This window comes from Primulina huaijiensis, chromosome 3, assembly GCF_012295235.1.
Source record: "Primulina huaijiensis isolate GDHJ02 chromosome 3, ASM1229523v2, whole genome shotgun sequence".
NCBI classification, from domain to species: domain Eukaryota; kingdom Viridiplantae; phylum Streptophyta; class Magnoliopsida; order Lamiales; family Gesneriaceae; genus Primulina; species Primulina huaijiensis.
Window position 1 is genome coordinate 22,457,765 of NC_133308.1, and position 72,089 is coordinate 22,529,853.

General features: G+C 35.6%; 6 protein-coding genes, 1 long non-coding RNA gene and 1 pseudogene across 7 annotated transcripts; 5 read left to right on the top strand and 3 right to left on the bottom strand.

The window, feature by feature from the left end:
* Positions 1 to 4,449: 4,449 nt before the first annotated feature.
* Positions 4,450 to 11,634, bottom strand: LOC140973783 (proline--tRNA ligase, chloroplastic/mitochondrial-like; annotated as a pseudogene).
* A 1,823-nt stretch (positions 11,635 to 13,457) lies between these two features.
* On the top strand, positions 13,458 to 16,528 carry LOC140973784 (receptor-like protein EIX2). Its single transcript, XM_073436845.1, has one exon. It carries the CDS (start codon positions 13,571 to 13,573, stop codon positions 16,481 to 16,483), a length of 2,913 nt encoding a protein of 970 aa, XP_073292946.1. The 5' UTR covers positions 13,458 to 13,570; the 3' UTR covers positions 16,484 to 16,528.
* A 12,522-nt stretch (positions 16,529 to 29,050) lies between these two features.
* Positions 29,051 to 34,204, top strand: LOC140973785 (mitogen-activated protein kinase kinase kinase YODA-like). The gene is made up of 11 exons (XM_073436846.1): positions 29,051 to 29,610; positions 29,757 to 30,479; positions 30,694 to 30,781; positions 30,941 to 31,003; positions 31,328 to 31,488; positions 31,582 to 31,657; positions 32,023 to 32,082; positions 32,167 to 32,274; positions 32,496 to 32,732; positions 32,934 to 33,022; positions 33,168 to 34,204. The coding sequence occupies exons 1-11, from the start codon at positions 29,051 to 29,053 to the stop codon at positions 33,667 to 33,669; spliced, it is 2,667 nt and encodes an 888-aa protein (XP_073292947.1). The 3' UTR covers positions 33,670 to 34,204.
* LOC140973786 (uncharacterized) lies at positions 33,902 to 36,491 on the bottom strand. Its single transcript, XR_012174683.1, has 3 exons — positions 36,396 to 36,491; positions 36,072 to 36,118; positions 33,902 to 34,637 (listed from the first exon to the last, which is right to left on the bottom strand). It is a non-coding gene; the product is annotated as an uncharacterized lncRNA (long non-coding RNA).
* A 10,810-nt stretch (positions 36,492 to 47,301) lies between these two features.
* LOC140972254 (uncharacterized protein At3g49055-like) lies at positions 47,302 to 49,459 on the top strand. Its single transcript, XM_073434702.1, has 5 exons — positions 47,302 to 48,118; positions 48,210 to 48,286; positions 48,574 to 48,685; positions 48,808 to 48,924; positions 49,017 to 49,459. Exons 1-5 carry the CDS (start codon positions 47,303 to 47,305, stop codon positions 49,347 to 49,349), a joined length of 1,455 nt encoding a protein of 484 aa, XP_073290803.1. The 5' UTR covers position 47,302; the 3' UTR covers positions 49,350 to 49,459.
* Positions 49,460 to 53,387: 3,928 nt separating this feature from the next.
* Positions 53,388 to 57,066, bottom strand: LOC140972252 (cytokinin hydroxylase). Its single transcript, XM_073434701.1, has 4 exons — positions 56,408 to 57,066; positions 55,923 to 56,152; positions 55,201 to 55,815; positions 53,388 to 54,162 (listed from the first exon to the last, which is right to left on the bottom strand). Exons 1-4 carry the CDS (start codon positions 56,715 to 56,717, stop codon positions 53,734 to 53,736), a joined length of 1,584 nt encoding a protein of 527 aa, XP_073290802.1. The 5' UTR covers positions 56,718 to 57,066; the 3' UTR covers positions 53,388 to 53,733.
* Positions 57,067 to 61,753: 4,687 nt separating this feature from the next.
* LOC140972570 (uncharacterized) lies at positions 61,754 to 62,572 on the top strand. Its single transcript, XM_073434977.1, has one exon. It carries the CDS (start codon positions 61,754 to 61,756, stop codon positions 62,570 to 62,572), a length of 819 nt encoding a protein of 272 aa, XP_073291078.1.
* An 18-nt stretch (positions 62,573 to 62,590) lies between these two features.
* On the top strand, positions 62,591 to 63,010 carry LOC140972571 (uncharacterized). Its single transcript, XM_073434978.1, has one exon. The coding sequence runs from the start codon at positions 62,591 to 62,593 to the stop codon at positions 63,008 to 63,010; it is 420 nt and encodes a 139-aa protein (XP_073291079.1).
* The last annotated feature ends 9,079 nt before the right edge of the window (positions 63,011 to 72,089 follow it).

Consider the following 72,089-nt stretch of genomic DNA (forward strand, 5'->3'; position numbering starts at 1 on the left):
ATGGTACTCACATCGCAGATACTAGTCTCAAACTCGAGCGGACTATATCCTTCTTAGCGGCGGCTGAATCGACTAGGAACTGTTTAGGATATACAGTATTGCAAATATGAGTTTCATTGAAACAACCCACTCCCATGACAATAACATTTAATAGAAATAACGTACGCGGAAGCATTTCATTTAAAAGGAAAAGTACTAAATAGCATTTACATTATAACCATTTTTTAAAACTAGCAACATTACTAGTCACAACATATTATCTATACATAATCAAAAGCCAATACAAAGTGTTCCCATCATTCATTACAAAAATACATGATATTTTAAAGCTTTACATATGTTCACTCCACCACAATTTAAAGTGACATAACCAAAAATTCTTTCCCATGGCATTTTATATGACTTCTCCCGCCTCGAACAATCCATTTCAGTCCTTTTTATCACCTGCATCACATGACATTAACCGGATTGAGAATAAACTCAGTAAATAGAAAGCTGTACGTAGCAATTACATACATATAGCTTTGGCTTAAAACATGGCTATGGCAATGGCGTTTTTGGCAATGACAACGAAGAATGAATCATAAGTCTCAAATCAATTTAAAGGGTATCATGTCATGAATTAAAGGAAGGAAATGACAGTGCTGTGACCTGTGGCAAGTATCTCTTAGATATAACTATCAAAACTGTGAGAGATACTTCATAATCATGTGATTGGCCAATGACATGCATGAATTACTATCATTCCTTGGCTTTAATTATAGGAAACTTCATTGAGGCAATACATCAAACACTTGGTAGGAACAATGAGTTACTAGCTCCTTTGTCATGGAAATGCTTGAACAATGAACATATAACAATATATGGATCAACTATATATCAATGAAAGGAGCTAATTATCAATAAACATGGCTTATATACATATATTCATCATGTGAGCACAAGGAGAAGTTTCTACTTACAACCCATAAGCACTTGGTTGTTATGATCACCTTGAAGGAGTTCCTATACCATAATACATGAATTCAACTATTAAGCCATCAACCAAACCATCAATTGCCTTCAATTTCTTAAACTCTCTATCAACTTAGGAATATAAAATTCTTACCTTGTAGCTCGAAATATAGGTAGGAGACACAATAATTTCACTATAAGAACCCTTGAATTTGAAGTAGAAATTGAAGGGAAGAAAACCTTGAAAGGAGAAGGCAAGAAACGATGGGAGAAGGAAAAGAACGGAATGAATTGGGTAGAAACATCTATACTAATCCATAAATAAGCCTTCAAAATACACCAAAAACGTGTTTTCTATGCCATAGACACTGAGCCCGTGACCCCCTCCGTGTAGAGGTCCGTGTACACACTGGAATTCACTCATTTTTCTCGGCAAGATCCGGACCCCGTGTAGGGGTCCGTGTAAAGGTCCATGTACCCTCTGTCCAAGGGCCAAAACTGCACTTTTTCTTCCGAATTTGCAAAAGTCGTCAACATGAAAGTTGTAGCCCTATGTGTTTTCTTGCATCTCCCACTAGTTTCAGGTCATTTGAAGGTTTGAGTAAAAAGTTATGCCTATTCTCCCAACATGTGTTAGTGCAAGAACAACGAAACACACGACACACTTCGGGCCACTTTTGGCTCGTCTTCCTTAATGATTTGAACAAAACTCTAAACATAAAAGTTATAGCCTTATATCTTATATTTCTAATGGAAGTGGCCTCACATCAATTGGATCAATATACAAAACATTAGACTAAAAACCACAACTACTGCCACATTTTTCATACCGTTNAACCATATTATTTATCCATATATTTCATTTCATAATCCATCTAATGACTAATCATTTATTTATCACATTAATTACATATATCAAACGGAGCCTTAATTTTTTTAAAAAATATTAAAATTATCTTAAAATTTTATCCGAAACACTTCTACTTAATCACGCTTTCTCGCTCTTTTTAAAATACTTCTCACAGGATCCAATAATCATGATCAGCATTATGGGATTAATCACTGGATGTCAAAAACTGCATAGTTTTTTCCCCAAAATATTGGTTATATAGTCAATTTACATGCACGAACAAGACATTCTAATCCACGATATATGATAATTGTTGGATAAAAAGTGAGTAATGAATAAAAGAAAGCGAGAGATCGATGTTCTACAATAGGAAATGAGCCAAGTATAGTCTTCTTTATTAGCTCTAATTTTGAGCTAAGGGCTTGGGTCTCAAGAGACACCAGAAGTTTTTGGAAGGGAGAAGACGTTGATAGGCTGAGTCTCGGTGAAACACACGCACGCAGTCGACCGGTGTGGTGTGGTCTTTTGACCGTATTAATCTTTTTGGACAAAATTTATTTGGGAAAATGTTTTTTTTCTCGTCTGCGTTCGGATCAAACAGTGCGTTCGTCCAAAAGGCTGTGTTTGAATCAAGTGCGTCCCTTGGCCTTTCACAGAAAGTTGCATTCGTATCCACAAGGTTGTGCTCCTTCTACGCAAATGGTGGATAGACTACAAATAATCCCTCAATCTGCATTGTTCACACTAGGCTGCGTTTGAATCCAGTGAGTCTCTTGGCATTTCACATAAAGTTATGTTCATATCCAGAAGATTGTACTCCGTCTACGCAACTGGTGGATAGAATATAAATAGTCACTCCATCTACATTGTTCACACTTTTTTCTCGCATCTTAGTTGCATTTCCTTCTCATTCACTTTGTGTTTGAAAGTTCTACATATTTCATTTGCTGCTATCAAGAGTTGTTGTGTTTCATTCTGTCGATTTAAAGTTGTTGTATCTTAGAGACGATTGTCGTCGACGTAGAACACTGTTATACGAGGAATTTCGTTTTGCGGATAAATGATTTATCCTTGTCTCGACTTACTGTTTCATGTTGCTGCACATTATTCCAGATTAATCACAATAATTATTGTCTAATTTTTCCGCACAAATAATATGTAAAAATTATATGAGGTCCACATTTACATGATTTAATCATTTTAATTCATATAATAAGAAAATTAAGTCGGTTAATTTTCCTTTCTAGTAAAATACCATTGATCAATATTTATATCAACTATAAAGAATATGAAGGAATTGTAACAAAGAAAAGAAGGTGGGTATTTTAATGTTTTGAGCAATTTTTTTACAATTTTTTTGGTCAGGAGACGTGTCATATCCTTGTTCTAAAATAAGGTAAATCAAGCCTAAAAAAATTTAAAACTAATTATTTAAAACGGAAAAATTAAGGGTATATTGATTCTAAATTTTTAATAACTTTTGTGGAGAAGTCCTCATGCATTGCAACTACTTGGTTGACTTTGTTAGGCTAGTTGAACAAATATCTGAAACAAGCCACATCCAATAATTTAATAAGCTAGCTGTCTCACACACGAATAATATACATCAGCATATTTTAAAATATTTTTCTTTTCATAAATCAATCAAAACATACTATTTGAATAATTATAATATTTAAAAGATAAGATTTGAGTTATATCATAACTATTATTTAAATTTTTCGTAAAGCGACATACACTCTGTCTTACAATTGATATTAAAGTCAGGATAACATATTTGCTTCTCATCTATTACAAAGAGTGAAATTATGGTAAATGAGATTTTTGAGATTCAATAATTGTTTATGCTAAAAAAACAATCGAAAAATGATATTTGAGCTATTATACGTTTTAAAATATTTAAGTTACATCATTATCACCGTTTATAATCTTTGTTAAAACGATAATTACTCCATGTTATTCTATCTAAATTGAAATAATTAGTAGTATCATTACCTTTAACAAATAATAAACATATACATTAGTAATACCGGCATAGAGAAACACAGTGAATGCATTATAACATAGACTGAGATTACGTATGTTGACTCGCTTGTGAAGCAACTGATATATATTTTAATAAGGCTGGCATGACGATGTCGGGTTTCGACTTTGATTTTACTTCTGAAATTTCAAGTTTTTTTGCCATTAAATTCATTTTCAGAATTTGACAATTTCAGATCATGTGGATTTAATTAGTCGGGTTGATTTATTTTTTTGATAATATCCGAATTTCGTCCCCTTACATTCTTAACATGTTGCGGAATCGGGATCCAGGACTTAGCAGAGATGCAGAATATCCAATAAAATTTAATTGACGAAATATCAAATATTGTATGAGAAAATAAATATATCATGCAAAATTCTGAAATATGTATATGTATATGTACATATAAAACAGCATCTTATGTCCTCTCACTTCATGTTAAGTGCAGCATATTGCAAAGATGGCCGACAAAATATGAAAGCCGTTATATAGTTCTTTGATCAAAGAAAAAAAAAAATATCCCCCAGAATAAAATGTGTAACTTGTTGGCGAACTGTTGATCTTAAAAACCTCAATATTTGGCAATTTGATGATTTGAATGGAAGATACGGCTTCGGGACTAGTAAGATTTGGCGAAAATTGCAACTTCATCTGCTGGATTGCCAGTCATCAAGCATTTCTTTGCCCACTTTGGCTGTTCAAAAGGGAAACATCTAATAGTCGCTCCGTTTCTTCTTCCACCTTCAGTTCATCTTTGTCGCTGTGTACACAGATAAAGAAATTCTCACGTTGGATGCGACAGAGTTATAAGGGAATTGTATGCATCTTGTGTTGTGAAAATCGGGCATATAATTTTAGATAAGGGTGCTAAAGTACCTGGCTGACCAGGGGCCCCTTGCCCATTTTCCTTGAACTATTGCTTCTTTCAGCTCGTTGTAAGAAACCAAGTCGATAATGTTGCTAGATATGAAATTCTTTCGGTCAGAAGCAAGCAACGATAGTATCATTGTGAAGTACCCAAAATTTGAACTAATTTTCTGAGCTTCTTGACCGTTAATGGTACATATGATCAGTGTTGGCCTTTTTCTCTCTATTAAGTCTAAACTTTGCCATATTATGTAAATGCAGTAAGATTTTATTATTTCTGTTGTGAAAAAGTTACCATATAGAATCAAATTGGCTTGCTTAAAAAATAGGTGTTTGTCTACCTAGACGGTTTCTCTTTCCAGGAGATAATAGACCGTAAAAAATTTGCTCACTCACCTATCTCGGAATGATGTTGCTCGTTCTAGAAGTGAGGATTGGACCTCATCCAACTTGCCTTTTACACAAGCCACCAAAGTTGAAGATTCCATGGATATACCAAATTCTTTTCCTTGTTTTCCAGGAATATATCTTCTAGAAACAACCACACTCCCACTTGCAACATCTTGAGGACCAATTTCCATCCTTAGAGGGAACCCCTGATGAAATTAAAAAGCCTGAACACAGTCTCATATATACCATTATAATGTAGTATTATAAAGTGAAACAACAGGATTTAACTTGGAGGAACTTACCTTCATTTCCCAAAAAGTTGAACTTCCACCCAGGTGTTCTCTGCTCTGAGTCATCAACTTTAAAATTAATTCCGGAAGCTTGAAGAATTTCTCTCATAGATGAGGCAGCAGTTAAAACTCCAGCTTTCTCATCGGGCTTCATCCAGATTGGAACTATCATAACCTGCAAGAACACGTTAATAAAAATTTGAAACTCTCTTAGTATATGCAGAACACCATTAATTGGGCGTCTATATCACATGTAAAAATACAAAAGGTTCATCACACGTCATAAATTTTGTTCAAACATTGATTTTTAGCAGTACCGGGCCACTGGCACAAATGTTTTCAGTCTTAGAAGAGATATCAGTGAAGTCCTTCAAAAATGTACCTGCACAGGTGCCAGATTTGGAGGAAGCATCAAGCCAATGTCATCTCCATGCGTCATAATTATACCACCAACAAATNTAACAACTATTCCAATACACATAACCATAACCATTCTAATCCCATTTCAATAAACAACTCCATAAACAATAACCATTTAACATAATCTCAACCATTAAATCATAAAACATGATCATAACAATAATAAACCATAGAGATTAACATGATAAAGGTTGGGATATCACAATCTCCCCTCCTTATAAAAATTTCGTCCCCGAAATTTACTTACCGTCGAAGAAACTTGGATAACGATGTTTCATTTCCTCTTCCGGTTCCCATGTAGCCTCCTCGATCACTTGATTACGCCATAGAACTTTTACAAGTCCAATTTCCTTGTTCCTTAGCACTTTAACTTTGCGATCAAGAATTTGAACTGGCATTTCTTCGTAGCTTAGGTAAGGTAACAGGTCTAAGGACTCATGTCGAAGGACATGAGATGGATTGGGAAGATATTTGCGTAGCATAGACACATGAAAGACATTGTGCATTCGATCCAAGTCCGATGGCAATGCAAGACGATAGGCTCGGTCCCCAATCTTGTCGAGAATTTCAAATGGCCCAATGTATCGAGGATTTAACTTACCTTTCTTGCCAAACCGCACCACTCTCTTAAAAGGGGCTATTTTAATAAAAACATGATCACCTACCTCGAATGTCAAAGGCCGTCGACGAACATCGGCATAACTCTTCTATCGAGATTGAGCGGTCTTCATTCGCTCTTGGATCAATGCCACAACATCCGCTGTTTGTTGAACCAATTCTGGGCCCAACATCTTCCTTTCGCCTACTTCTTCCCAATACAAAGGAGATCGGCACTTTCTTCCATATAAAGCCTCGTAGGGTGCCATTCCAAATGAAGACTGGTAGCTGTTATTATACGTGAATTCAACAAGAGGCAATTTTGAATCCCAACTTCCTGAGAAATCAATTGTGCAAGCTCGTAACATATCTTCAAGTATTTGAATCACCCTTTCTGACTGCCCGTCACTCTGAGGATGATATGCTGTGCTAAAAGCCAATTTGGTACCCAAAGCTCTGTGCAAGCTCTTCCAGAATTCAGAAGTAAACCTCGGGTCACGATCAGATACGATTGACACAGGGATTCCATAGAGTCTTACAATTTCAACTACATAGACTTCATCATATTGGTTCATTGTAAACGTCGTCTTGATCGGAAGAAAATGGGCCGATTTGGTTAACCTGTCAACAATTACCTAAATGGAGTTGTAACGCTTTGGTGTTCTTGGAAGTCCTGTTACAAAATCCATGGTAATGTGCTACCACTTCCATTGTGTAACGCTCTGACCCGATTTCATAAAATAACAGCGGAATTTAAAATTTTTCTTGAAGGAAAGAAGGTTTAAAAATACATTTCCATATATAATCAAAAGTATACACATGATCAATCAAATGATACAACAAAATACAAAATATCATTTTGTATGATCATGTCCAAAATACTATCAAAATAATCTTTCCTTCTTCCATCTCTATATGCATATGACTCCGGTCTCAATCAACGTCCCGGCTCGTCGCTCTTATCTGCATCACATGAAATAACTGAAATGAGTATAAAACTCAGCAAGTGGAACTCTTACATAGCAATGTACATANTAAATCGATACTCTGTCGGGATATAAGCCTATGGTCGTTGATCAACTAATTGCATGCAATTTCTGACTATCTATTTATCAGTCCAATAAAACATTTGAAATCTCTTTTGGACATTAAAACAAACACTTTGAAGACTCTATTCTCTTTTGTATTCACTTTAACACAATTGAGATAAAAATACCTCTAATATACAACAAAGTGTATTAATACATATTATGAATCAAATGGAAGGGAATAACATGTTAAAACCATTGAAACACAATACATATATTATCTTGCGAGCACAATAAATGAAATTCAACTTACTACACTTGGAACCTTGAATCTATACCCTTGGTTGGATTCCTACAACAATAAACCAAGTATTGCACCATTAACATCTCAAAAATCACCAACCTATAACATTAAATCCATTAAACCAACACAACAACAGACCCAAGATGTCTCCCAACACCAAAACCAAGAATAAACTAAACCAAAAGCTTACCTTAACTCCTTAAACCCCAAAAGAACCATGCACGCACTTCAAAACTCCCACAAGATACTTGAATCAAAGGAAGGAAAAGAAAGGAAATGGAACCCTAGCTCTATCAAGGACTGAAGAATCGAGAATGAGGGGAAAGAATGAGAAAAATGAGACCAACTCATCCATTTAAACACTTAAAATCTCGAAACACGCTTCTACTGTTCATGCACCGCGGGTGCGGTGTGCCTTCGGCACCTCAACCAAATTTCTGAAAATGACGACGGCGGGTGTGCTGCACAAATCACCGCGGGTGCGGTCTGGTCTCGGCCAAAACAACTCTATGCAACCTAAATCGAATCGCAACGCTGATACAACACAACTACCCATCAACTAATATCAACAACACCACAAAACAATAATAACCAACAATACTATGACCCATAATCACAACTCTTAACATCTCAATCAAACTTAATCTTAACCAAACAATCCATAAACATACGAAATCTTAAACCGTACCGTTCACCAGGCTTGGATATTACAATCTCTCCTCCTTAGAGGAATTTCGTCCTTGAAATTGACGTCACTGCACAAACAACTCAGGACACTTCTCTTTCATCTCATCCTCTGGTTCCCACGTGGCTTCTTCAATCAAATGATTCCTCCAAAGGACTTTAACAATGCCGATCTCTTTGTTCCTCAACACTTTAACTTTGCGATCCAGAATCTGCACCGGAATCTCTTGGTACGTCAAATTCGGCGTCAAATCCAATGGCTCGTGGCGAAGAACATGGGAAGGATTCGCAATATATTTCTTGAGCATAGAGACATGAAAAACATTATGAACTCTGTCAATATCTGGCGGTAGGGCTAACCTGTAAGCTCGATCACCAACTCTATCCAAGATCTCAAATGGGCCAATACATCTCGGACTCAACTTTCCCTTCTTGCCAAACCGCATCACACCCATAAGCGGTGCTATCTTCAAGAACACATGATCGCCAACCTCAAACTGCAATGGCCTATGACGCACATCGTCATAACTCCTCTGTCTCGACTGCGCTGTCTTCATTCTTTCTCGGATAACGACAACGACATCAGCAGTCTGTTGGACTAACTCTGGACCCAACATCTTCCTCTCACCAATCTCATCCCAATACAAGGGAGATCTACACTTCCTGCCATAAAGTGCTTCATACGGTTCCATGCCAATCGTCGCTTGGTAGCTTTTATTATACGTGAACTCAACAAGAGGCAATTTAGAATTCCAGCTACCAGGATAATCGATAGTACAAGCTCTGAGCATATCCTCTAAAATCTGAATAACTCTCTCTGATTGACCATTGCTCTGGGGGTGATATGCTGTACTAAATGCTAACCGTGTACCCATAGCTCTGTGCAAACTCTTCCAAAACTCTGAAGTAAATCTAGAGTCATGATCAGACACGATCGACACAGGAACACCATGAAGTCTAACAATCTCTGCTATGTACTCTTTGGCATACTGGTTCATGGAATATGTCATCTTGACTGGAAGAAAATGCGCTGACTTGGTCAATCGATCAACAATAACCCAAATAGAGTTAAAACCTTTCTGCGTTCTGGGAAGACCAGTCACGAAATCCATCGTAATGTGCTCCCATTTCCATTGAGGAATCGGCAATGATANCCAGATTTGGAGGAAGCATCAAGCCAATGTCATCTCCATGCGTCATAATTATACCACCAACAAATCTGGTGCTAATTGCCCATTATGTCTGCCATACATGTTGCCTTTGTCCATTCTCATCGGTGAACTGTACAGGTAAACAGTTTATTACATCAATAAACTTATCAACACATTGTTAGCGTAATGCCATCTCCATGCACACACATCAAGAAAGGTCACAGGTTTAAAGTTCTTAACAGTAAAATTTCACTGACCTGTGTTCCAAATGCACTAGAAAAATTCTGCCCAAGGTTGTGACTTATTCCTGCCAACAAAGCCTTTCGATTTCCCATCATTGCATCAATGGTATAGGTCTTTGAAGCACCTGCAAATGTCTCCATCTTTGATTTACGACCAGCAATAACTGGTATCGCAGCTTCCTCATAAGCAAACTTGATATACACGCCAATCATTTGTAACGCCTGCAGTTCGTAGACGAGTTGGTTAAATGAAAGTGCAAAGAGTTGGAGCTATGTGAACATCTCTTTGAACAAAAAGAATTAACCTCCTTTTCTGCCTCCTCTGGAGTGGCATGAGCTGTGTAACCCTCCTGCCAAAGAAATTTAAGAGTTCTGACAAATGGTTTGGTACACATCTCCCACCTTGTCACATTTACCCACTGAAACATATTAAACACGTGGCATAAAAAAATCGATAAGTGATATCCTACATGTTGAAAATGAACAAAGAAACGGCACAAAGCACTGCACTACCTGATTGATCATCAGGGGAGATCACGGTAACTATGGATCCATTGATTGAACATGTGGTTTACCATTGTTTCACTAGTAGGTCGAACCTGCCATAACCTCAAGAAAGGCAAAAATCAAAAAGTAAACTCAGGGTCACACCAGCATTTGCCAAGAATATTGATTAATTTTCAAAAAACCAAATGCAAAAAAACGCAGGAAAAAGACGGTATCACGTCTATTTACCACAAGCTTCTCTTCAAGCTCCTTTCCTTCTCCAATTGTAACAAGAGCTAGTTCTCGACTAAAACCTTCAACATGGCTGGCTTCTTTCTCAATGAATGAATATGGTATAAACCGCAATAATCACATTAACCACTCCACCATCATATATCTAGTCAAACATCAGAACCAAGAAAATCCTTGTCACAGTAACCACTTAATTTGACAAAAGGTCTCTCCTTTCACATGTGTTTCAGCAAGAGCAATGCCTCATATGCTCAAGCCCCTGTAACGAGTGAAGAACAACCTCCAATCACTTGTCAAGAGCTAAAAAAACGTATAGCCTTAAATTATGCATTTGACACAACTTAGTTCAATCAAAACACAGTAGCTAACAATTATCCAATCCGATAAACTCAGTAGCTCAACGTAAATAACTTCAAATGTGACACCACTAACAAGAAGAATACCCATCATTCACCAACAAACAAGGAAGCTAATCGATTCCAAGCCACAAGAAACTACCAAAAATTCCAGATACCAACTGAAACAGTGTCAAATACTCGAGTTTAATGATGGACGAAGTATGAACCTCACCTGGGGTAAATACATATTACTATGACCAGTCTCCTTAAACTTCACATTCAAGTACTCCTGCACCAATCAAAACAGCCCAATTTGGAAAAAGATCCAAACTTTCTACTTATGAAGTTTCAATATGAAAATTCGAACCTGAAGAGCCTCCCAAATGGCGTAATCATAAGGGCGAATAACCATGGTGCCACGGACAGGGCCATAATCAGCGAGCTCTGCATTATCAATCATATCTAAATACCAAGCATTAAAGTCCTGCGAGCGAGGGGGTGATAACCCGTTCCTTTTCTTGCTGGAGTTTGGGCTTCGCCTAGCGGTCTTTGAGTTCGGAAGGAATCACGAGTTCTTTCTGAGCGGTGCTGCTTAGGGATGAGAAATTGGACGCGGAGATGCGACGGAGGGGAAGGCGTATTTGCTGGCAGTGGTGACGGCGGAGAATTGCTGCGGCGGCAGCGGAGGAGAGTGAAGTGAGGGAAAGAGTCGAAGAGCACCCCATTTGGTGGAGGCGCTGGCTACACAGACTTGCGTCGATGTGTAATTAGAGATGAGGTCTACATATGGCGTTGGCCTTTTGGTCAGATTTTTTTTAATTATCAATTTAAATATAATTATATTTATATAAAAACTACATTTCTCAGAAAGTTAGAAAATTTTTCTATCTAAATTATATTGGTTTTTATACTTTGTTTTCAGAAGCTTGGATCCACTCACAAATTTTTATATATACCTTTTTTTATAAATAAATTTAAATTTTTTTAGCCAAATCACATATTTCTTATATTTTAACAAACTTTGAAATTCAATTAACTGATATTATTTTACACTCTAGTTTACATTACATGAATTTTATATTACAAATAAATTTTATAAATTAAGTGGTATGTAAATAATTTCTGCTATATAGATTATATAATTTAACGGTGTAGTAATATATATGTTTGATTTGAGATTAAGTTGAAGAATATTTTTTACTTAAAACCAAGCCCTTCATTTACTACTTCAACATGATTATTTTTTTATTGCTTCATTATATGCGTATTAAGTAAATTTTCGAATTAAAATAATAACCTACAATCACGTTGATTGCTTATTTCTTCTTGTCACGCCTCAAGGACGGGGTTGGTCGACACCGGCGTTGCTCTCAAATTTACATTCGAAAACAACAAGCCTCAGAAGTACAAAATTCAGAAACCAGTCTTTTATTCATAATACTGAATATTCATTGTCTGATACAAAGTCAAATAATAATGTTTTACAGCGAAAATATAAAACCAAACATAATAACGTCTTAACAGATGCCGCGGAAAACATAAACTAGAACTGAGAAATAACAGTCTTCTTCACCAGCCCCAGAACTGAATCTGCTCTTTTTCTTCTAACATTTCTTCCTCGTTCTTATCTGAGATGGGTTTGGTGGGTGAGTGATATGGTTGTCACTCAGGAGCGGGGGCGGGAATAACTCCCAGTTTTTAAAATCATTTTTAAGGGGTGAGGCCACAAATCAGAAATTCAGAATTCATGAATGTTTCAGAATATATATTCCTACCATTAGTTCACTAGGTTTCAGTGTTTCAAAAATCAGATATCAGAAATCAAACATACAGAAACTTTGCTTTAAAACATAAATTATCAAACTGATTTCAAGATATTTATACATAAGGCTACTTACAGAAATCTGCTAGAGAGTTTCGGTTGAAAGTTTGAAATCAGCTTGTTCTCGCTACTAGATTCTACTGCTCGAAAATAGGCACTCTCTTGGCTCAAATTTCAATTGATAACTCAAGATTTGTGTAGCAACAATTTCAGAGATTTGAAGGTGTTATTTATATGCCAAATTCTGACTGTTGGACTCCCTATTAATGACCATAATCTGCTATGATGTGCCATTAACAGTCTTTATTCTATGTTAAATGCTTCAGTTACAAGTCTTAAGCAGAATCAGTAGCTATCTGCTGGAATCTCGCTACTGAATTCTTCTGCTGCTGGATTCTATCTGCTGGATTTTGTATGCTGGAAAAATATATGTCTGCTGGAAAAATACCAGCTTTTGAAATATTAGTAGCTGCTAGAACATTGTTAGCTTCTGCAAAATACTAACTACTGCTGGAATTTCAGGTTCTCATACTTCTTGTTATGGTAAGAAGATAAAAGCATTCTTATTTATTAATATTATTTGAATCTTTTTTTTTTTATTTTTTTTAAAGGGAGATAAGTATACAAAATAATATTCTTGCTCTAATAAATATGTACACATTTAGATAGACAATTTGCGTGTGGGAATTTTTTTATAATAAATATAGAGAGACATTTCATCAAATTATGCTGACTGCATCAGTTTCAATGGTACGAAATTCCAATTATTGGTGCTCATTTATGTATACCAGAAAGTAGACCACGAAGATTTATGTAATAAAAATCTCATTCACACAATTCAGAGATTGAATACAACCTCAACCGCTGTAATGTCCATCAAAGTTCAAATCTTTGATCTTCTTGTTCTTCTGTCATTAAGTATGGCTTCTGGAAATATGATCAGATGCTTAGATAGTGAGAGAATAGCCCTTCTTGAGTTCAAAAACGAGCTTGTCGATGAATATGGCCGACTTCTGTCTTGGGGAACTGGGGAAAACATGAGGGAGTGCTGCGAATGGAGAGGCGTCCACTGCCACAACCGAACTAATCACGTCGTGCGATTGAGTCTAAGAGGTCCGTCACAATCTGATGGCAATGCTCCTTTACAAGGTACGATTAGCCCTTCGTTGCTTGACTTGAAGCACTTGACTTACCTGGATCTCAGCCTCAATGATTTCGAGTATTCTCCTATCCCGGAGTTCATTAGTTCACTCAACCAGTTGAGTTATCTCAATCTTTCAAATGCTAATTTCGGTGAAACAGTTCCCCAATCTTTTGGGAACCTTTCCAAGTTGGTATATCTTGATCTTGGCTATAATTTTCTCTTCGCTGAAAGTCTTGATTGGGTAATCCATCTTGGTTTATTGGAGTATATTGATCTCAGCCGTGTATTTCTCATAAAGGAGACGACAAATTGGTTGCAAGCAATTAGTGGATTAACTTCCATTAAAGAGTTACACTGGAGATATGCCAACCTCACAGACGTGCTCCCTTCTGCTCTACCCACTGTCAATGCTTCAACTCCTCTCGCTATCCTCGACTTGTCACGAAATCATGTCTCATTTTCCACACTCAATTGGTTCTTGCACTTTAACAGTAGCCTAACTTTTGTTGATTTCTCGGTAAACAATATAACCGGTCCCATTTCGAGTGCTTTTAAAAGCCTTAGGTCCCTTGAACATCTCGATCTCTCCAGAAATGCTCTTGATGGTGGGATTCCTAAGTTCCTTGGAAATATGAGCAGTTTGTTGTACTTCAATCTGCAACATACCAAATTGACCGCACAGCTTTCCCAACTGATGATGAACTTGTCTGGGCCTCTAGAAAAGAATTTGCAGTATCTGGACTTGAGTTACAACAATATAAGTGGATCATTGATTGATTTTTCAAGGTTTTCATCCTTGACTCGACTAGCACTCCGGAGTAATAAATTGAACGGGTTCATCGAAAAAGGGTACCTGAGTATTCCTCTTTTGATTGCTCTAGATTTGTCGTCGAACAATATTACGGGTGCTATACCGGATCTAACGACATCTCCATACCTGGAAGTGTTGTTCCTTAACAAAAATATGTTCAATGGGCCTTTGACAGAAAGTATAGGACGCCTGTCGAAACTGAAGGTCTTGTATCTTGGTTCGAATCAGTTAGAAGGGGAAGTCACAGAGGTCCATCTCTTCAATCTGTCAAGGTTACTGTTATTGGAGTTGTCTTCTAACTCGGGGTTCACCTTAAATTGTAGCCCTGATTGGATCCCAAATTTTCAACTAGTAGCCGCGAGTCTCTCCAGATGCAACATAGGACCACAGTTTCCGGAATGGCTTCGATTTCAGACTGAGTTAGTGTTTCTTGATATCTCCTTTAACCAAATCACAGACAACATTCCGACATGGTTAGGTAATCTAGCTTCCAAACTAGTTTATCTGAATGTCTCAAATAACCAAATTCATGGCGTTTTCCCCAACATTACATTCTCCACTGCCATCATCAATTGGGATTCTTATGCACTTGTTCCTGATAATGGGGAAGGATCTGTATTAGACCTATCAACAAACAGAATTATTGGTCCAGTGTTCTTTCTATGCCTTACCAGCACATGGAGATTGCTAGACCTCTCAGACAACCTGTTTTTCGGCCAACTTCCACCGTGTTTTGCAAACTATAGTTCATTACAGTTTCTTAATTTGGCCAACAATAATTTTTCCGGGAAAATCCCACAATCATTTGGCTCGTTGTCATTGTTATCCTGGTTGGATTTACGAAATAATACTTTTTCGGGAAGAATTCCCTCATCCATGAGGAACTGCTATAGTTTGGAAGTGATTGATCTGGGAAACAATAGGCTAACCGGTGAGATACCAGCTTGGATTGGAACTCAGTTTTCTATAAGCTTGCTTGTTCTAAGCCTGAGTTCCAACGAGTTCTATGGAGTCATACCTTCAAGCATTTGTAGTCTAGAGAAAATCCAAGTCTTGGTTCTTTCTTCAAACAATATTTCTGGAGCTATACCAAACTGCATACATTTTCTCAGGGCCATGGCTAAAAAGCCAACTCCTTTTACATTACTTTATTCAAGCGTTACGGCTCGTAAAAATCCAGACGATGATGCCTTCTCAGCATATCGTGGCCTCTTGGATGGTGTGTATTTCATGTGGAAAGGACAGGAGCGCAAGTTTGTAAATGGTTTAACACTTGTTAGTCTTATTGATCTCTCAAACAATAATTTAGGCGGTAGCATTCCGTCTGAAATAACAGAACTAACAGGCTTGATTGGATTGAATCTTGCAAGAAACAACTTGACAGGGTCTATTCCTCAGCATATTGGTGGCATGAGCTCCTTGGATATTCTCGATCTCTCAGGAAACCACCTTTCTGGTGATATTCCACCTAGCATTTGGACTTTGAGCGTTCTCGGATTTTTGAACTTGTCCTACAACAACTTGTCTGGAATAATACCACCAAATTCGCACTTTTCCGTATCATCTTATATTGGGAATTCTTTACTCTGTGGACGTCCTATACTCAATAAATCATGCCCCGGAGATCATGAAACACATAGAGATCCAAACTTCATTGATGATGGAAAGGGATCCCCGAGTTCGGAGCATGAAGATGATTCATTTATTTCCAGGGGATTTTATCTCTCCATGGGACTTGGTTTTATCATTGGATTTTGTGGACTAATAGGGACAATAATTGCAAACAAATCGATCATGTTTACTGGTCAAGGAAAACTACAATTTTGATCATTTTATTATTTTGTTTATTTATGTTGTTCGATCTTATATTGATCAATTTATGATATTTTTAGTTTTTTTTTTCCATTGTAGTATTGATAAGAGTTATGCAGACGTCGTATAGATATCACGTCAGTGTAACATAATAAAATTGCAAAAACGACACTGACTAAAATTGAAAATTAATAACATAAATTACCAAAATCAGAGACGAATATCCTACTTTCCAGGCGAAAAGTGATATTTAACGGCATACATATCACAATAAGCGACAATTAGAATTAACCAATGGTGAAATTATAATGGCGTTAACAGCAAAATGCAACCATTTGAAAAGGGTGGTTGTCTTTTGGCTTACATAGTAAATTACGCACACTCTTCTTCTTATCTTGTACTTTCTTAAAATTGTGAAAAATGTAAAGTAAATTTTCAATGACTTGGTCAGTATGTCTAATAATCTAATCAAAAAATAAAATAAAATGAAAAATCGCTGAGGCCAACAAAACAATTAATATATTGTTGAAAAATAAAACTAATTGGGCAAAAATTTATTACGTTTGTCGACCGAAGACTTTGAATACATTTGAATGAGATATTTGTTTGCATAATTTAAAGTGAAATTTAGATTCATCTGATTTGAAGAGTGTAGAATTTGGGAGTCAGAGATACCTAAAATTGATTACGAAACTCAATTATAATAAATACTAGTATTATTAAAAATTAGTGAAAAATGAATAGATATTTAAATTTAAAAAAATAATATAATTATAAAAACTATTTTTTCGATAATTTTAAAAACTTTTCTTAAATACAACGTATGTCGATTAATTTTTTTGGCTAATAATCACTATCATATATCAAAATTTTAGATTGTGTTAACCTAAGACAATGACATGATGCTTATCGTGTTTAGTGTATTGATGTCGACCACCAACCTTAATACATATTTAATTCTTTAATTTTTGAGAAGCTATATATTATTATTTTTTAACATGTGATAAAAAAATATATTTTTAAATCAAATTCAATAAAATTAATGAGAAATACTTTTTTAAAAATTCAATAATTTCATCTAAATCCACATTTACAAACAATTTTGTGACGTGACACGTGTTTGACACATTTGAATGATAACAATAATTGTTTCATCAATATCTTTATCCAAATGAGTTGTGATTTTATCTTCAAAATCTCTTCATAATATATACAAAAGCCTATTATTCCTAAAAAAAATGAAATATGCAATTATAAATAAATTATGTACAAACCAAAAAAGTTATTTTATTAACATTTATTATGTGTATTCCAAAATAATATCAATAAATTTTATAAGGTGTCTCCTAATAAGATGCGTACTTTATTTAGAATTGATTTAATCATTTCCATTACAGGACATTTTATACTATCATATATCTGTAAACTTTGTAATATAGAAAAAAAATATCACATTAGTAAATACATAATAATTAAAATTTTGTACTAATAGAAGAATAATATTTTTTACTTCTCGATCATGAAAGTCAGATTTCAAACTTAATATCTCATTGTTTCCATATATAAGTAGTTCATAACAACGAACAAATCTAAATTTAAACGAACATTACATCTTGGAAGGATTCAACTCAGATATGGTGTTGAAAAGATAAGTCATTTCATAATTCAATTTTGGAGTAGATAAATTTAGTAAGATATATAGAATGGTTTCTAATATAATATGCAATATTGCATTTTTTATAATTTAAAATTCAAATAAGACATCCCAATGGACAAAAATTATACATTGGATGCTTTTGACATAATTATATCATACATTAACTCTTTGAAATTATGAAAATCTCGAATTGCATGCATTGGTTGTCAAAATTTCTGATCATTGAGGGTAATATATATGTTTATTGAGTGTAATTTAATGTCCATTTGAAACTCTTTTGAATCTATCTCTTTTAATTTTCTTGGGCTCTCTTATTTGAATTATTAAGAAGACAATTCAAGATATACAATATAAATATGGTTTTTGGAAGAAAACTACAATAAATTAATTCTTTCAAATTAAGGTAATCTTGAAATAATATGCATTTGGGATAAAAAATTTATGATTATTAAATGGTAATTTAATGTCAATTGGAAAACATTATTGTAGTGATAACTTTTAATACTCAACCAATTTTATTTTAAGAAAAATTAAATAAACTAATTAAATATTGTATTTCTTTTTTATAAGTAATTTGGACAGAAAATTACTTAAAATAGCAAAATGTATTTTTGAATGATTTACCTCATGAGTGATACTGAACATTGCAATCATTTGTATTTTAAATTTATTTGTACAGTTTTTAATTAAATTGATTGATTTAATCAATGCAAAAATTTCAATAAAGTTTATGTTTCAATAGAGTTTAGTTTCAGTTTGAATAAAAAAAACATATAATACATAAATTACATTTGAATTAATATAAAAATTAATTTAATTCAAAATTGAATTAAATGAATTAATATAATCAATGCAAGCAATAATTGAAATGATCATTTATTGCAGTACACATATGTCAATATTCATGATATATTTTTTTTAGAAATGACATTTTGACTGATGCTGAACATTGCAATCATTTGTATTTAAAATTTATTTATATAGTTTGAAATAAAAATTAAATATATCATAGTAACACAAAATCATATCACAAATTAAATTGATTGATATAATCAAAGTAAAAACTTTAATGTAGTTTATGTTTTCAATAGAGATTAGTTTAAATTTAAATAAAAAAAATAAAAAAACATATAATACATAAATTATATTTGAATTAATATAAAAATGAATTAAATTCAAATTTGAACTAAATGATTGATATAATCAATGCAAGCAATAATTTTATAATTGAAGTTATCATTTATTGCAGTACACATTTTTCAATATTCATGATATATCTTTCCTTTTTAGAAATGACATTTTTGCGGAAAATTACTATTTTTGGCAAAAACTCTGCTTATATATATANGATAACAGTAATTGTTTCATCAATATTTTTATCCAAATGAGTTGTGATTTTATCTACAAAATCTCTTCATAATATACCCAACAGCCTATTATTCCTAAAGAAAAATGAAATATTTGATTATAAATAAATTATGTATAAACCAGAAAAGTTATTTTATGAACATTTACTATGTGTATTCCAAAACAATGCCAATGAATTTATAAGGTGTCTCCTAATAAGATGCGTGCTTTCTTTAAAATTGGTTTAATCATTTCCATTACGGGACATTTTATACTATCCTGTATCCGTGAACTTTGTAATATAGAAGAAAATTATCAAATTAATAAATACGTAATAATTAAAATTTTGTACAAATAGAAGAATAATATTTTTTACTTATCGACCATGAACATTGTAATCATTTGTATTTAAAATTTATTTATATATAAGTGATGCTGAACATTGCAATAATTTGTACTTAAAATTTATTTATATAGTTTGAAATAAAAATTAAATATATCATAGTAATACAAAATCATATCACAAATTAAATTGATTGATATAATCAATGCAAAAATTTTAATGTAGTTTATGTTTTCAATAGAAATTAGTTTAAATTTAAATAAAAAAATATAATACATAAATTATATTTGAATTAATATAAAAATGAATTAAATTCAAATTTGAACTAAATGATTGATATAATCAATGCAAGCAATAATTTTATAATTGAAGTTATCATTTATTGCAGTACACATTTTTCAATATTCATGATATATCTTTCCTTTTTAGAAATGACATTTTTGCGGAAAATTACTATTTTTGGCAAAAACTCTGCTTATATATATATATATATATATATATATATATACACACACACACACACTAGTATTTAATCCGTGCGATGCACAGGATGATATTATTAAAAATTAGTGAAAAATGAATAGACATTTAAATTGAAAAAATAATATAATTATAAAAACTATTTTTTCGCTAATTTTAAAAAATTTTCTTAAATACAATATATGTCGATTAATTTTTTTGGCTAATAATCACTATCATATATCAAAATTTTAGATTGTGTTAGCCTAAGACAATGACATGATGGTTATCGTGTTTAGTGTATTGATGTCGTTAACCAACCTAAATACATATTTAATTTTTTAATTTTTGAGAAGCTATATATTATTATTTTTTATCATGTGATAAAAAATATTTTTAAATCAAATTCAATTAAATTAATGAGAAATACTTTTTTAAAATTCAGTAATTTCATCTAAATCCAAATTCACAAACAATTTTGTATCAGGGCACGTGTTTGACACATTTAAATGATAACAGTAATTGTTTCATCAATATTTTTATCCAAATGAGTTGTGATTTTATCTACAAAATCTCTTCATAATATACCCAACAGCCTATTATTCCTAAAGAAAAATGAAATATTTGATTATAAATAAATTATGTATAAACCAGAAAAGTTATTTTATGAACATTTACTATGTGTATTCCAAAACAATGCCAATGAATTTATAAGGTGTCTCCTAATAAGATGCGTGCTTTCTTTAAAATTGGTTTAATCATTTCCATTACGGGACATTTTATACTATCCTGTATCCGTGAACTTTGTAATATAGAAGAAAATTATCAAATTAATAAATACGTAATAATTAAAATTTTGTACAAATAGAAGAATAATATTTTTTACTTATCGACCATGAACATTGTAATCATTTGTATTTAAAATTTATTTATATATAAGTGATGCTGAACATTGCAATAATTTGTACTTAAAATTTATTTATATAGTTTGAAATAAAAATTAAATATATCATAGTAATACAAAATCATATCACAAATTAAATTGATTGATATAATCAATGCAAAAATTTTAATGTAGTTTATGTTTTCAATAGAAATTAGTTTAAATTTAAATAAAAAAATATAATACATAAATTATATTTGAATTAATATAAAAATGAATTAAATTCAAATTTGAACTAAATGATTGATATAATCAATACAAGCAATAATTGAAGTTATCATTTATTGCAGTACACATTTTTCAATATTCATGATATATCTTTCCTTTTTTAGAAATGACATTTTGGCGGTAAATTACTATTTTCGACAAAAACTCTACTTATATATATATAGATATATAGATATATATAGATCTTTCTTACCTAGAAAAATAAAAGTTAGAAAAAACAAACACTAAAGTTTATTTTTATTTCTATCTCAAAAACAAATTTATCCCCATTTTCAAATATTTCAATATATTTATTGCTTATAATTCCGGTAATTCCATTTTCTTCATTACATCACACTTACAAACATAATATGCACATACTAGTGTTTTATCGCGTGCTTATATAGTTTTTTATTTATAAATTTTTTAGATTTTAATTAGTTTGATTTATATTATAAAATATGAATAATGTTATAGTAGTGAAATTTTACTTTGATGAGGAGTATAATAATAATTTTATTCTGGTGCAATTTGAATATATCAATAAGAGTTGTAACTTAATATATAGTATAGATCGAAACAAAGTTTGAAATATAATTTAATGAAAAAATTACTATTTTAATCTGTATGTTAACCTTCTGTGCAATTAAAGTAACCTCTTCTTATCTTATTTAATAAAAATAAAAATACTATAGTATTATAGTATAATATTAGATAATATAGATAAACATATAAATATGTGTATAGCGTGTAAGGTTTTTTTTTTCATCTGTGAAAGAACTTCGTGCTATTGGAAAAATTCATAATAATAAATCATTAAAAGTATGAATAATCTTTCATACTCTTTTTTTAATGACGTGAAAAACACAATCTTTATTACATTGAATAAACCTTCGAGCTAACATAATAACCTATAAGCACGCTGATAATATAAATCGCAACGGACAAGCCCTGTCCATACCCTTTTCTATTCATGAGGGGATGGATATACCCATCCAATTTCTAGATCAACTATGAATATTAAAGAAAGGGTCAAAAAAAATTTCTTTCTGTGATCAATTTGAGTGCAGAAAAGTTACACACTTCCAATGATGTATAATTTTCCATTTAATCCTTATAAATACCTTTGGCAAGATATGTAATAGAGTACCAAGATATCTAATAGAATCTCACACACACATTATTCTAGATTTCCACTATAAGAATTTAGGTAATTAAGTCTGGAGGTCCTGGATTCAAGTGTTGGTGAAGGCGAAAGAAACCACTTTCCAGGGCTGAGATATTCTATGGGTGCGTGTGCATGGGCATGAGCATGAGCTCATGCTGAACCATCATAACAACTCATGACTAGTAGTGGTGCATGAGTATGGACCGAGATCCATGTTGGTTCAGCCTAATGGTCTATGATAGTTACATGCCCCCTTCTTCTCTACCTTCCTTCAATGCTTCAACTCCTCTTTCTATCATTGACTTCTCATGTAGTTACATCTCATTTTCATCATTCTGTTGGTTCTTGAACTTCAACAATAGCCTAACACTAACTGATTTTTCACATAACAATATAACCTATCCCATTTCATATTTGTTTGAAAACATTAGGTCCCTTGCACATCTCGATCACTTTCATAGTAAACTCGAAGGCGGGATTCCTAAATTCTTTGGAAATATGAGCAGTTCAGCAACATACTAGTTTGACTGCACAGCTTCCCGAACTAACGATGAACTTGTCTGGGCCTCTGGAAAAGATATTGCAGCATCTGGACTTGAGTTTCTACAAGATGAGTGGATCACTGATTGATTTTTCAAGGTTGGGCATAATAAATTCCATGGGTTCATTAAAAAGGTCTACCTAAATATTCCGTATTTGATTGCTCTTGATTTGTGATCAAACAATTTAGGGGTCGTCTATCCGATCTGACGTTACCTCCATCCTTGAAAGAGTTGTTTCTTAATGACCATATGTTCAATGGTTTTAGCCCTGATTGGATCCCAACTTTTCAACTAATAGTTGTGTGTCTCTCCCGATGCAATCTAGGACCACAGTTTCCAGAATGGCTGCGGTATCATACTAAGTTAGTGTTTCTTGATATCTCCTTTAACCAAATCACAAAAAATTCCTACATGGTTCGTTAATACAGCTTCTCAACTAGCACATCTGAATGTATCTAATAACCAAATACATGGTGTCTTTCCAAATTTTACATTCCCTACCACCATCACCAACCAGGAGTCATTTGAGCTAGGTTCTGTATTAGATCTATCAAGAAACATAATTATGGGTCCAGTGTTATTTCTATGTACCAGCACATGGAGATTGATAGACCTCTGGCCAACATTTTCTTTGGAAAAATCCCACTCACCTTGTTTCATTGTCATTATCATGGTTGGATTTACGAAATAATAGTTTATTTGGAAGCATCCCCTCATCCATGAGGAACTGCACAGAATTGGAAATGCTCGATCTCGGAAACAACAGGCTAACTAGTGAGATACCAAATCGGCTGGGATCTGAGGTCGGAAACTTTCATTTTCTAGGCCTACGCTCCCACGAGTTCCATGGAGCCATACCTTCAGACATGTGTAGTCTAGAGAGAATCCAAGTCTTGGATCTTTCTTCAAACAATATTTCTGGAGCAACACCAATATGCCTACATTTTCACAAGGCCATGATTCAAAAGCCAACTCCTTTTATGTTTCATTATTTCTTCGGATGGTTGTCTCATCCAAGTATAAACAACGCCTTTTCAGTGGAAAGTCGTTTTGTTGGATGGTGCGTACCTAATGTGGAAAGGACATGATTCGACAATAATCATAATATATTTATGCCAAGTTAGGCATTTCTATTGTTGGATTTCTAGAGTTCTAGTACAACATTATCCAGTAAACACCACATAACCCCTCAAACCACATCTTCTAATTTTTTTTTTTTAGATTTCAGACTTTGATTCCCATTCACTTTTTCGAAGCATCTGCAATTTTTTGTCGATATATTTATTGTATGTTATTTAATATTCAATTTCACAAACTTTTTGTGGAAACTGAACACTCTAGAGTCTAGACAACCACACATAAATGCGTAAAAAAGTTCGTAATTTTCTAACATATAATACAATGTCCATATCATACCTATATCATGTGAAAAATATTACATACAAAAAATTCATGCAACTATAGCGCAAATTTTCATTTAAAAAAACATGTACACATGCGCGCACACATTATATCATAATGGTAGAGGTATGGATGTTTGATCATGTGGTTTTGCGAGCCAAAGCATTTTCATGGATTCCCGACTGAATCCTCTGGCCGAACATGAATGAAATCCCACGCCATATCATCGAAATCTGATGTCACCTGACCTGTGAAACGTGGAAACTGTCAATGCTACAGAAACTGTCATAGGTACTACTTGAAACAGAGTTTCAACCTTCTATGATATGTGTCTATACAACTTTGCATGCAGGCTGCAGCGTTTATATGTGTTTCATATGTTTATTGATTTGAATTGAATCGTGTTGTTAATCTGAGTTTTTGGTTAAATATTTTAATCTTATTGATATCCCGAGAAGAACCCGGGACGTCCTAAGACTCGGGTAGGAGAATAGATCGAGATGATGAGGGAAGCCAAGGTGGGAGAAAGAAATGCTCTTTTATAGGTAATATCTGAGTTCACAACAACCAAGGAAGCCAACCACAAATAAACCCGAGTTCTCAGTTTAGCCCAAACATTACAAGAAGACTTAGTGAATCAGGGACCAGTTTATGTCCTCACATCGAGATCACTGTCCAAGCACTTCGGAACATGCGTCAATCCTGGTCCCACAGGTATGGATGACCATACTCCGAAATCATTGACATATCATTTAGTGCACTTAATAATGATGTGACAAGACCAAAAATAATATGTTGTCACTTATGACAATTTCAAGGAGCGTAGCATGGAAAGTTATATTGCCACTAGGAGTGGCTGATACTGAAAACAAGGTCATCAGTGTCGTCTCCCTTATAAATACTTATGTTTACTTGATCATGAGGAGGTCAATTCACTTAACATTATCCACAAACACTCAACATATACAATCTATTATTTTGTGTGAACACTTAGCTGACTTCAGCGTCGGAGTGGCTACGCTGGAAAACCTCCTGCTACTGATGTTCTTCGGTGTGCAGAGCCAGGATATCATCTGCCCGATCTCTAGCATGTCCGAAAAGAACCTATTCGACCCGATAAATTACCCACCCAACTCGCGTGATTTGCCTGGCTAGCATCACTTATCATTTATGAAATGTTATTTTTATTATGAGCATTTATCTTATCGGTACCGGTGAATGCCCCGCCGGCATCTCCAAACTTGGTGATGTCTTCTTCCAGAATCTCATCACCTTCTTGATAAACGCTTAGCATGGGGAGGCTCCTCGATTTCTTGGCTATGAACATTTCTCCAATTACGAGCGGGCTTCACTAGTCGGTTCTGGATCATTCAGTCCATGCGGTTGAGGATCAAAGCTTGCTCTGGAAATTTTACATCAAATGGAGGGATTTCAAATCTTGGTTCTGGATGTTAAACACCTTAAAGGTAAGGAAATCCCGTTTCGAGACGATAACATTAAGGAGAATCGTATTTCTGATGGTTTGGTGCCAGCCAACTCAGATCAAGCCCGGCAAAATGAGGTTGTTATAATCCCAGAGTGTCATTTGAACTGATTGGTGAAGAGGTAATCCAATTGATGTTATGAAGGAACCTGTCCCTGCACGTACCATCGCGTCAGAAATTTTAGAAAAAATATTATTTTAGTGGAGAACTGAATGTTTTGGGAATGATATTTACATGGAGAAGGAGAGAACATTAGCAGAAGCATCGCACATTCTCGCTTGGTTCAAGCAAAGATTTCAATTTTAACAACTCCCGTAATGGAATGCGTTTCCCAACCCGTCCTAGGTACCGGATGGGCTCAAGATCTCGATTTGGAATCAATGCTAAAGCTAGAAGCCAGTCCGGCGAAGAATTTTTGGATAAATTCACTATTGACTGAATGGTGTATTCCTGATACAGGTTGAAAACTTGGAACTTGTAATACATGGATGCAGATCCTAGATGTAGATTTAAAAATTTGGCGATTCATAATTGGAAATATATATATTTCCAGAACAAAACTCATAAACAAAAGGTATATCTGTGCAGCTTTTGTTAGTTAACAAGTTACATTATATCGAGATTTTTCCTTTTGTATAATGTTTTTATCTAGTTCAGATCATAAAATACTTCATCACATCGATGCCAGGTTAATAATTTGGAGGATGAAAACAAGCCCTTTTGTGGTGCCTGTTCGCACGAGCCTCGGCTTAGAGTGTTGATAGAAACAGTCTCGTGGAAGTGTTTCAAGAGACTGGCCTAATAAGCTGATGATCAACCTTGAACTGTGCCATATTTCTATCCTGAATGTTGTTTCTGCAGCACATTGGTTGTATAATCTCTATTAAAATCTGTCTATTCGCGACATGGGGTATTTTATCCACTGAAAACGTCTTTAAAGGTATTTGAATGCCATCTTTTAGATTTGTTTTTGGAATGATGTTAGGAACAATGTTGTTCAAGAATCTTGATTTTGAGTACTTGAGTAAGGTCAACACTTAATTTTGTGGAGCAGAGACACATTTACACTTTGCATGCTTACATGTTCCCCAAACTGTACCCATTCAATAACACAAAGTTGCCACTCGGCGCGAATTCAACAAGAGCAAAGAGGATGCAATCAGAGAAAAACAAAAATGAAACATTACCACCACCCCCTCTCCGGAAAACCCCCCAATATCATCTCGCCCTCGTCTCCCTGGTTACTAGACGAGCCCCCAATCGCCACAACAGGTGTAACGGTTAAAACTCCTATACGGTAGTACTTGGAAACAAGATGCTAAGACAATAATATTCTACGTTGGATCGAGTTAAAGAAAATCATAGTTGCATAGAATTTACTATCTTACATAATTTTGTGGTTACACAAGATGCCTGCAGAATATCAATCAGCAAACCAAATATTTGAAATCTGACACTGAATATTTATTCACAATATGAAACAAACCAAATATAAAGCCAAATAGCAAATGTGGGTGGTAAAACAAATGCTAAAGTATTGGTTAGATTGGTCCACTGTCAGGATTTTCATGGAGGATTCTATTGTTCTGTTGCAATCACCATAATGTGCCAAACTTGTCATCCTTGGATCAACATATAATGTCTATTCCTTTGTTTCAATTTTTTCTTTGCGCAACAACGTAGTTGCATAAAAATGCCAGCTACTTTCAAAGCGTTTTAGTGTTGGGTTTCTGGATAATTTTAGTTCAATTTGAATGTATATGTTAGCTTATAATATCATATATTTTTTTTAAACGATTTGAATTTCGGGATAATTTTAATTTTCTGTCATAAAGATTTATTATACGAGTTATCTATCATATCTCAATCATTTGATTGATTAAGATTATATCAGGCGAAAATCATTCAANGGAAAAATAGTAATTACAATAATGGAAGTATTAAATATCATGATTATAATGCATTTCACTCGGACAACTCTTCCGAGAACTCTTAACGTCATTCTCTCTCAACTCGATCTCTTCAGAAATTCTTAGTTCACACTAAGAGAAACCCACTTGAATCCAACACGGCGTAGTTTTCAAGCTTTCGGGCGTACGGATTGTGAAATTGGACGCCCGAATTCTGTGTTTTATGTGGAATGGGTGAGCTTTTCGCTCGCGTGATGTGAATTGCGGTATGTTCTTGTAACATTGTTTTTCTTGGTTTACTCTGATTGATTGAAGTTAATGAGTTACGGTTCTTGGTGAGATTTTGTGATGTATGCTTAGATCTGTAGTTAAAAGATTGGTTTTTTTTTTTGGTTGTTTTACTTGATTACCGTGAGATCAGTGTTGTTTGCTGATTAAGTTTTGGGAGGGAAAAAATGGGAAACTCTTGATAATCTCCGGAGTTGTGCTTTGGAAGTGGGGTAAAAGACTCATCGCCCCTTTTGTTTTGCATAATTTTTATGCTTGTCCTCGTTTGTTGAATCTTCTTAAATCACACGATTCATGAGTTCGGAATTTGATCTTGTATGTATAATGGGGGAAGAAAAGACTGACGAAGTTGGTAGAGATGCCCGCTTTTGATCAATGGAGTAGAAGAAGAACAAGGAAAATGGTGGTTGGAGCACGATTAGAGGATTTTATCATGTGGATTTCTTTTATTTTATTTTCTCTGTTTTTTTCCAATAATCACCGAAACCAACTTTTTGATCCCGTTAACTTTAATGGTCGTTAAGTAAATGAGGGAGGTGCAGTTATTGTTCGTCATAATACATTGATCGACCTTTATTATACTTGAATTTACATCATTACTGAGAGTCAGATGGGTGAAGCACGGGTGGTGTTGAAAGGAACAAATATGATGTTTCTTAAGATCAAAACCATTTCTTTAATGGCTGATAAATATCTAAATACATAATAAGTTGAAGAAAGTCTTTTAGTGCTATTTGGAAGGATACTTGTAAATGGAATATGCTCTTGTGCTGCCACAATTTGTATTGAGAGCGTAGCTTCATTTTTTGCATATCTTTTTTTTTCCAGGAAATATGCCTTCATGGTGGGGAAAGTCTTGGTCAAACAAAGAAAAAAAGAAAAAATCCAAAGAAAGTTTTATTGACACGTTGCATAAGAAGTTTAAGAGTCCGGAAAGTAAACCGTCTGGTAAATTAGGAGGATCTAGAAGACGCACCAGTGACATCGTTTCAGAGAGAGTGTCTAAATCACAAGCTGTGTCAAGATCTCCATCACCTTCCAAACATGTTGAAAGATGTCAAAGTTTCGCAGAAAGGCCTCGAGCCCAACCACTTCCACTGCCAGGTATGCGCCTGCGCACTGCAAATGTCCGTCGCACTGATTCTGGAATACGCGAATCAGCAAAACCAAAGCGAGAAAGAGTCTCAAAATCATCATTGTTTCCTCCTCTCCCAAGGCCGGCATGCATTTGGCAAAAGCCAGACCCTACAGATATGGATGGTGAAGTCATTGTTCATTCGATCTCTAGTGAATGTTCCATTGAAAGTGATGATCCAGCTGATTCTCACCAACGAAGTCCTCGGGCAACTGACTATGATGTTGGTGGCAGAACTGCTGCAGGCAGTCCTTCTAGGTGAGTGGAGTTCTATACTCATAGGATGAAGTACATCAAACTATTTGTGTTCAGTTAGTTCTGATTAAGTTATGTGAAATTTTTTTTCGTCTTACTAACCTGTTACCTCATTTTCTCGTATTGTCTTGGTGAATTTCTTTTGTTAGAGATCAGTCCTCTCTTGCACCGGCAATCTCAAGGGAGTCGCTTGTTACAGTGAACCTCTCTGCTAAAAAGACTGTCTCATCACCACCTAAAAGACGACCTTTGAGTGGTCGAGTATCAAATTTACAGGTCCCGCATTCCGGTGCCTTTTTCAGTGCTCCAGATAGCTCAATGTCTAGTCCCTCGAGAAGTCCAATGAGAATTTCTGGTTATGAGCAAGTTTCTGGCTCTGCTTTTCCTGCTGGAAAACTTTTTCCAGAACACCTCTTACTCGGATCTGGTCAATGCTCAAGTCCTGGATCAGGTCAGACTTCTGGCCATAATTCAATGGGAGGAGATATGTCAGGCCAGTTATTCTGGCAGCCCAGCAGAGGAAGCCCGGAATTTTCCTCTAACCCTAGTCCTAGAATGGCAAGTCCTGGCCCTAGTTCTAGAATTCAGAGTGGTGCTGTGACACCAATTCATCCTAGAGCTGGAGGGGGACACTCCGAATCACTGAGTAACTGGCCTGACGAGTCAAGACAACAGAGTCACCGCTTGCCCCTTCCTCCTATAGCAATCTCCAATTCTTCACCCTTCTCTCATCCGAATTCTGCTGTGGCATCATCTTCAGTACCGCGCAGTCCTGGAAGAGCAGAGAACCTCGCAAGCTCCGGTTTGCGTTGGAAGAGAGGAAAATTGCTTGGTCGAGGCACATTTGGACATGTTTACGTTGGTTTTAATAGGTGCGAAAATGTAAAAAAGTTCTCTTTATTTCCTTAATCTCTAATATGGTTTCCATGTATTTGCTATGGTAGCTTTCATGTGCATATTAGTACGCCATTTATAATCCCCATTTTTTTTATATCCTAACAAAATGGTTATTATGCACTTTTTGGAGTGTTAATTTGTTTTATTAGTTTCCTGAATTTTTTGAGTGGCATTCTACTGATTTTTTAGTGAGACTGGAGAAATGTGCGCCATGAAGGAGGTCACTTTATTTGCTGATGATGCGAGATCAAAGGAAAGTGCGAAGCAGTTAGGACAAGTCAGTCTTTTTTGTCTGTTGACTTTCTCTGGATATTCTTATTTTCTACAAGATGTTCAAAGCTAATTGTTTGTTGGATACTATTTTAACTGCAAATCATTGTTCTTGGTTTTGCATTACATAATGTGAAATTCTAACAAATAATTTATGTTTCCTCAGGAGATTGTGTTGTTGAGTGGCTTAAAGCATCCTAATATTGTTCAGTATTATGGATCTGAAACGGTCAGTTGCGTTCCTGCAAATTTGCTGATTCTATTGTGGTGCATCGGCATGTGAACTTTGTAGATATCCATTGTTATACTTTTGTCAACCAAATGCATTTCTCTTTATTTCGTTTATAATCTCACAATTAATATTGTGAACAATTTAGTATATCTCAAGGGAGTCATAAATTTGTGGAGGCATTATTATTGAACACTATTTTTATAGCAAATAGTTTTACACTAGTTTGCAATACGTAATTAGTTGAATAGATTACTCCTAAAATAGTGCATGGCATCCTTTTTCCTGATCTTCCGCTGATTCTGAATCTTTATCTGTGATCAGGTTGGTGATATATTATATATATATTTGGAATATGTATCTGGTGGTTCTATCCATAAGATTCTACAAGAATATGGAATATTAGGAGAATCAGCCATTCGAAGTTATACTCAACAAATTTTGTCAGGGCTCGCATACTTGCATGCTAAAAACACGGTGCATCGGTAAATCTGATCATCTTTGCTTGCTTGTTTTGAATTATTTTTTCACTTGGAATAATTAATAATTAGGCACTGAATGCTGCATATATATTACAGGGACATTAAAGGGGCCAACATACTTGTGGATCCAAATGGCCGTGTTAAGTTGGCAGATTTTGGCATGGCAAAACATGTAAGCCTGTTTCTTCTCAAGGGTGGCTTAGTTTGAATTACAAGGAACTTCACACAACAAAAATTAACATAAATGGCTAATTGGAATTAATCTAGTGAATTGGCAACATGTTAGAACATTGGCAAGTCCATATTTGGGAAACTAATTTATCACTTTTTGTGTTGTTGGTTGGTTTGTTATGACAATTTATCATGCACAGCCCACAGGGCCCCTAATTTAAACTAGTTTTAATATGTAAGCTATGACTCATTTGACTGATTTGTTTGGTTGATGAAAGTGCCTCAGGTATGGTTGAAGTTTGATCTCATGCATAATTATGTGGCCTAAATGGTCCTGAGTGTTTACCTTCATTTGTGGTTTTACAGGTTACAGGGCAAACCTGCCCTTTATCGTTTAAAGGTAGCCCTAATTGGATGGCACCTGAGGTTGGTCTTTTCCCCCAAAAATCTTGTAAATAGATTTATGACTTGCTTTTTGCTAGCTGCATCATTATCTCTTCGCTCTTTTAGGTCATAAGAAATTCAAATGGTTGTAACCTTGCTGTTGATATATGGAGTCTTGGATGCACTGTTTTGGAAATGGCTACGTCAAAACCACCTTGGAGCCAATATGAAGGGGTGTGTGATTTGGACTATGAGATTTTTGGAATTAATTCTTTTTTTTGCGGTTTTTTTCCCTTCTCTTATTCTTTCTGAACTTGTGGATACCTTTGGTGTATCCAATTGAAGGTGATCTAATCGAACTTCTCCATTGTTGCATATGTGTGTACTATTGGCTATGAGTAAAATGATGATGACAATCTTTTCATTTCTGATGCTCACTGCATTTTATCGTAAAGGTTGCTGCCATGTTCAAAATCGGAAACAGTAAAGAACTTCCACCAATTCCAGATCATCTATCAGATGATGGGAAGGATTTTGTGAGAAAATGTTTGCAACGCAATCCCAAGCATCGTCTTACAGCTGCTCAACTGTTGGAGCACCCTTTCGTAAAAAGTGGTGTTCCTTTGGAAAAACAGATATTGGGTTCTGCATCTTCTGATCATTCTCCAATGTCAAAAGCCGCCAAGTCCATGGTACTTTCTATTTTCTGAACTTCACTCCTGAACTTTCTAGGTGGACCCTTCTGGAGTTAGAACATTTATTTGCCTTACACTGGGTCTGTGCCATACCGAACTACTGATACATTGAGTTCTATATTTTGTTATATTATCGACATTTTACTTGCTCTCTGGCAGCCACCCTTTATCACTGATAATGTATGAAACAATTTGTAGGGCATTGGTAATACAAGAAGTCTACAGTCGGATCCAGAGAGACTTGCTATCCACTCATCTAGGTTGTCAAAATCTAAGTTTAATCCAAGGTCCTCCGCTAAATATCACTTCATTATTTTAAAGATGTAGTTCATGGAAAAATGGAAATAATTAATTACTTATGATATCTACACAGATAGCATTGATCATTTGCTTCATTCTTGTTCTGTGATTCTAAATGGTTCATGCCTGCAGTGATGTTTACATTCCAAGGAACATATCGTGTCCTGTCTCTCCAACTGGTAGTCCTCTTCTACATCCAAGATCTCCTCAGCACCCGAGTGGGAGGATGTCTCCGTCACCAATATCTAGCCCCCTCACATCTGGCTCCTCCGCACCTCTAACAGGTGGGATTGGTGCCATCCCGTATAATCAATCCATGTTAATGCCTGATGGATTTTCCATTGTACCAAAGCGGCCACCAAGTCCCTGTGCCAATACCCTCTCTTACTGGGATCCAGATATTCTTAAAGGAGTGCATTCTGGCTCTCATGCTTTTCGGGAACTGGCATCCTGCCACAACAATGCTAATGGAAGGAAATTTGGTAGGGTTGCTCATGCAGAACTTTATGACCGACAATCTATCTTGGCTGATCGTGTGGCTCACCAATTCCTGAGGGACCCTGCACAGTTGAATCAATCTGTTGATTTAAATCCCTCGGCTCCATTTCCATCCCACCATATGACTGGACTATGACTTCCTTTATCACAGATGTCATCAAGTCAACCTGATAAAGCCGTCTTGTTTAACAGGATTGCATCTCAGGAGAAATTGACATGCTGGAGCAAGATTCTTCTGGCACTGTCGACTCTCGTTTAATGGCTTTAAGATGCCTTCTATGAAGTGGCAGGCAATATCCATTTTCTTAGTATCAAGAGATCCTGCGAATAGAGAGTTGCATTTTACCAACAGTTTCGATGGACATGTCGGCTTCGTACAGAGTTGAGTGCTCTAAATTTGACTCGGGTATCTGCCTGACTTCAAGTCCAAATGAAAAGGCCTTGTCTTCCTTGGGATAATATATCCATTGATTGATTGTATATGTGATTCTTCCCTTAAATTATTGGGCCTAAAGTATGTATATTTACATTATTGGTTAGCGGAGGAGAAAGAGAGCCGGGAAAACAAGTAGATGTAGAAGATCTTGTAAGATGCAAAAGATGTACAGAAATCGGAGAACATAAATTGATATTTACTCTCGTTTTCTCAATCGAACGGCAGTTCTTGCCACATCTCTCTATTTGATTAACATGTATTTCGGCAGTTGTTAACCAGTAGATGGGAGGAGAGATTTTTTTAAGCATACTGATTATTCTATTCTCTTATTTTTGTGTTTATCTATATATCGTGGAAATATATGAAATCAAGAGGTCGAACCAAGTTAAAACAACAATTGAAAAAACAAATTTTTCAGAACAAACAATGTTAAACCGGTGGAAAATCCTAAAGAGTGGAGAATAGTTAAAGAGCTCGATCAAATGAATGAAAATTTGGCTATGCTTTGGATTGATCCATCAGACTAATTGTGAACTCCCACAATTTCTTGGCCAGTTCATGATCCCTAGGTTGCAGCTTGTCTCAGCTAAGTCACAATCCGTATAATACTACTCACTCACACCTTTAACATCTGGATGTAATGCCACATAGCAGGTTGTTGCTGCGCCCTGCAACTACCACACGAATAGATCAGATATACGAGAAGTAAAATTTCATGATCAGATGTGTTGCTATATTTGCTACTCACAAGTGTATGATGTCAAGTTTTGGAACTCGATAGAGTACGAATGTCGATCTCACAGAGAGAGAGTGCAATTTAATTATAAATTAAGTACAACAATTAAAATAATCAGACTTTATTTAGAAAATTCACTAAACTGTTTGTTGTTAATTATGAACTAAAATTGAGGAAAACGCGCAATCGTTTTAAAGTCAGTGAGAATAAGAATCTAGATATACGATTTCACTTGGTCTTCACTATATTAAATTATCATTGACATCAATATTTATAATTTCAATGCGTTTACTACCTAAGAATTCTCGACTATTTCTACTCCCTTTCTCAAGTGGTGCGTATAAATCAATTATCTAAAGTCAATTTTAATATCCCTATAAAAAATCAAACGATAAATAATTTCAATTGCACAATAATTCTTTTAATGACGAATTCAATTGCACAATAATTTTTTTAATGGATTCGTCAGAGTTATCGGTCTTCCGAGCCCTATAAACATCAACGATATATTTTCCTACGGTCCTATTCAAAACCCCTCTCTCGAGTGATAGATCTCAAATAAATATGACGATTCAATTATTGATCAAGTAATTGGACACAATAAAATCCGAAAAATATAAATAAACAAGAAGAAATTTGCATATATAAGTCAACAATTCATAAATAAATATTCGACCAAGCTACAGAGTCCTATAGATTAAAGAAATTAGTTCACAACGGAAAAACGATAAAACAAATTAATGTTTTCCGACATCAATAACAAAATAAAATTAAGTAAGAAGAAGGGAAGAAGAATTGCGAGTCCGTCCCTGGTAGATGCGCTCTTCGTCTTCGTTCTTCGTTCTCGTTCTCGCTCTCTGGATTTTTGTGCGCGACTGCGGCTCCATTTTTTGTTGTTTCGGCCCTCCTCTTTTTCTAGGGTTTTTCTCTCTTTTCATACACGCGTGGAGGCTAGAATTTGGTTTCTCCATGCCTTTTGCGCGCGGATGCGAGAAAACTGGCACCACCGCATGCATGCTTTCGGAGTTTTGTGTCCGATCACGCGCAGCCGCGCGCGTGCCTCTATCCGTGTAGTGCCAATTTGCGCGCATGGCCGCGCGTGAACTGGTGTGGCTACGCGCGCTCTTCTGTTTTTCTTTGTATCAATGTTGCTTCATGTACACCATTTTGTCCCTTCCAATATTGACATTCAAAACAACCCAAAAAGTATAATTCCATTCGAAACTAACACAATTCAAGCCTATTAATTGAGTAATATACATGCAAAGATATGCCCTTATCAAGATGCTATTTAGCAAGACATGGCACTTTCTTTTGTATTTTTTTAACTGAATAGATCCTCAAATTAAGTACAAAAACGGTTTACCTGCTGAACATTTTTCATCACATGCTTGATAAGAACAGCGACAAGGCCTGACTTACTCTAAAGTATAGAAATTGTTTAGATATAAGAAAAAAGAGGCATGCATCACAACTACACACATATGAAGTGATCTAAACCTTATAAGATTCCCAAATTACAGAGAGAATGAAGGTAAGCAGTAAGAACATATGGTCCCATGAAAGTGGAAATTGTAGTATGATAACAATAGCAATTGCGCAACTTTGAGCCCTTATCATTTATACCGTTTTCAATTTACATGTGAATGATTGGCAGTAAAAAATCATCAAAGAAGAAGAGATCTGTTACCATTAACAAATCCAAAATGGCGAAACAGGTTGGTGGCAGTTGCTCCTAGATGAAGTGAATTGGCCGTTATCTTCACGTTCTCTTCCTTCAATGAAATCACTCAGCCTCTTGTAAATAATATAGCTAACATAATGACCAACATTATAATTGTTGGCGTGAGAATCTTATATTAGCCAGTTATGGAAACCTCAATTGACAAGCTACGAAAATCTTAGATTTAGGAATCCTTTCATTCAAGGGATTGCAACCATAAATATTGTACAGATATAGAATAGCTTCCTAAAATAGTTTTTTGTATCTCTATATCTTGTACTCAATTTCTATAGTATCGATATGAAAGAAAAACTTTATGTTTGACATGTTATTAGAGCATGATCTTGGGTTCCCTTTTTTTGATCGGGTAGGGGACAAGATTTTGATTGGCCTCCATGGCTGACTCCACCAAAAACTGTCTTGATAATCTAACAACAAAAATGACGGAGGCTTTGTCAAGGGTCCAGACCTCTTTCTCTCCCATCACTGATTCCCCGATGGTTCCAATCAACATCAAGTTGGAGGTTTCCAACTATGGATTATGGTCTCAGGTTGTTGACATGTATATCTCATGAAAAAAAAAAAATTGGGATACTTTATTCGCTATCCAACAGCTAAGCAGGTATGGGATTCTGCTGCAACAACATACTTTGATGGAACTGACACCTCGCTGGTATACGAGCTCCGACGTCGTATATTTTGAATGAAACAAGTAGGAGGATCGATAGAAAACTACTATAACGACTTACAAGGTTTGTGGCGAGAGATCGATTTTCGCCGACCGAATCCAATGAAATGTGCAACTGACATGCAAAGCTACAACTCCATTTTATAGGAGGAGTGAGTATACACGTTTCTTGACGGACTTGATGACCGATTGGATCATGTTCGGAGCGATGTTCTTCACTTGAAACCTTTTCCTTCCATTGAGCAAGCATATGCTCACATTTGAAGGGAAGATCTCCGACAATCTATGATGATCTCGGGAGTAGAAGCAGTGGCTAGTGGTGCTGTTATAGCCATCAAAGGTGTGAAATCTGGCCAGCCACAAAGGCCTGGGTCCTTCTCACGATCTAAAGGTCATTCTGATGGGAATAACTTCACTCACTGTGGGAGTACAAAACATACTCGGGAAACTCGTTTCAAATTACATGGCTACCCAGACTGGTGGCAATAATTACAATCCCGGAAGAAACGAAATGCTCTTACAACTGAAGATGGCCCAAATCGAGCAGCGGTGGCCATGGCTGGATCCCAACTCTCTCTTATTCCCGTGGCCGAACCTTCTACCTCAATCCCCGATCAACGTAATTGTGGTCAAGTTTTTTGCAGCTCTACCAGTTCGAAGGATGGTGCCTGGATTATCAACTCCGGAGCGACGTATCATATGACATTTGATCAAAATGACTTCTCCAACACTACTCAGCCACGGAGGACTTGCATTGTCAATGCCAATGGGGCTACTTATCCAGTCACAGGGGCTGGAACAGTGCCCCTTTCTCCCTCTCTCTCTCTCTCTCTCTAGCTCACACACTTCTTGTTCCGTCTCTCTCCAACAAATTGATGTCTGTGAGTCAAGTTGCTGAAGAGCATAATTGTGTTGTGCTGATGTACTCTAATTTTTGTCTTCTTCAGGATGTTCTCAGCAAGGAGATCATTGGGCGTGGTACTAGGAGGGGGGATTGTACTACATTGATGACTTCAGCCCAGGCAAAGCAAATTACACGCACCATCAAACTAGTAGCCATGAACGACATATTTGACTACGACATACGTGATTGGGGAACCCATCATTTGGCTATCTCCGACATCTACTCCCATCTTTATTTTCCAGTTTGTAGACTGTGGACTTTAACTGTGATACATGTATCAAGGCTAAAATCCAATGAGTTTCTTATCCAGTTAGCTTGAATAAAATTAATACTCCATTTTCTTTGATACACTCCGATTTGTGGGGACCATCCTTGATACTTACTACCTTTGGTTACCGTTGGTTTGTAATTTTTGTTAGACGATTGTACTCGAATGACATGGCTCTATCAGCTAAAAACTAAAGATGAAGTTTTCACCATTTTTCAAGCATTTCATGCCATGGTTCGGACTCAATTTTCCTCCGAGATAAAAATTCTTCGTTCTGATAATGGTGGTGAATTCATCAACCAAAGATTTCAGGCCTATTTCTAACAAAATGGCCTCCTCCATGAGACCTCATGCTCTCAAACACCACAACAACATGGTGTCGCCGAGAGGAAAAATCGGCATATTTTGGAAACATCTCGTTCCCTACTCCTTGGAGCAAGTGTGCCAAGTTGCCATTGGGGGGATGCTGTGGCCACTGTCGTGTACTTAATCAACCGTATTCTATATAAAGTTTTACACTTAAAACTCCCTTACAGATCCTCTCTACTCATATATCCCTTCCCTCAATATTGATGCTTCCTCCTAGAATTTTCTGGTGTGTTTCTTTTGTCCACCTCCACAAGAATCAACGTACCAAACTGAACCCATGTGCGGTTCGATGCTTATTTTTGGGATATGGTTTACATAAAAAAGGCTTCAAGTGCTATGACCCCACTACCAACTGAACCTATATCACCATGGATGTTACATTCTTTGAGTCTGAGAATTTATATCCTTCATCGATACCCAATTCTTCCCTTCAGGGGGAGACTCAAGTAGAAGAGATGAATTGGTTGATGGCCCCTGTGGGTGAGCATAGAACTAAAAATAGAGAGGTTGAACCGAATGAAGTACCACAAGAAATTGAATATGTCGAATATGGATATGAAGAAGCAGAAAATACAGAGCATATTCAGTCCCTTCACTCCTCAGTACCCGAAGACCCTTCTCCTCCTGAGAATGTTCCCGAGGTAAGTACTTATGTTGCACCTTTACATGCTAATATTTTGGATTCCTCTACTAGTTATGTGTTGCCTTTTAGACACAATCGTGGGAAAACACCGAACAAATACAGCCCCGATGAAGAAGGAAGAAAGTCCAAGTACCCAATTGCACATTATATATCTACTCAAGGTCTGTCAAAGGTGTTATGTGATCCAGAGTGGGCGCAAGCAATGCAAGAAGAACTAGAAGCCTTAAAGAAAAATAATACCTGGAAATTGGTCCCATTACCAGAGGGAAAGAAATTAGTGGGATTCAAATGGATGTTCTCGATAAGATACGAGGCTAATGGATCAGTTGACCGCTACAAGACGAGACTTGTAGCAAAGGGTTTTACCCAAACATATGGCGTAGACTACTCAGAAACCTTCTCACCCATAGCTAAACTCAATACCGTTAGAGTCTTACTATCTCTTGCAGCAAATTTGGACTGGCCACTACATCAACTCGACGTGAAGAATGCTTTCCTTCATGGGAATCTTGATGATAAAGTATACATGGATGTTCTGCTAGGATATACAGAAACAACTGAGAACAAATTGTTTGTAAATTGAAGAGGGCATTGTATGGACTAAAACAGTCACCGCGAGCATGGTTTGGCCGACTTAGTTCATCTATGAGGAAGTATGGCTATCGCCAAAGTAACTCTGACCATACTCTCTTCTTGAAACACCGACAAAGCAAGGTGACAACGTTAATAGTCTACGTGGACGATATGATAATTACGGAGACGACGCTGATGAGATCTCGAGGCTACAAGAACAATTGTCTAATGAATTCGAGATGAAGAACTTGGGAGGGCTTAAGTACTTTTTGGGAATAGAAGTGGCAAGATCTAAAAATGGCATATTCCTCTCCGAAAATATGTACTAGACTTATTGACAGAAGTTGGATTAATAGAGTGTAAACCTGTGGATACGCCAATTGTGCAGAACCATAGACTTGGAGAATATTTGGACCAGGTGCCAGCTAATAAGGTGAGGTATCAAAGACTAGTGGAGAAGCTCATTTATTTATCTCACACTCGTCCAGACATTTTTTACGCCGTAAGTTTGGTCAGCCAATTTATGCATAATCCGAGTGAAAAACATATGGGTGTTGTAACTCGAATTCTCCGCTACCTAAAGCCATCATCAGGAAAAGGATTAATGTTCTCCAAGAATGCACATATGAATATTGAAGGTTACACTGATGCGAATTGGGCTGGGAATATCTCGGATAGAAAGTCTACTTCACATTTGTGGGAGGAAACTTAGTTACATGGAGGAGTAAAAAGCAGAAGGTGGTAGCCTTATCCAGTGCTGAAGCTGAGTTTCGAGGCATGGCGAAAGGATTATGTGAGCTTCTTTGGCTTAAAGGTTTGCTAACAGAGGTCGGTTTTCCTCCTGACTCTGCAATGAATTTATTTTGTGATAACAAAGATGCCATCGACATATGTCACAACCCAATTCAACACGATCGCACCAAACACGTGGAGATAGACCGACATTTCATCAAACAGAACCTGGAAGAGAAGATCATCCAGTTCCCTTTTGTTAAATTTGAAAAATAATTAGATGAAATTCTTACCAAGGCAGTTTCCAGCATGAACTTCAATGACTCACTTGACAAGTTAGGTGTTAAAGATATCTACACACCAACTTGAAGGAGAGTGTTGGCGTGAGTCTCTCAATTAGCCAGCTATGGAAATCTCAATTGGCAAGCTATGGAAATCTTAGATTTAGGAATCCTTTCATTCAAGGGATTGTAGCCGTAAATATTGTACACACATAGAATAGCTTCCTAAAATAGTTTTTTGTATCTCTATATCTTGTACTCAATTTTTATTGTATCGATATGAAAGAAAAACTTTATGTTTGACAATAATCACACTCAACACAACAGTGTAACTTGTTCTAGTACAACCCCCTCGAACATGTTAGCTTTCAGATAAAGTAGTTTAGTAATATATGTCTATTCATAGTATAGGCTACTGGGCTATTAATACTCTAAAATGTTCATTTTCCTATCCAGGTTGATAATCAAACCGGTTGAAAGCATAAGTTCAAGTCAATGTATTTAAACCTAAGAACACCGATTGAAAATTTTATCACAAATTGTAATCATGTCTGTTAGGCCAGCCAAAGTTCTTTCAGAGATTGATCAAGGCGATTTTTCATTATTTGGATTTCTTGGCTCTGACTAGTTGATACCTCCTCAGTTTGTTGTCTTCTGCTCATCTCTTCCTTGTATTGACTTTCTGCTGCTTCAGCCTGAAAAAAGGTGTGATGAGTTACATCTATTGATGCAAGAAATTTAAAAAGAAAAGCTTTCTCACTTGTTTCCGGTTCAGAACAAGTCAAGAAACTTTTCTTAAGATGACAATGATCGGATATATGTCAATGTATATATGCATATATATGGATATATGAGAGCTAAAGATTGCATATTATCAATATTCTTCCGAGCCAACTAAAAATTTATGAGGACCAAAAATGAGTCAGATGCTCTACTACTCTTTATTAACAGAAGGATGTGCTCGGTGATTCTTATTGTTTAGCGGACACTATGTTTGAATAGGCTATAGTAATAGTGATATAAAATATAACTGGTAACATACGGGAAAGAATAAAGGAGTACAATAGGATAATGTTTTTTTTTTTACCTTATGCACATAATCAAAGGCATCTTCATCTCTCCATCGATTCAATGATTCTTCAAATAATTTCCGGGTCTAGTCCTCAAATATTTCAGAGTATTCTCCAGTCTATCTTGAATGTCACTATTTTCTTTTTGACGGCAGATGAAATCCTGGAATATTTTCAATTTAATCGATGTACTGAACAAATTTGTGGAAATGTTCATTTTATGCCCTTTGTAGGTGCAAGATTCTACATTCAAGACTCAGAAGTTCAGCTAAGGTGTACTAAATGATTCTCCATAAGAGCAAACAAAACATACCAAAGAGTTGCTAGATGATGAACATGGTAAATACTCTTGAAGCTTCACTTGCTCAAGTAAAGGTGAACTACTTCCACTTTCTGCTGTAGTAGTTGAATCCTAAGGGCTAAACAACTCTTCTATCGATCTCATCAAGTGCTCGGAATTGGCATCCATGTTTTCCACATGATAACATGTTAATGTTGATCCACCACCATTTAAGGGAAAAGACAAGGCTTTAGTAGGAGTCAAACAAGAGTCACTGCCCGTAGGCCTAATCAAGAAAAAGAAAGACCAAATTGTCAGTAAACTACAATAACACCGATTCCCATAATCTGCAAAAACTTCATTGCTAAAATGCATCCAGACTTTTCAACTTTCACAAGGTCATCGCATCGTGTCTGGGCCCAAGGGACTACAGGCGCCATCCAGGTATGAATCCACAAATGAACTTTACTTGCAACTGAGTTGTAACTTTCCTCACTTTAAGTTTCTAGAAGAACTTGTTGCATTCTCTCATACACATCGACACCTTGTCCTCAATCTGACGCACAACATGATATTACAATAATATTATGGCAAGCTCAAGGCCATGCAAGCAAGATGTTGAGTTTAGACAATGGAAGTAGTTAAGGGAATGTTGTATAAAGCTGGGGGAATATGCGTGTAATGTGTAAATATGAAAAACTTATAGAATATAAACAAATAAGAATATAAACAAATAAGATTTCCAGAACAAGTTTCATTCCTTCAATTACAAGAGTTATACAAGTGGTCCCTCAGCTTATTCCCTAGTGTTCTCACTCCCTGAACTCTCATTGAAGTTTCTGAATGAACTCTCTCGTACAAACTACATATCACAAGCCTTTAATAGAACAAAGAATAAAGAAAACCAACTAGAATTTAAATAACTTTGGTGTTGATAAAAATCGCGAGGCTTTTTGGGAGGTCGGATTGGAGGACCTATTGGGGGATGCCATAAGTTAAAAGTGTACCTAAAGAAGCAAAGGTCGGAAGTTGGGAGCTAAGAAGGAATCAGAAGTCTGAGGTCGGATCCGAGGTAAGAAAGGGTCGAAATGTAAAATATGAATTAATAAACAATGACCAAAACCTGATATTTTTAGGAGGAGTGTTACTATGTGAGTAGAGTTCTTTGACGACTCAAACTCTAGTCTTTGTAGGATTCTAAATATGTTGAAATCTTTTTCTTCTTGGACTTTGGATTCTCAAAGTCCTAGATAAGATTAGATTAAATCTCTACGAGTCTTATTTCTGTGGATTACATATTGATTAATCTGAGTGTGAACTCATTTGAGGCATGAGCTCGTCTGACATGTATTAAGCTAGTCCAAACTTTTTATGGGAGCTCAGTTCGGGAGGTTGGCCAAGACTTTCTCAATCGCTGCAATAATATGTACTGAGAGGTCGGATAAGACCTTGCCGGGAGCTTGGCTCGGGAGGTCGGCAACGCCTTGCTAATCGACGAGATTATGGAAGTATGAGAGGTCGGCTGGGGTGAGCTCTCGGATGACCTTCCAACGAATTTGGGTAAATGGAGCCTAAGGTGGGTCCCTATACGACCTGATGGATCCGGTGGATAGGGTGACCTCCTCATGAACCTTAGTAATTAAGATGACCTCTCGGGACTATCTGGATGTTGGGCATGAATTCTCCTGGACTATCGAGAGTGGACCGAGCCTATCTCTTGGGATATCAAACTTCACAACCACTTACCCACTAATCCATTACATAAACAAAAAATAACTTTTGACTGGTTCAACTCTTCACTACAACAAAAATGGTTTTTCGCAGCGCGCAAATTCGTTTTCCGCAGCGCACATTGCACGCTGCAAAGTTCTAAGCTGTTGAAAGTTCAAGATTATCCGCGGCGTACATGTGCGCGCTGTTAATCTTATTATCCGCGGCGTTCACATGCACGCCGTTAATACTATTATCCTCAGCGTGCAATGTACGCAGTTAATAATCAGTGCAAAATCTAATTTTAGCGACGGTTTTTAAATTGCCGTCGCTAATACAACGGTCGCTAAATTTATAGGCGACGGTTTTTAAACGGTCGCTAAGTTTAGTGACGGTTTTAAAACTGTCGATACATTTAGCGACGGGATTTCATAATCCGTCGCTAATCTTTTCGTTAAAATAAAAAAAAATTTACTTTTATAATTTAATAAATTTTTTAAAAAAACTTACAATCTAATAACAATACTCGTGATTTTTAATAATATTTACAAAGTAAGTAAAAATTGAAACAAAAAAGTACACTAAATCGAAATTAAAATCCTAAAATCGAAACTAAAATCCTAAAATCGTGAGAAAAATTCTGAGTGTTGTGAAGAAATGAGGAGGAAAGACGGATATTTATAGACTATTAGCGACATTTGTATTAAAATCGTCGCTAATAGCGACTGTTTTATTTAAACCGTCGCCGATGTAAAAATTTGCAACGGGTAAAATAAAACTGTCGTTAAATATAGCGACGATTAATACTTAATTGTCGCTAAATTTGGCGACGGTTATTTTAAACCATTACTAGTTTTAAATTGACGACGGTTTAGTATAAATACTACCGTCGCTAAATTTAAATCGGCGACGGTTAAATAAACCGTCGCTAAATGATGGTGCACCCATTTTCCACAGCGTCCTTATATATGCACGCCGTTAAAAAAAATTATTTTTTTTTTAAAAAATAATTTACTATTAACAGCGCACATAAACATGCACGCCGTTAATAATATTATTAACAGCGTGCTTTTATTGTGCGCTGCGAAAATTGCATAAGTTATTAACAGCTCACATATAACTGCACGCTGCGGATATTAATATCCGCAGCGTGCTTTTAATGCACTCTGTTAAGACTGTCAACCGCAGCGTGCTTTTAATGCACGCTGTTAAGACTGTCAAGTGCAATAATATTAACAGCGCACATATGGATGCACGCCGTTAAAAGTAATATTCGCAGCGTGCTTTTAATGCACGCTGTTGATGACGTGCTGCGGAAAATCATTTTTCTTGTAGTGCTTGAATGTTTGTGGAATGAATCCACACAATACTTCAACACTGGAAATTCCGCTAGCATTTAATTCATACCAGTCCTCTTTACAGACGTAATTACACCAAATTGATAAAGGAGTCATATGCACAGTCTGATAAGCCATTCTAATCTTATCCCGCAATGAACGCTGGAACAGGACCATTGCATATTAACGAATCTTGAATATATGAAGTCCCCTTTGCAAATGAACCAAATATGGCATGATAATGGTGCCTGCTGGCACACAATCATAGCTTTATTGGACTTGATCTCTGAAAATTTCCTGCAATCTAGATAATTCTGCATCAGTAACTAAAGGAACTATATCACATGGAACAGGCATTCAAACTTTAATACTAAGAGTTTTATTTATTTTTATTGGCCATATAATGGGACTAGAATCTCTCAATGATGGGAACAAAAAAGGTTTGTTGTATCACAATTTTCTAACTCTATCATTTCTTTATCTGTTAAGGAATTACAAAAAACGGTCAGCAAAAATAATTTATCCGCAAATAAACGATGTTTCAGTAGCATAAAGTTTGAAAACAACTCGTTAAGAAAGTATCAGCTGCAGCTCCCATGACGAGAGAGATTATTCTGTGTTGAGCGATAAGTTTTAGGATCCCTTCCTCAGTATTATCCATGTCTTTCAAAACCTTATAATCAGCATGTATCTGCAGAAATACATTGTAGTTGACTTTCTTAGACATACATGTACAATAATAATAGTTCAAAGTTATGATAATAAGCAAAAGACGTAAATTTTGACAATTTAAAGTCATTCAGTAAACAATTGCCGTTTGATATTTATCCATCTATAAGCATAATTAATAAGAAATGGTAAAATACGATTCGGCAGTTAATATGAAAAGCAACAGGAAGAGTGAATAATAGCTACTCCCATCTGGAATACGAATAGAAGGTACTGATTCAGAAGTTTTTTATTCTTTAGCCGGTCAATTGCCTTGCATGCATTTACTGCCGAGTTTTTAAGTTTGCTCTCCGACAGCTTTCCATTCACTGGAAACATATAGCATTCAAAAGATTAAATATCAATGAATGGTTCAACTTTTTATATGATAGATTACACGAGAAAAATAATTATTGGTTTACAAGATATAATTTATTACTTAAAATTATCTTTTCCTTATTATTAAGATTGTGTAAAATAATTAATTAAAGACTAATTTCTTTCTAGATTTTTGATAATTATACTAAGATTTTCATAATATGATTTTATTATTTAAACAAGTTTATTTCTAATGGTTCACGTTTTTCAAGAAATTTGAAAATAGTTCATTTACCCTCTATAAATTCTTTTCCGATCCTAACGATTCCGTTGTTTATGATTTTACAAAATACTTTTGTATGATTCCAATAGTTAAAAATCATAATATAGATTTAATCAAGATATAGTGATTAGTCAATAATTCTAATTTTGGTAAAAACTTGTGTGAGACGGTCTCACGGATCGTATTTTGTGAGACAGATATCTTATTTAGGTAATCCATGAAAAAGTATTATTTTTTATGTTAAGAGTATTGATTTTTATTGTGAATATCGGTATAGTTGACCCGTCTCAAAGATAAAGATTCGTGAGACCGTCTCACTCTTCTATTTTACTTTAATTTGGAATATAAATTTTTCAAAGTTAATTCTATTTATTATATTATTCAAAATACTAATTTTCATTCCCGCAATTTATTTAATTTCTTGATTTCCACAATTTTAAAATACCAAAAAAAAAAAAACGATGGTATTCTTCTAATGTTGATCCGTCAAAGATCCAAAAAAGGTCTTTGGACAATATATTAGTAGTACTCCTTGAGAGCGCCAAAGCCTGATTTTATATAAATTCCAACTGCTTTACCTACCTGAACTTCTTCACTCCTCTTCTCTTGACTAGTAGTTGCTAATTTTCTCTCGCATCTCTCTCACAGATAAAAAAAATATATACACATTTATGAACTGCAAATCTTCTAAAACATTTTTAAAACAAATCATGGAACCCATTGAATCATCGCCTGAAAAGCATGCATTTAAAGGACTTGAAAGCCTTGGGTTATCATATCGAAATCTTGAAACCAGATTCAAAGAGAAGGAAACGGTGTTCACTCATTTACAGAAACAGAATAAAGATTCCATCCGAAAAAATAAAGACTCTTTGAAAGAAACCGCGAAAGAGAGAGGGTGCCGAGACGAAATTTTCAAGGCCAAGAACCATCTTAGAGAAAGGGATGAAGAGTTTGTGTGGGAGAATGGACAGTTGAAGAGAGACAATGGGGAGAAAATTGGGATTTTCACGAGGAATCTTGAGGTCATAAAGTTGGCTAAAGATGGCTTGATGAGAATAATCTTGAGTTTAGAAGAGGACAGGCTCGAAAATTTTGGTGAAGAACATGAAGAAAATGAACAAGATCTTGAAAATGATGAGTTATTGGTGGAATCAAATCTTGTTTTGAGGCTTATCGATATGATCTCATTGAAACTCAATGATTATAAGAATTCAAATATAAAGGAGAAGAGGGAATTAGAGTCCAGATTGGTGAATTTGGAGGAAGAAAACAAAGATATCAACAGCTTGCTTAGAATTGCATTGATGGAGAAAGAGACACTGGAGAAGAATTTAGGTAAGCTTAAGGGAGAAAATGAGCAAAAAAAATTGGCAATTTTGCAGATTGCTGAAAAGGGCTTGCAAAAAGTTGGATTCGGGTTTATAATGGGAAGTGGATACAATGATCAGACATTGAATGATTCGGATACAAAATCGGGTACCAAATCAGATGACAGTGAACGGGCAGAGGAAGTTGTTAATCTGGTAAAAGGGTACATAGTAAACTCAAAAAATGTGATATTCATTATTGTTTTTAATGCTTTAAGACATGAGATTTCTGTTATTATACATGCAGACTTCAGCTATGGAGAAAATCATGAAGAATTTGCGACAGGAAATTGCTGAATCGAGGAGTTCTTTACAAGAATCAAGGTGTTTTTGGTTGGATTATGGAGCATGTGAGCCGAGCTGATCGATCAATTACGAGCAGCTCGACCCAAGCTCTAGATACTTGAGTAGCTAACTGAGTCCAATCCAACTATATACACAGACTTTAAAGACTACTTTAGTCCTTTACGAATTTTCGAAAATTTCTAGCTCGAGATTAAGTTGCTCGATATACTGCAAACTTCTGCTCAACTTATTCTTTGGAAGAGTGTAGGTACGACAAAGAACTTGATTAATCCAAGAATGGTGACAATGTGCTTTTTGATTGTTAGGTTAGAAACAGAGCAACTACGGAGCATTACATTCAAACAAGATCGAAAATTATCCCGAAAAAGGCAAAAGATCAAAGAATTAGAAGACAAAGAAGCAAAGCTAATCCAAAATGTAAGTTGCTGAAAAACTAAGAATATGCTTGTATTCTTGGTGTACTACTGTCACTGCAAATTATTGTGTACGGCTTGACCATAGAGGCAGATACATCATTTTCTTTTTGTAATATTTTCAAGGTTGAAGCATTACTTGTAGAAATCAAAGAAACTGAAGAAGATGCCTCAAGATGGATGGAAGCATGTGAATTGGAAGCAGAAGCTGGGAAAAACGCCGTTTTGGAGCGTGACAAACTGGTATAAAAACATAAAAAGTGCAGCATAAAATGGCCTTGAATGCTGCCAATTCTTGATGCGCTCATACTTGCTAAATCTCTGTCTCCTTATAGGTCGGCATTTTGAAACAAGAACTCGAAAAAAAGAGTGCAGCCTTGGACATATCAAACGGTAAGCTAACGCTGAAAAACGAGCTCGTAAGTGCTGCAGATGCAGCACGCGAAGCAGCCGAAAGATCCCTTCAGCTGGCCGATAGCAGAGCTGCAGGATTACGCCAAAGGATCGAGGAGTTAACAAAGCAGTTGGAAGACTGCGAAAAGAGGAGGAGTAGGCGTAGAAGGAGGTATATTTGTTGGCCTTTCCCTCTGAATCCTGCTAACACTCCTGCGGGTGGGATTAGGAATGTGAAGCGGATGATACCTGAAATGTTAGCATTGGATAACTAATATGTAAATTCTACAAGAAATTAATAGACAATTGAGCTAACAAAATTACTCATGAGATTTAGCATTCGGCCTTGTGTGATTGACAATATTATAATTGATGGTATATCATATTCAACCTACACATCAAACACCGTATAATTGTCGAACTTCATAAATTATCAATATCTAATCGATTTTTTGCACTCATATCACACATCACCATCTTTCAATCATCTCATAACATGTACCAAACAGTACTTGAATTATTGGTTAGATTTTTTTCGATATATAATTAGAGTTACTGATATAAATTAAAGTATATCAAGGAAAAAATGCAATTATCATCCCCATCGAAAAAACATAAAACCATTTATGTTAAATGAAATTCGTTTTACAACCTAGCGTTTTTAAAAATTAGACACATTTGCCTCATTAGCAGTGGAGGTCTTTGTACTATTTAGTGTGACTTTGTGACATTAATTGATTTTTACAAAAATATCCCTATCAACTTGAAAAAATAATATCTTTTTATTTAATATTCACTTTCAAAATTTCAAATATCTATACATTATCTCCTACAAAATAATGACAAATCTTATATAAAAAAAACTAACACTACAAGCAAGTAAAGCGTGCATAAAGACATTAGTATGTACACATATTATACTAGGAATCGGTCAAAATTATTTTCTCTAGAATTAATAGTAACGAGCCATAATGGGCCTATGTTTGTACTTTAACTGGGTCAGTCAACGAGGCCCATACATTTAGTAGATTGCCTTTCTGCTCTCAGAATCTCTGAACTGAATGCTGAATTTAGCTGTAGAGTGTTTTTTTTTTTTTTTAAGGTTTCTCAGAAAATGGTAGCTAAGGAGGGAAGTGACAAAATCAGCAGTAGCGTGAGGAAGATCGTGTCGCCGTGTGATGTGGTAGCCCTCAAGGAGTGTTTGGAAGAAAATAAAGGTGATCAGAAGAAATGCCAATCATATCGAAGCTTTCAAAAATTCATGCTCTGTTAAGAAGCCCAATCCATCTTAGATTCCCCTTGAAATTTTCCATTCTTGAAGTCTAATCGGGAGTTTTTTAGCTACCCTTTTTCCTGCAAAGGGGATCGAATTCTATTGGTGTTCCGTTTTGGAATGAGGATTGTGTCTTTTTGGTGTAGATGATGGATCGAGTTGGTTGCGTTGTGTGCAGAGCGGGACCTTATACGAAGTCAACCATCTCATAACTCAGCCCAATAAAAGACCTAAATTTATNATACATTTATATTTATATTTGTAAATTAATCTATCAAAAAATCTTCACTGAAAATGAAATTTACTTGAGATATGAGCACGGTAATGTGCTTAGAGATCATATTAATTATATATATAACTAAAGCACACATCACATGATTTAAATTCTTTAATGAGTTATAATTGAATTATGAGTTTTATATAATTTTATGCGCGACTTGTGTAATTAATATGTGAATAGTCTAAGAAAATAAAATAAATTGTGAATAGAGCTTGAACGTGTGGACCGTTGAAAGATGAAATTCATTGTTTTTTGGGATTTCTTTGTCCTTTGATTTTGTATTTTGTTATTTCGATTCAAAGAATTCTTTGATTTTGTAGTTTCTACAATTATAGATATTAAAAATGTAGTTTCTACAAGAATTATGTTCGATCAATAATGTGGCAAGATAGACTAAATGGGCTAACTATGTTGTCGATTGAGAAAAAATATCTGACAATTGGATTACACATATTTGATAAATATTTTCACCTCTAAAAAGCTAGACGAGTAGTATTTATGTAGTTATTTTAAATATTTATTGAGTTGTTATTGATGTAATATATTAATTTTGATATATTTATGTATTTATTAGTATATTTGTTATTTACAAATTGAATTTTATATTTATTACTACAATAAGAAGGCCCATTTTTCAATTTTCATTTCATGCTTCATCCAAAATAGACAAACTCATTCAAACTCTTGCATATTATCTTCTCATATAAATGAAGATAATATATATCTCTCTCCATAACATATTCAACCATCACAATAATCACAATATATATTCAACAAAATATATTTTTCAATTATCTTCTTATCTCCAAAATCTTCAAATAAATATTTTATTGGCAAACTAATCTTAAAAATCAAGCCAACCAAATATAACAACATCTAACTAGAGATATAAGGCAACTTTTTTTGTTTTGGAAATATAGTTCAAAATCTTGAATGTGAAATGAAGCCCGAACACAACTTTTTGTCTGCCCCTGGAAGGAGCGAAAGGGCATTGTGATAAGATGAAACTAGAGGGTTCTACCGCTATATTTTAATATATCCAAGCATTTAATGCCCGTAGCTAACATCATTAACAATGGAGGAAATCATACAGAGACAGCTCTCTTTATTACAAGCGATCATTTACGATTGTTGCTTCTTCAAACTGTAAGTGATTTCTGTCGTACAAGTATATATGCAATTTTCATAATCTTGGGATGATCGAGTATATTTACGTGTTTGAGAAACAAAATATAAAATCTGAAACAAGCTTATAAGATATGGTTTATTGAAACTTTTGAGACAAACGGTGTGCACCCTCGCGAGTGCGTTTTAAATCTGAGTTTAATTTTGATTTATGAATATGGGATGCTGTTTTATGTTAATATGAATTGACATGATACAGTGAATGATGTTTTGCTTGATGTTCTCTGCTAGATTTAATTATAGGAAACTGATATCGTTTAGCTATGAATTTTAATTTGTAATCTTCGGATCTCTGTTAAAAAATTATCATATTTTTGTTAATTTTCGAACAAAATGTCTACCATTAATTTGTTGTGTGATTTCTATCACCCATCTCTTTTACTTCTTTGATGAGATTGAAATCGAGTATAAGTGGCAGAGATATATCACCTTAATTACTGCTGCTGCCATTTTTGTACAATTGACTTTTTTTTAAAATCTTAAATAGAAGAACATGAGAATCAATTTTAAACATTTTTTAAGGAATAAATTGTGCAATTGAAAATTAAGCTCGTTTAACGTGGATTTTATCACACATCTCTCCCCTGTTGGGAGGAAAAAAATTAAAGCTGTGTGTCCTTTCAATTTACAAACTTGAACACTATTAAGATTGTGTTAGTTTTTGGGGTTGAGTTAGGTTCAAGTTTCAATCTTAATATGGTATCAGAGCTCAGGTTCCACCGTTATATGTTGGACTACACGTTCTGCTTATAGTTAGATCATTTGTAAACTTCACGTTCTAGTTGTTCATTCTTGGACGTCGAGGGGTGTGTTTGTTGTCCCACATCGGTTGGATAAAATTCCTGGGAGTTGCATACATGGGCTTGGACAATACTCCTTCCTTGAGTTAGCTTTTGAGATTGAGTTAGGTCAAAGTTTCAATCTTAACGGACACATTTTGAAATTAATTAGGAGTATTTTTGGTTTCAAATAAGGATGCTCCTAAGACAAGTACACTGGTTTGAACTGGATTCTTCAAATGGACAACCTGGCTCAGTAAATTATTTATAACGAGTTTTTTTTTTATTGTAATTTTAATTTTTGATAAATTTTATGAAATTATTTCTATTTTTTATGACGATGAAACACATCGCCGCTACTTTTTAATGCTCATTAAATAAATCTCTATCAAATGCAGTAGTATGTCAGCCACGCTAGCCAGGTGAAATTCCTATTTAATTCTTTGCATTTATATATGATGCATTTTTGTCAATTATTTTCTCCGGATTAACCTAATTTTACAAATTTTAAGTTGTAAAATTTCCATTCTCGATCGATATGTCCTATGTAATTCAATGATATTGTGATATTTTAAAAATAAATTAACTTATTTATCAATTATTATATTTTAAAAACAGCTAAGTTAATCATTTAATCATGGTACAATAAGAAATTAAAAATTACATGGATCACTTTATAAATGTATGCTATACAAAAATTGAAGCGTAGTTCTTATAAATCAATTCAAATACACGAACAAAATTTTAAATAGCATTACAATATAGCCAAACACTGCCGGAGATCCGCGTCCGACGATGAAAACAAAAATAAAAATTCATAATCACCCCTTTCTAATTAAACTAAATTATATATAGAAAAAACCCTCGAAAAGTGCAAAAAAAAAAAAAAGAATTTTTTCATCATCCCTTTCTAATAGAATTAGATAGTCCTACATGGGAGTTTTACTCGTCATGTAGTTTAAACCATGAGACGTGGTGGATCCAATGGCTATGGCTCCACCGGAAGTGTTTCTCCCGATTTGACATAACCTTGAACCTTCTAAAACCTGATATTGGGATGGAAAATTGCAAACCAATAGTCTTAGCTAGGGGGAAAAACAAACTTTAGAGTGCCCTTCTCTTAGTAGAAAAGGCCAAAAAATTTAAAGTTTTTTAAAAACCAAAGGTAACCCATGCATTGGCCTAAGTGAGAGCATAATAGAGGGAGAATGGATATAATTTTTAGATAGGGAGAATGAGAACGTGGACAGAATTAAGGTTAGCACAATCTTGTACTCCATGGCGCTCAAGTTCCTACCAATACACATTCTCCCACCAAAACCAAATGGCAAAAATCCCATCTTGTGATTGCATCCTCCATATATTGGATCGTCCTTGAATCTTTCTGGTTTGAATTCATTCACACTTTCACCCCAAAGATTTTGATCATGGTGCATCGATACAAGGTCTATCCACATGTTCGTGCCCTTCGGGATTAATAATTCACCCACTCGAATGTCTTGCCTAGATTGTCTTTGGACATTCGGTGCCAAAGGATATAGGCGTAAAACCTCGTTCATCACCCATCCCATCTGCATCACAAAGAGTTTCTTGAAGTTAATCCATATTAAAATTAAACACCAAATTAACTATTTTTACTATTTGATAAAAATTACTACTTTCTACGTTAATATAAGTTTAAATTTACCATGTCAGATAACAAAACTTTTTGCATATGCAATCAAGTTTTCAATTGTGCTTCTAGTAGGCGGGTGGAGCCGAGGAACCCCGACAAGCGGGCCAGTTTCACGGCCGCGTTGCGGCGGCCGTTTTCAATCTTACATATGAGATTTCACCTGAGACTTGGGAGTTACTAAGTTTCAATCTTACATGTGCATTAACCGACCAATTAACATCCAATTATAAGAACTTTCGTGTGGATAACAATTTGCAAGAGCATCCTTAATGAACGCGGCCGTTTTCAATCTTACATATGAGATTTCACCTGAGACTTGGGATTTACTAAGTTTCAATCTTACATGTGCATTAACCGACCAATTAACATCCAATTATAAGAACTTTCGTGTGGATAACAATTTGCAAGAGCATCCTTAATGAAATTCAACATGTCAAAGCTGTACCCAACGCGACAAGCTAATTATATTTGAAAATTTCCATTTTCTTTTTTGTATTTACTGCTTTGAAAATTTAGATGATAACTTGACCATCTCACCATCAATGTACTTGTTTCCCAGATTCAATTTGCTATATATGTGTTCACACACACTCCTGAGTCAACCAATTCAAAGACTCAAGAGTACTACATGACTAAAACATTCTTGATTAAAATAAGGGTTTAATTTTAGAATATGTAAAAATTTATAATTATCTTCGAAAAACTATTAATCTTGATGAAAATCTTACTCAATGTTTTTTTTTTGGGATTCTATATAAAGCATTATTTCCAGTTTCTTTCCTCTCCGTACGTGTTGTTATGGCTTCATAAAATATAACCTACTAAAATCCACGAAACTTTTTATTCGATTAGAATATTTTACTACTTTCTTAGCAAACCTTAAAATTTTTAGCAAATAAACGTGCATGCTTCATAAATGTTCAAAAAATGTTACCTTCTTCAGTCCAACAAGCATCGTGGCAACAATATTCTTCGCATCGCCAATCACTTCTCTGATCTCCTCCCTGAGCTGGTCTTGCCACTCGGGATGGAGGGCGAGCTGGAACAATGTCCATGTCAGAGACAAAGCAGTCGTCTCGTGGCCGGCGAAAAAGAAAGTTTTGCATTCATCCACCAGTTCTTTGGTCGTCAATGTGCCCTTTGGACGACCCTCGGTTGTGTTACCGGCCATTAGAAGCCCGAGTAGGTCTGTCTCAGGTTGCCCATCCCTTGGTTGGTTCCTCCGTTCCGTTATTATGGACAGGAGGAGGGCATCGATTTCTCTACCGAGTTTCTTGGATTTTTGGGTTAGTTTAGGGTTTAAGAGCTTGCCGTAGGGAACCCCAACGTGCCGGATGGACTTGAAGAGAGCGATTTGCACGTCTCTTAATTTTTCCAACACTTCTCTTCCATTTTCATAGCTTACACCAAAGCTTGTTCTGGATATTATTTCTCCGGCTGTGACGATGATTTCTGTCTCGACGTTGATTTCTGGGTGTCCGGAGTCGATTAAGGTGACCCATCGGTCCAGCATGCTATTTGCTGATTCCACCATTAAGCCTGCCATTGCCTGTCAGGAATATGGTGGATCGATTAATTATCAAAGAATTGAATCTTATGCATCATGAGAATTAGCATTAAACAAAGTTTTTATGATGAAATACACTGATTTTATACCTTCAAGTTACCCGGATTGAATGCCGGAGTAATACTGTGGCGGTGCCGAACCCAATCTTCGCCCTCAACCATAACCAATCCATTGCCGAACATGGGTTCTCTGTCATGCTTGAAAACTCTTGGTTTTCCCCAAGATTTACCTTTTATATCCGCAGACATATTCTTCAGAAACTCAGGGTCTGCAATATAAAGAAAGGGTTCCGTTCCCAGCCAGTAAACAAATACTTTCCCTGCATAAAAATCGAAATATTTCAATCTCATACTCAATGTTAAACTTGCATAACAAGCTACAATGCCTGTGTGCATGTGCTACGCAGGCATGCATGCAACACCTGTCTACCCAAGAATTCATTCATCCAAAAAATTCTTGAGACATTCAGGTTTTGCTCAACAAGATGCATAGTTGTTCGATCTTCTGCCAGTCATGCACCAAGAACAAAATTAATACTGATCAACTCTTTTTAAAAAGTTCAATCAATTCTTACCAAATAATTTCTGCCACTGGACAAAGTACGGAAACACAGTGGAGTGAATATCATTGGATATCTTGCAAGAAGAAGAAGTAGATGGGGAGATAGAATATTCTATCTTGTCATCCTTCTTCTTCTTCATGTCGTTTAAGTTTCCCAACGGGAAACTAGGTTTCGGCCCGGAAAACCCATTCGACATAAGCTGTCTATATGCCAAATAAGGCAAAATATACCAAGAAAACACCAATCTTCCCATCACAAACAAAACAACAGACGCAGCCATTGCAAGACTCGAAGGAAACAATAGTTGAAGTGATGATTCCATTACTCTGTGTGTATGTGTGCTTTTTTAATGTTTTGGATTTCAAGAAATCAATAAACTCAACAAATAATGTGAATAATTTTTGAGATATGCCTTTTTTTGTGTGGATGAATTATAGGAGAAGAAGCGAGTACTTTTATAGGCAGAACGAAGGACGGAACATGATAAAGTCAAATGTAAGACCGTTCCACGTAGTCTTGCCCGAAGTTTGAACATTCTAAACGTCTGTTGAGTTAGATAGATATTTTGTGTTGGGTATTATTTTTTATTATCATTAATTTTTCCTGTCTCCTCTGTCGCTTTGTGACTTGTCAAAGTTGATAAGCATTTTTCTTAGACAATTCAACACGTACACATTCGCAGCCAGACGATCATCAAACACCAAAAGTTCCTATTCCTCGTATTTACAAATAGAAAAATATTTTTTTTACCCTTTTTTTGGTTATATTTCGATAAGTTTATAATCTTAGTTCACTAATTTTTATTTTTTCATGAATTTTAGTTTTTTTCACTTGAGTGATAATGTTTAGCTGAAAATGATGATGTGATATATATAAAAAAATTGATGACATGACGTCAGATATTATTTTGTCTCCGATGAAAATGACTTAAAATATTTGAAAATGAATGCAATTTATCGGAATAAGACCAAAATATTCAAACACATTTATCTTGGGTACAATTGAAATCCATCACGATTACTATTAAAATTATACAATTTATTATGAAGTGGATTTGAAATTCATTTTCTCAAATCAATCAATCCAAGTACACCCTAATATATTTTATATGGATTAGCTACGGATTAAAATTCATCCCAAAAATGTTTATTAAAGCTAATTAAAATTCGAAGAAACCTTAGTTAGTCATGCAGTCTTACACTTTTCTCTTTAATTAATTAATCATGAAATTTTTGGAGAAATTAAGCACGTATAATTATGACAATATTAATGTCAATAAAATCCTATCATTCCATAAGAAAAAATACACACACACACACACCAATTTTCATGTACTTTTGTAAAACAATTCTCCAATGAAATTATTTAAATATAATGGAGATATATAGTTTTAAAATGAAATTTAAAAATACACATTCTCTCACTACTATTGAATTCAGAGGCCTGCGCGAATCCCTTGTAGAGGAAAGCTGAGGCCGCCATAGTTCACCCATAGAAGATAAATTAATAATATTAGTAAAATATATTAGTGGTGGTAATTATAAATTGTGAAAATGAATTAATGGGCTAGTCAATTAATCAGGATAAAGAATCAACTTTAGACATCAATATAGTAGAATTTTGTCTTTGGAAATCTTTATTTTACTTTTCTATTTCTAATCAAAAATCAAAGGTTAATTTTAATTTTGGAAAACTGAGTTTTTTAATCATGTATATTTACCTTTTTGTGATGTTGGTCCTCTATGCTAATTTCAATCTTATTTATGAATATTTGGATTTTTGGCAATGTTAGTCATTTACACAGAAAGTGTCAATGTGACACTACACATGTCATCGCCACACCAATGTCGCATTGGTGTCACATCGAAAAAAGATTAAAAGTGTAAAAAAAAATCAACAGAGTAAAAATTAAATTTGATAATATAGAGAACCTATGAGAACCCGAATTTCCGGCAGCTAGCATTTTTTTTTTTTGCAGTAGCTAGCAATATTCAGTAGCAATGGAAAATTCCAGCAGAAGCTAACAATTCCAGCAGCAGCCAATATTTCAGAAGATGTTATTTTCCAGCAAACAAAATTCCAGTAGATAGAATCCAGCAGACAGAATCCAGCAGCAGAAAAAGTTCAGTAGCGAGATTTCAGCAGATAAGCTACTGATTCAGATTAGAACTTGTAACTGAAGCAATTAAAATGGAATAAAGATTGTTAATGGCACATCATGACAGATTATGACCATTAATAGAGAGTCCAACAGTCAGAATTTGGCCTATAAATATCACCCTCAAGTCTCTGAAATGGGTTACACAAACCTTGAAATTATCACTTGAAATTAGAGCTAAAAGAGTGCATTTTTCGAAGCTGTAGAAACCAGTAGCGGCATCAGCAGATTACAGAATTCAACCGAAATTTCTAGCAAATTACAGTAAGTGGCCTTATGTATAAATATCTTGAAATCAGTTTGATAATTCCGGTTTTAAAGTACAGTTTCTGAATGTTTGATTTCTGATATATGATATATGATTTTGAAGCACTGAAACTCCCTAGTGAACTAATGGTAGGAATATATATTCTGAACATTTCTGAATTCTGATTCTGATTCTGGCCTCACCCCTTAGAGGAGAGAACATATAGGGGACTGATATCAGTTTAGCCATGAAATTCACTAACGTGCTCAGTGCTTACTAATTCTGATTTCTGTCTGAATACTGTGATTTCTGAATTCTGATTCCTGTTCTGGAAACAAGAGTTTTCTGTATATTATTGTATTTCTGTTTCTGTAAAAATGGTGTTTGAAAACTGGGAGTTATTCCCGCCCCTACTTACTGAGTGACAATCATATCACTCACCCACCAAACCCATCTCAGATAAGAACGAGGAAGAAAAGCTAGAAGAAGAAGAGCAGATTCAATTCTGGGGCTGGTGAAGGAGACCGTTGTTATCAGTTCTAATTTATGTGTAGTCCACTGCATTTGTTAAGACGATGTTATATTTGGTTTTTCATTTCCGCTGTAAAACATTATTATTTGAGTTGTATCAGACAATGAATATTCAGTATTGTGATTAAAAGACTGGTTTCTGAAAATTCTGTACTTCTGAGGCTTGTTGTTTTCGAATGTAAATTTGAGAGCAACGCCGGTGTCAACCAACCCCCGTTCTGGGGCGTGACATTGAAGTGGTATCAGAGCAGAACCAGGTTTCATAATCTGGGGAGGAGGAACTAGAAATAATGAGTTCTGATAGACTTCTGAAAATAAGTTATGATAAACTACTGTAATAGACTACTGAAAATAAGCTACTGTAATAGACTACTGAAAAGATAGACTAACTATGTACAGTTAGGAAAATCAGTAAGGAAAACAAATCAGAATACAGTAGAGCTCTGAGTGTTTCAGCAGCATATCTGAAATGAGTAGAAAAAAAAATCAGTAGACCCAAAACCAGTAGCCGAAACCAGAACCAGTAGATGGAAATCAATAGATCTGTATGCAGAAGACTGGGTCAATAGACCTGGAATGTAGCAGACTGGTTCTAACAGTGCTGAAAAGCAGCAGACTGATTGCAGTAGCATCAGAAATGCAGTAGATAGTAAATTCCAGCAAGCGCATGCAGTAGACCTCGCAAAGTGGCATGGAAGTTGAGGTGTTTTTCGCGCAAACTTCAAACGGCCATAACTTTTGATCCAAGAGGAATTTTTACTATTAAAAGTATGCGTTGGAAAGCTCTCGATGAGGAGAATCTAACCTAGAAACATTTTAATCGTTCTAGCACCGTCGACGAACCCCAAATTCTTTCGTTTAGATGGTGATATCGTCCTTTCCATAAAATTTTCCAATTTTTCGAAACTTTGAGGAATTTTCATTTCCAAAGGGCTTAGTAATTTTCCACCAAATTTGGTACCATTCATGTTCTTGAGGTGAAGAATTTTTAGTAAATTTTTCACGCCATTCTGAGACCGAAAAATTTTTGAGCTATTTCTTCTGTTAATTGTATAGACAGTACTGAATATGTTCATTCCAGTATTTGTCTATAACTCGACCTATATTCTTGATATCATTTCTGAACCTTGACTCTCATGTTTTGGATGTAGGATATGACTGACCATAATAGCTATATTAAGAGCTTAAAGAGGAAGCTAGAGAAACTAAAGGAACATAACTACTGCTTAGAGCTGGACGAAGATGAATTGCAACGTCGAGCTGATCACTTGAGAGGTGATGTTCAACGTTATGCTCACTATCTGCATGAAGCAGAAGAGAGGAATAGGAAGGCTCGTGAAGAGTTTGAAACCTCTCAAGAGACCGTTGCAGAGTTCATCGAGTTACGTGATAACTTGATTGAAAAGATCCAAGTGCTCAAGGATCAAAATCACCAACTTGTGCACCAGCATAACCAGTATAGGGAGCAGACTAATGCTCAGATTCATGAGTTGCAGAGCACGATTGAAGTACTTAGTGACCAGAATGCAGTTCTGCATGGTCATATTGAACATCTACAAGCAGTAAGAGACAACCAAGATGAACCTGAAGAGGATCCAGAAGAAGAAGTAGAAGAGGCTCCTATTGATTTGGATTTGGGCGAAGTGATAGATTAGACCATCAGTAGTAGTTTTGTAATAACACTTGTTCCCTTTGCATTTCTGTTTTCATTTTCGAAGTTCTATTGTAATTGCACTTTCTTGGGAAATCAATAAAAGTTATTTCTATCCATTGGTTTCATATTTAAATTTTGAGCAATTACTCAATCATTGTGCTTCCTTTGTTTAGTCCATATTCTGCCAAAACCTTAGAACTTTCATATGTGTAGGAAATGGATGGAAGACCAATAAGAAATAATCGCAACCCTCGTTATGGAAATCGCAACAACCGCAACAACAACCGCGATGACGAAGATGCACAACAACAAACACCACCAGCAGTTGGCCTCAGCCAAGTGGATTTGATGGCTATAGCCACGATTGTGGCAACCACGTTACAAGGGTTTGTCAACCCTAATGTTAATCAGCCGCCACCACCACCTCCAGCTCAGAATGGGACGAAGCATCACTATGAGGCTCTCCGAAGAGCAAGAGTCCCAAACTTCGATGGAAGCTCCGATCCTGAGGTCGGACAGAATTGGATGAAGGAGGTGGAGAATCATCTTCAGCTCCTTGAGGTTCCACAGGAGATCAGGGTAGATGTGATTACACCTTTTCTTGTGGATAGAGCAGCCAAATGGTGGGAAGGATTCTCACCAGCTATGTTAGGGACGGGACCTATCACCTGACAAAGGTTCTGAGAGGCATTTCTGAGACAGTACTTTCCGACAGCAATTCGAGTGCAGAAGCTGTCAGAATTTGAAAGCTTGGTTCAAGAACCAAACATGACAGTGGTGCAGTATTCATCCAAGTTCCACTCATTGGGAACTTACTCCCCAACCATCATGGGAGACGAGGCCTTAGAGATACATCGCTTCAAGAAGGGATTGAACAGCCGGATTCAATCTGCCCTTGTCGTTATCGAGCCCAACAGTTTTGATGAATTGATGGGAGCCGCCATCAGGGCTGAGAATGACATTAAGAGGCGTGAAGGTGAGAACAAACTCAAACGTCCTCAGTCAAGCCAGTACCAACCAGGTCAACAATTCAAGAAGCTTAGGTTTTCAAGTAACCAATTCATCAGTTCTCCAGCTAAAGGAACCACTCCTTCTCAATCAAGCAAAGAGGGAGTCAAGTGCCAAACTTGTGGATTCACTCACATTGGTGAATGCCGTAGGAATTCTGGAGCTTGTTTTCGTTGTGGAAATATGGACCATCGCATTGCTCAATGCCCTCTTCCAGATCCAAGGAATGGTCCAGCAGGTGGAACAACACCAAACAAGCCTAAAAAGAACAAGCCAAATGCTCGAGTCTATGCTGTCACTCAAGAAGAGGCTGACAACTCCAATGATGTCGTAGCTGATACCATTTTAATTAATAATATACCTGCTTATGTGTTATTTGATTATGGTGTTACGCATTCATTCATGTCTAAGAGATTTGCCAAAAATTTAGGAGCTAAACCTGATAACTTAGAAGAACCATATAGAGTAGCAACTCCTGCAAATCGAATTTTAGAAACTCGCACTCTATATCGGGATATTGGTGTTCTCATAGATAATCAGAGTTTCAAGGCAAACCTGATTCAACTAAACATGGTGTAATTCGATGTAATTCTTGGAATGGATTGGTTAGCCAATAATCATGCTTTAGTAGACTGTCATGGAAAGACGGTAACCATCCAAGTTCCACACCAAGAGAAAATTTTATTTCATGGCAAGACCAAAGAACGAAAGACTCTTCTTCCTGCTTCTCAAACTTCGAAAGCCATGAAAAGTGGAGAAGAAGTTTACCTAGCCATGTTAAGCGAGGTAAAACAAAAAACTGCACTTGCACTAGAAGAGATTCCGGTAGTACAAGAGTTTCCGGATGTCTTTCCTGAAGAACTCTCGGGCACAATCCCCGATCGTGAAGTGGAGTTTGAGACCAACTTGATTCCTGGGGCTGCACCGATCTCAAAAGCGCCATACAGAATGGCCCCATCGGAATTAAAAGAACTCAAAGAGCAACTTCAAGAATTGTTGGATAAGAAGCAAATTTGACCAAGCGCATCCCCATGGGGAGCTCATGTCCTGTTCGTAAAGAAGAAGGACGGAAGCATGAGATTTTGTATCGATTACAGAGAACTGAATAAGATCACAATCAAGAATAAGTACCCACTTCCAAGAATAGATGATCTGTTTGACCAACTCAAAGGAGCTACAGTCTTTTCCAAGCTCGACTTAAGGTCAGGCTATCACCAACTGAAGGTCAAAGCAGAAGATATTCTTAAAACAGCCTTCAGGACGAGATACGGCCATTACGAGTTTGCGGTAATGCCGTTTGGACTGACCAATGCCCCCGCAGCATTCATGGACCTCATGAATAGAGTTTTCAAACCTTACCTTGATAGGTTTGTGGTTGTATTTATAGACGATATCCTTGTGTATTCACAAAGTAAGGAAGATCATGAGGAACATCTTCGCTTCACCCTCCAGACGCTTAAAGAAAAGGAGCTGTTCGCCAAGTTCAAGAAATGCGAATTCTGGTTCGAGAGCGTAACATTCTTGGGACACATAATATCAGCAGCAGGAGTATCTGTGGGCCCTAAGAAAGTTGAAGCAATCTCAGATTGGCCTAGACCAAAGAATGTGACAGAAATTCGAAGCGTCTTGGGATTAGCAGGCTATTATCGAAAATTTGTTGAAGGATTCTCTTCAATAGCCATACCCCTCACCAAGCTCACACAGAAGAACTCTAAATTTCAATGGAGTGAAGAATGTGAGCAAAGCTTCGAGACTTTGAAGAAGAAGCTTACCTCCACTCCGGTGTTGGTATTGCCAACTAACGGCAAAGATTTCACCATCTACAGTGATGCATCTAAAGGAGGCTTAGGATGTGTACTCATGCAAGAGGGAAGGGTGATTGCATACGCGTCAAGGCAGTTGAAGCCGTATGAGCAGAATTACCCAACACATGACCTCGAACTAGCTGCAGTGGTGTTCGCACTAAAAATTTGGAGACATTATCTTTATGGAGCCAAGTGCGAGATTTTTACTGATCACCAAAGTCTCAAATATTTGTTCACTCAAAAAGAACTAAATATGAGACCAAGACGATGGATTGAACTTATGAAGGATTACGACTTGACGATAAGCTACCACCCAGGCAAAGCCAACAAGGTAGCAGATGCTTTAAGTAGAAAGGATACGAGTAAGGTGATCCTAGCATCACTTCAGTACAACCATGTCTTCAAGAGACAATCAAGATAAGTTAAGATAGAGATTCTGTTTTGGTGAAATTGAAAGAGCAATCCAAAGAAGGGAAATCACCAGATTTCGAGACGGATAACAAAGTAATATTGTGGATGAAAGGACGATTGTGCGTACCAGATATCGATAACCTTCGACCAGAAGTAATGTTCGAAACACATAAGTCAAAATTTTCAGTCCATCCTGGCAGTACCAAGATGTATAGAGATTTGAAGAAAAATTTTTGGTGAAGTGGAATGAAGAAGGATGTGGCAATGTTTGTTTCTAAGTGTCACGTGTGCCAGCAAGTCAAGGCAGAACACCAGAGACCTGGTGGACTTCTTCAACCATTAGAAATCCCGGAATGGAAATGGGAACATATTTCCATAGATTTTGTAGTTGGTTTACCAAAGTCGAGACAAGGTCATGACGGAATATGGGTAATCGTAGATAGACTCACAAAATCTGCACATTTCTTACCTGTCCGCATGAACTATAATTTAGACAAGCTAGCCACCTTGTACATGAATGAGATCGTGCGATTACATGGAGTACCAGCTAGCATACTATCAGACAGAGATCCTAGATTTACATCTCGATTTTGGAAGAGCTTTCAACAAGCTATGGGGACTAAGGTTACTCTTAGTACGGCTTATCATCCTCAAACCGACGGCCAAACAGAGAGGACAATTCAAACTCTTGAGGATATGCTGAGAGCTTGTGCTCTGGACTTCAATGGTAATTGGAGCGAACATCTGCCTTTAATCGAGTTCGTATACAATAATAGTTACCACAGCAGCATTGGAATGGCACCATACGAAGCTCTATATGGACGAAAATGTCGATCACCACTATATTGGGATGAAGTAGGGGAAAAAGCCATCGTTGGACCCGAACTGATCCAAGAAACAATGGATAAAGTTGCTATGATCAAAGAGCGACTAAAAGCTGCACAAGATCGACAGAAAAGCTGGGCTGACCTGAAAAAGAGACCCGTGGAATTTGAAGTTGGAGAAAATGCGTATGTGAAAGTGTCACCCATGAAGGGTGTAGTCCGATTCAATAAGGCTGGGAAACTGAATCCCAGATACGTCGGACCATTTGAAATTCTTGAGAAAGTGGGAACACTTGCTTATAGATTAGCTGTGAGGCCCGGAGCCGAAGAGGGCGGGGGGTATCGCCGGTGCCATGAGGTTGCACGGACAATGAGCGGCTCCTGGCACGCTTCTAGGCGGAGGGAACATGAATGAACCGATCTTGCACCGGAAGGAGAGGGATTCCGAGACTATTCAATGTAATGGACTGTACAGTTGAAGAGTGCTTAAAAGATTTGATATGTACTACTCATACCACGAAGGTGCATCTTCTTTTCGGTAGATCATCACATAAGAGCTCTAAAGTTAAGCGTGCTTGACTTGGGGTAATTTTGGGATGGGTGACCCCCTGGGAAGTTTCCTAGGGTGCGTGTGAGTGAGGACATAAGCACGCTGGAAAGACTCGTCTTGGTACAGTGAGGACAGTCGTCGAATCTGGGGCGTTACAGTTGGTAGCAGAACCGACCTCTCCTAGTACGGTGTGGGTTCGGGGACGAACCAAGCGAAAGCTGGTGGGCAGGTGAGGCCCGGGGCCGAAGAGGGCGGGGGGTGATCGCCGGTGCCATGAGGTTGCACGGACAATGAGCGGCTCCTGGCAGGCTTCTAGGCGGAGGGAACATGAATGAACCAATCTTACACCGAAAGGAGAGGGATTCCGAGACTGTTCAATGTAATGGACTGTACAGTTGAAGAGTGCTTAAAAGATTTGATATGTACTACTCATACCACGAAGGTGCATCTTCTTTTCGGTAGCTCATCACATAAGAACTCCAAAGTTAAGCGTGCTTGACTTGGGATAATTTTGGGATTGGTGACCCCTGGGAAGTTTCGTAGGGTGCGTGTGAGTGAGGATATAAGCACGCTGGAAAGACTCGTCTTGGTACAGTGAGGACAGTCGTCGAATCTGGGGCGTTACATTAGCACTCCCACCCGACATGTCAAGAATTCACAATGTATTCCACGTCTCGCAGCTGAGGAGATATATTTCTGATCCAAGTCATATTCTGGAAGCTGGACCCCTGTTGGTTGAGGGAAATTTAAATGAAGAGCTGAAATATGAAAAAAATCCCGATTCGAGTTGTGGATAACAAGGACCAAGTGCTGAGACGAGGAACTATTCCATATGTCAAAGTGCAATGGTCCAATCACACCGAAAGAGAAGCTACTTGGGAGTCGGAAGAAAAGATGCGAGCACAAAACCCTTATCTCTTTGAGAATCATGTACAGCCAAGTTTCGAGGACGTAACTTCTCATAAGGAGGAAGGGATGTGAGAACCCGAATTTCCGGCAGCTAGCATTTTTTTTTTTGCAGTAGCTAGCAATATTCAGTAGCAATGGAAAATTCCAGCAGAAGCTAACAATTCCAGCAGCAGCCAATATTTCAGAAGATGTTATTTTCCAGCAAACAAAATTCCAGCAGATAGAATCCAGCAGACAGAATCCAGCAGCAGAAAAAGTTCAGTAGCGAGATTTCAGCAGATAAGCTACTGATTCAGATTAGAACTTGTAACTGAAACATTTAAAATGGAATAAAGATTGTTAATGGCACATCATGACAGATTATGGCCATTAATAGGGAGTCCAATAGTCAGAATTTGGCCTATAAATATCACCCTCAAGTCTCTGAAATGGGTTACACAAACCTTGAAATTATCACTTGAAATTAGAGCTAAAAGAGTGCATTTTTCGAATTTGTAGAAACCAGTAGCGACATCAGCAGATTACAGAATTCAACCGAAATTTCTAACAAATTACAGTAAGTGGGCTTATGTATAAATATCTTGAAATCAGTTTGATAATTCCGGTTTTAAAGTACAGTTATTGAATGTTTGATTTCTGATATATGATATATGATTTTGAAGCACTGAAACTCCCTAGTGAACTAATGGTAGGAATATATATTCTGAACATTTCTGAATTCTGATTCTGATTCTGGCCTCACCCCTTAGATGACAGAACATATAGGAGACTGATATCAGTTTAGCCATGAAATTCATTAACGTGCTCAGTGCTTACTAATTCTGATTTCTGTCTGAATACTGTGATTTCTGAATTCTGATTCCTGTTCTGGTAACAAGAGTTTTCTGTATATGATTGTATTTCTGTTTCTGTAAAAATGGTGTTTGAAAACTGGGAGTTATTCCCGACCCTGCTTACTGAGTGACAACCATATCACTCACCCACCAAACCCATCTCAGATAAGAACGAGGAAGAAAAGCTAGAAGAAGAAGAGCAGATTCAATTCTGGGGCTGGTGAAGGAGACCGTTGTTATCAGTTCTAATTTATGTGTAGTCCGCTGCATTTTTTAAGACGATGTTATATTTGATTTTTCATTTCCGCTGTAAAACATTATTATTTGAGTTGTATCAGACAATGAATATTCAGTATTGTGAATAAAAGGCTGGTTTCTGAAAATTCTGTACTTCTGAGGTTTGTTGTTTTCGAATGTAAATTTGAGAGCAACGCCGGTGTCAACCAACCCCCGTTCTGGGACGTGACATAACCAAAATCCCAAAAAAAAAAAAACCAAAATCACAAAGAAACAAATATAAAAGACCGAAAATGCAATTTTCTCATTTCATGAATTCCAAGATTAAGCTACGTATTTAATCCCAATCAAATTGTTTATTTTAAATTTTTTACTTTATTGAATTTTTTTCATTATTTTCTCATTTACACACAGTAAATTATGAGATATTTTTAAAACATGGGGATTTTAGGGGTTAAAAATAAAATAAAGGTTTATTTGGTATTTTTAAAGCAATCGGGGAGCTAAAAAAGAAACAAGTTGTGTCACGGAGCGAGCTAAAACATGGGGACTGATGAACTACTTAATTTTGTTTGGTTTTAGGGATTTATAGGAAATTTACCTTTAATTTAAATATAATTGGTAATTCTAAACGTAAAAAAAATTAAAAATTAGTTGATCATATTTTGAAATTAAAAAATTCATGTTGGGGGTTGTAATTGTTACGAAAACATAGCTTAAATGTCTGCGTATAGGGAGAATTTTAAATTTATAAAGATATCTTACGACCCCGCGTGGACAAAATGATTAAATTAAGTCTAATTGTCCTTAGTAGACCTACCTTTTTTTTCCCAATAGCTTTACATATGTACGTTGTTGGATATGAGGTGAAATATAATTATTGATAATTAATAACTAATAAATTATAGAATGTATATATGCATATGAATAGGTAGGTCTTTTTGAGACGATCTCTCGAATCTTTATCTGTGAAACGGGTCAACCCTACCGATATTCACAATAAAAAGTAATACTCTTAGCATAAAAAGTAATATTTTTTAATGGATGACCTAAATAAGATATCCGTCTCACAAAATACGACCCGTGAGACCGTCTTACACAAATTTTTGCCTATGTTATATAGTATTAATATGTGCTATTACAATATCGTATAGGTCTTATATTGGATGGTTTCACGGATTTATATTCGTGAGACGGATCGAACCGATCATCTCAAAAAATCGATCAAGAAGATGAACTCATAAAGTTTTTGTATATAATATCATGTTACTCTATCATATTATTATGAATAATAATAAAATTTGGGCTTTTGAAGGTTTTTTTCCTTTCAATTTTCTAAAATATCATTTATAACATATAAGTACCTTTTCGTTATAAGTTTCTCTATTAGCTTAATTTTTTGATTTAAATATCGATTTATTCGATTTTACACTTAAGAAAATGCCCTAGTGTTCATCTAATAGTGATTTTATCGTGTTTTCTAATACATATGATCTCATACGAAAAATCGTTTTCCTGTCTATTTATATTCCTTAAATAAGTTATCTCGAGTGTGGCTCATTGTATGTTATTGGATTCATCTTTAGAACATTGCCCTAATGTTAGGATCGAATTGTTTATACATGCGTGTGTCATACATATTTAACCAATTCCATGGGGAAAAATCGGAATAACACGTACAAATGAGTATTTTAACTATTATACAAATTAAATAATACTCTAAAATCCTTCCCAAAAAAAATTCTAAAATATAAATACAAGTTTTCCCCTTGATTTCCAAAATAGGTCAAAAGTTTCGACTTTCACAAAAGTAACCACTTTACAATTGTTTTATTTATCTCAGAGCATCCTTTTAACAACAAATTTGTAGATGTAATAAATTAAATTTTATATTCAGCTGATCTTTTGACTTATCGAAAAGTAATTTTTTATTATTATTATTAAAACAAATGTAGAAATAGATTCTAATATCCCAGTTACTCTCCCATAGTTGAATTTAACACATGTGAGAGCCTATCTTTGATTTTTCAATGCAAGGTACATTTGAAGTTTTTTTTTTAAATGCGTTTAAATTTTGATTTTTGGATTATCAATATATAATGTCAATTTTTATTAAATTATATACTAGAGATTCACATGATCTAAAGAAATTGAAATATGAGGAGAATTACGTAAAGTGGAACTTAGACTAACCCACATATCTTTCACGTTTCGATTGTGTGTTTCAATACTATAATTGGAGGTGTCATTTTCTTAGCACATTAATAATATTCAATGTTACATAAATTTCTTTGAATAGTATTAAAACCTTGTTTTCAGACTGTTGATTTGTGTGCTAATTTGCCTTAATTGTTGACAATGCATACAATATGTGAAATATTAGCTAGTTAGATTTATCAAACACGACGGTGTTAAATTCTGAACTGATGCATAGTGTAAGCATACGAAGTTAGAATAGAATTGGGGTGTAATAAGTTAAAACGTGCCGTACTAGGCACAAAATTTATACGTTTTATGAATCAACATAAAATTCATTAAGCATTTTATAATTAATTTGTTAAGATGATTAATACAATTTTCATATAGTGGAGATGTATATGTTTATTGATTACCATAATTTATTTTCTTTACCGAAAATGGAACCACATTCTGGCCGGTTCCATGATATAAACATATGACTAAAAAGCTGGCAATTAATATCAAATTAAACCAGACGAGAGCTTCCGTACGCACGTGAATATAATCAATATATATCCTTCTTAAGTGCCATGAAAATGACCCTGACTGCTAAGTGAGGTAAGGGATGATGTAGCTTAAATTTTACGTACACTCATGTAGTGTCGCTTTAAAATATTAAAGTTGTATTGTTATAATCGTTGCGGTTTTATTAATGTAACGATAGTTTGTAGTTTTATAAATTATTAATTTTCAGGCTAAACTTCTTATGTATTTGCTGTTCATTTAACGACTGTCGTGTATGTGAAAGCTTCACAAAAATTTTACTACCAAGGCATCCAAGATTTGGGTGAATTTCCATTTCATATATGAAATGTTGACCCGGGGAAAAAATAAATTAAATGTACTCAACCAAATTCCATACTTCTTGCCTTTGGACGGAATGGTTTATACTTCCAAAATTAATTTGTCGTATAAATTTCAAAAAAACAAAAAATGAGAAGTTTATAAATTATAATCTATATTATGGAGTTTCTCTATTTTGTTCTACATCTATACAGGTAAATAATATATAATTATTACACAAATTTTTTTTTTTGGAAAAAATTATGTTTTTTGGTATGATAACTTGCATATTTTTTATTTTGGTCCTACTACTGTCTCTCAATTATCTTATCCTTCTGTTTTATGTACTAAATAATTAGAGTAGGTCTCTTGTGAGATAGTCTCACGAATCTTTATCTGTGAGACGGGCCAACCCTACCGATATTCACAATAAAAAGTAATACTCTTATCATAAAAGTAATATTTTTTTATGGATGACCTAAATAAGATATCTATCTCAAAAAATACGACCCGTGAAACCGTTTCATACAAGTTTTTGTCAAAAAATTATTATCTCACGCTTATATACATACAATATATATGTAAAAATATAAGGTTTTATATTATCAGATTTAAACAAAAACAAGAATCTAAAAATGGTTAATCTAGAAAAAACGAATTCAGGACAGACGGTTAGAAGAGTTGATGTGTCGGTTCCCCAAAAAAGAAATCACATATGATATTCATGTAAGTTGGATGAGAGGAACAATGAATAATGATAAAATAATGTGGATTTGACTTATTCTACGGACAGAATGGCACACGTTTGCAAATTGGGGGCTCTAGGCTGCTCTAGGTTTTTGGACGGCTAAATATTCGGCGGTAAATTAGATTTCAGTCTCCAGTCGTCGATTTTTTTTTCTGTTCAGTTTCTGGATATTTTTTTAGTACCACATTTCCAAATGAAGTGTACCATATTTTGTATGACATAGTACCACAATTTTGTGAGTAGGGAGTGAACCCAAAGAAATATTTTGATTGTGGATTTTTCACCAACTTCCCCAATATTCGGAGGATAACGTAAAGGTAAATTTTTTAAAAAAACATTTGTGTATGTATATTTTTTTTATTTAAGATATAGTATTTAGGCAAATTTTTTTATTAATCAATACCTGACAATACTACAAACTTAGTTTTAACTCTCTATAAAGACAAATTTACATTTTTGTCTTTTCGTTATTTAAATAAATATATAATTTTCTCCACAAAAATAATTGTGTCTTATCCATCTAGTCACTCAATATTACTTAAAATTATATTTTTTTTACATCGCAAAATAATCAAAAATAAGACTTAAAATTGTAAAATCGAGTATATGTGAATCGAATTATGTACTATTTGTACCAATTTAGGTACCACATTTTTAATTCACTAATCTCATCATAAAATGATACTCAATATTAACTTCAAACTATATATTCTAACATCTTCAAAGAATCGAATTTGAGTATTTAAAGGGTAAAATAA

Excerpts from the sequence above, each read along its gene's own strand:
- LOC140973785 (XM_073436846.1), top strand. The coding sequence starts at position 29,051 with ATGCCTTCATGGTGGGGAAAGTCTTGGTCAAACAAAGAAAAAAAGAAA. Across the intron at positions 31,004-31,327 it reads AGTATTATGGATCTGAAACG|GTTGGTGATATATTATATAT; the intron begins GTCAGTTGCGTT and ends ATCTGTGATCAG. Across the intron at positions 31,658-32,022 it reads ATTTTGGCATGGCAAAACAT|GTTACAGGGCAAACCTGCCC; the intron begins GTAAGCCTGTTT and ends GTGGTTTTACAG.
- LOC140972252 (XM_073434701.1), bottom strand. The coding sequence starts at position 56,717 with ATGGAATCATCACTTCAACTATTGTTTCCTTCGAGTCTTGCAATGGCT. Across the intron at positions 56,153-56,407 it reads CCAGTGGCAGAAATTATTTG|GGAAAGTATTTGTTTACTGG; the intron begins GTAAGAATTGAT and ends ATTTTTATGCAG. Across the intron at positions 54,163-55,200 it reads TGCTTGTTGGACTGAAGAAG|ATGGGATGGGTGATGAACGA; the intron begins GTAACATTTTTT and ends TTTGTGATGCAG.
- LOC140972254 (XM_073434702.1), top strand. The coding sequence starts at position 47,303 with ATGGAACCCATTGAATCATCGCCTGAAAAGCATGCATTTAAAGGACTT. Across the intron at positions 48,287-48,573 it reads AGTTCTTTACAAGAATCAAG|GTTAGAAACAGAGCAACTAC; the intron begins GTGTTTTTGGTT and ends TTTGATTGTTAG. Across the intron at positions 48,686-48,807 it reads AAGCAAAGCTAATCCAAAAT|GTTGAAGCATTACTTGTAGA; the intron begins GTAAGTTGCTGA and ends AATATTTTCAAG.
- LOC140972571 (XM_073434978.1), top strand. The coding sequence starts at position 62,591 with ATGGATTGGTTAGCCAATAATCATGCTTTAGTAGACTGTCATGGAAAG.
- LOC140973784 (XM_073436845.1), top strand. The coding sequence starts at position 13,571 with ATGTCCATCAAAGTTCAAATCTTTGATCTTCTTGTTCTTCTGTCATTA.
- LOC140972570 (XM_073434977.1), top strand. The coding sequence starts at position 61,754 with ATGACAGTGGTGCAGTATTCATCCAAGTTCCACTCATTGGGAACTTAC.